Genomic DNA, 71,290 nt, shown 5'->3' on the forward strand with positions numbered 1-71,290 from the left:
GACCCCTGAAATTGGGAACGTTTGAAAAACTCCAGAAGAAAACATTTTAAGTTCTCCACTTCTTTCAAACCACACACACACACACACACACACACACCCGCGTGGCACACAGGAGGCATTTGTGGCACAGAAATACCTGTGAGCCCCGCCTGGCCAGCTGGGCTGCCCACAAGAGTGGCCTGGAGAATCCTGGGTGTCAGGTGGAGCCGTGCGCCTGGGAGGCTGGCAGCTGGGGCCCAGGCTGCTGGGGTGACATCCCCTGGGGGTTGAGGACCACTGAGAAGGTAGGGTGGGGGACCCAGAACCCTGACGCCAGCAGCTAAGGAGTGAAGACTGTTTACCTGCTGGAGGGGCTGTGGGCAAACACTGGGGAAGGGGAGGGCGGGGGTTCAGAAAGGTTGGGCTGCCCCTTGTAAAAGGAACAGGAAACCAAGCTTTGCACAGCAGAACTGTCTCCTGGGCCGGGGGAGGGCTTAGCTCATTCCACAGGGAACCCCCGACTTTCCGTGGCCCCAGCGGAGAGAGAAGACACATGAGCTCCATAAGATTGAAGTTTCCTCCCTCCTCCAGCTTCGCACTTATTCACACGCAGGAGGTCCGCGTCCACACCCCCTCCCAACAGCAAGGGAGGCCCCGACCCAGCGATGGGGAAAGTGAGGGAACCAGGCGGAGAGCCCAGACCCCTGCCCCTTCCAGGGCCGACAAAGAGCCTTTCCTCCCAGATTCCGGATGGAGAGGCTGCGTAAACTGTGCAGGGCGTGTGTGTGTGTGTGTGTGTGTGTGTGTGTGTGTGTGTGTAAACTGTGCAGGGCGTGTGTGTGTGTGTGTGTGTGTTCGTTTTCAGGTCCAGCCATGTGTTCACTTTAATCAAACTCCATCACAAACTGTTCCAAGTGCTCAGTACCAAAGGGCACCTGTATTTCGAGACGGAGATACAGTAGGGCGGAGACGTAAGAACCTGTGCCGGAGCCTGAGTCGGGGGGCGGGGGTCAGAGTCGCCCCGAAAAACTCCACTCCCGTGTCCCTCTACACGCTGGGTTTGAACCCGTGGCGGGCGGGGACCATGTGCACCCCTAGGCCCGCGGTCCGGGAACCCGCGAGGGGTCTCCGGTTTCCCTCTGCGCGGGGCAGCGAAGGGGTGGCGGGCGAGCTTGTCCTTCCCGTCCGCCGCCCGCCCGCTGCGTCTCCGCCCCGACCCACTCGGGTGGGCGCCCCAAGGACCGGCTCTTACCCCAGCAGGGGTCCCTCCACTGTCCCCGGTCTGTTCTCCCTTCCGGGACCGCGCAGGGTCGAGGCGGCCCGGGAAGAACGGCCCTTGGTGGGGAGTCCAGGGCGCGCTGGCTACGGGGAGGAGCGGAGGGAGGCGCACAGACCGCTGGGGGCCCGGGGTGGGGGCAGGGGGAAGGCGCAAGGACCGCGGGGGCGAGGGGGCGTGAGGCGGGAGCTGGGAAGACCCGGCCTAGCCCGGGGAGATGGGGGAGGGCGCACGGGGGGCGGGGGCGGAGGGGGCGCGGCCGGGGGGGGGCGGGCCCGGCCATTGGCCAGGGCGCCTGGGGGAGGGTCGGGGAGGGGTGGCTGGCGCCGAGTCCAGGGCGCCGAGCTGCTGGGCCCGCAGTCGCCGCGCTGTCCGAGCAGCGAGCGTCGAGCTCGCGCCATGAGGGAGATCGTGCACATCCAAGCGGGCCAGTGCGGGAACCAGATCGGCACCAAGGTGGGCGCGGGCCGGGCCGGGCTCCCTGCGGGTGGGCGGCCCGCCTCTCCCTAATCCCTCGGGCCGGGGCAGCGCGGGAGGACCGGCGCGGCCGAGGGGGCCGTCACCGCGGGACCCGGCCCCGCTCCCCGTCCCCGCGGCCCCGGAGCGCCCGCTGGCAGCTCAGGCGCGCCTGGAATTCTGCGGCCGCTCCCCGCGCGCCGCCCGCCTGCCGGGCCGGCCCTAGGGGAGCCGCGGGTGCCAGGGCCCCGGGCTGACCGTCTGTCCTCCGCCCCGCCCTTTGCAAGTTTTGGGAAGTGATCAGCGACGAACATGGCATCGACCCTGCTGGAGGCTACGTGGGTGACTCGACGCTGCAACTGGAGAGGATCAACGTCTACTACAATGAGTCATCGTGTGAGTGGCGCGGCGCGACCCCGCCCTTCCCCCATCCCCGGCCATCCCTCTCTGGGACCCCGGCATCGCCCTGTGGGACCCCGGCCATGCTCCCCCTCCCCAACCCGCGGGGCCGCCCGGCGCGTGGATGGTTCACTCTGGAAAAATCCTCCCAGCTGTAGCCGGACGCCGGGCTCCTCCCTTGCTCGGGGCGGGAAATCCGACGTCGGTTGATTTCAAACAGCATCTCGTCCTCCCCGGCGGGTCTGAGCTCTTGAAGTGGACCCGCTGCTGCTGTGATATCAGCTTCGTGGGTCATGTCCGGCTCTTATTAAAATTTATTTTATCTTTTAAAATTTTATTTCTTAATGAAAGTTTTTGGCTAAAACTTTGAAAAACACTCCCTCAAATGATTTTTCTGGCCCTTTGCAGACCTCCAAAAAGACTTTACATCCCCTGGAAGCTGCAACTACAGACAGAGAGTGTCATTATCTGGTGGAGTTTAGTAAAAATTCCAGGTTGTGGTTTATCCAAGTTTGAGAATAGTATCACCCTTGTCCTGGGTAGCTACATCTATATGGTGGTTACATTATACTTTATTTTTGTAACAACGTTTATTATAAAAGTGATACATGCCCTTCACAAGACAACACAAAACTAAGACATTGAAAGAACACCCAGGAAGTGACAGGAGCTGCCCTTCCATACACGTGTCCCCGGCCCCAGAGATAATCACGCTCCGTCTTTGGAGTTACTACTGCTTGTCCACATGAGAGCTGGGAAGAACAGAACACATAAATTACTGGGTTTTAAAAAGGTCTGGAACAGCAGGACATGGATGGTGAGATTCCTGGATGGAACTGAGAAGAGGGCAATATACATGGCACTTGCTGGTCACCCTCAGGCCTAGCCTGGTGACATTCTTTCTTCAGCCTGGGTATGTGCGTAGCAGGGTGGGTTGTAGAGCAGTTCCCAATGCAGTCCTAGTGACCCCACCCTCATGGGGACAGTTTCTTGCCCAGTTGATGTGAGCATGTGCTTACAGATGAAACGGCACACGGCCACACTTGTCCGTAAATGAGACAGTCTCCTGGGAAACAGCCGTGGACGCACCTGGAACAGGTGCTCAGACTCGCTTGTGGGTTCACGTGCGTGTGAGGGAGGGAGGTGCCAAAGTGTCCCAGCAGCTCTGCCACTCGCTGCAGCAAGTACGATTTCCGTGGAGCTAAAAAGTAGAACTGCCCACGGGTGAGAACTGGAAAATACAGGTGGCAGGAGGTCGGGAGACCTCGTTTCTCATCCTGCCTTTTCCAGGAACTTCCTGTGCCCTGTGCCGGGCTGGCTTCCTCATCCGGACAAGTCCACGGTGGACTGTGTTCTCTGGGGCTCCCCTCCCCCAGGGCTGAGATTCTGTGACTCTAAGAAAGCCCGCTCTGTACATCTCAGGCGGCTGTGCTGGTGGGACTTGCTCCTGGGAAGTCCATTGCCTTAGGAACCAGAGACTGACCCTTGTGGGTGGGCTCTGTTCTCTTCCAGCTCAGAAGTATGTGCCCAGGGCCGCCCTGGTGGACTTGGAGCCGGGCACCATGGACAGTGTGCGGTCTGGGCCTTTCGGGCAGCTCTTCCGGCCTGACAACTTCATCTTCGGTAGGTTCTGTCTTTCCTGCTTTCTTCTTCCTCTTATTTGTTTATTTATTTATTTATTTATTTATTTATTTATTTGCGGTACACGGGCCTCTCACTGTTGTGGCCTCTCCCTTGGCGGAGCACAGGCTCCGGACGCGCAGGCTCAGCGACCATGGCTCACGGGCCCAGCCGCTCCACGGCATGTGGGATCTTCCCGGACTGGGGCACGAACCTGTGTTCCCTGCATCGGCAGGCGGACTTTCAACCACTGCGCCACCAGGGAAGCCCCCTCTTTTTTATTTTTTAAACATCCAGCTAATTTGGGTGCAAGATTAAAAACATCACGTGGTGTAGAAAAGCTTAGAATGGAAATCAGCAGTCCCCAGCCCCATAGACAGCTTCTTTAAGAAAAGTACCCTCTGGACTTCCCTGGTGGCGCAGTGGTTGGGAGTCTGCCTGCCGATGTAGGGGACACGGGTTCGTGCCCCGTTCCGGGAAGATCCCACGTGCCGCTGAGCGGCTGGGCCCGTGAGCCGTGGCCGCTGAGCCTGCGCGTCCGGAGCCTGTGCTCCACAACAGTGAGAGGCCCGTGTACCGCACAAAAAAAAAAAAAAAAAAAAAAGAAAAGTACCCTCTTGGGGAAAAGTAACCTTTGATTCTCTAAATGAAATGCTTACTGGTGATAGTTCTTCATTTTGAAAATTTTTAGACATTAACTTCTTTTTCCCTCTCATAAATGACTATCCTAATATGGTAATAATTTGTCTTTGGTTTTTATGTTGCTCATCTTTTAACTTCAGTGTGTTTATATTTCTTCTTCCATCATCTATAGACAGTTGTTCTGCTTTCTTTCCAAAGGTTGGTGCCATATGAATTTATTAGTTTTATTGGATTTGGGCAAATCTTCCTTCCCCCTTCCTCCACCCAGAAAATGATGGCAGCGCCTGTTCCTCTGCAAACTCCTGAAGAAATTATATAAAATTAAACGAAGTTTAATGTTAGTGTGACCAGCCTCTTTCACCTTGGAGCCATGGTTTTGTGAGTCAAGGTTACTTCAAAGTGTACAAGAGGAGGCAGAATCTTGGAAGATTTTATCGGTACATGAATTGATTCCCTTGTATTAGAATCAGGCAGTGACCTGTTATAAAGGTAGAGCAAGATACCTTCAGCGAGGTACATGTTCACGAAGTTTATGAGTCCTCTTGGTATCATCCCCTTCCCCATCACAATGACAGCCTACACAGGCAATGGGACAGGCGAAGCTTCTGATAATTTGTTCAAGGGTTTTTGTCACCTTTGATATTTCAAATAGACCAGGACAAAGGTCTCTGGTGCCCCTTTTATTACATCAAAAAATCTAAATTACCAGTATTTTTATAGTCTACAAATGGGGACATTTATATTCTTTACCTTTTGTTGAACTAGACTTTACATAATTGTCCTCAAGCAAAGATGCTTCAAGATCCTACCATCCAATATGGTAGCCACTAGCTACATGTGGCTATTTAAATTTAATTGAAGTTAAATAAAGTCAGTCTACTTCCTCAGTTGTACTCGACACACCCAGTGCTCAATAGCCAAGTGTGGCTAGTGGCTGCCATATTGGACAGTGCAAAGACACAACAGTCCCATCACTGCAGAAAGTTGTATCAGACAGCAGTACTCACAGCCTTAATAGAGATATTCTACCAAATTAGGGGAACGAAGATGGTACTGATGTGAAACAGCTTTGATAGAAATTTTTAAAAGTTGACACAATTTTTAACTAAGAAAATAACATGTTTGCCGTGGGGCATGGAGAGGACCCAGGATGTCTGAACGCACTGTGGTGTGCTGTTAGGCTCAACAATTGTTTTTAAGTCATTCTCCAGTTAATAAAAGAGGCTGAGTTGCCTGTGAATGGAGATGGTTCACCCCCATTGCCTTCAGAGTTGGTGAATTTAAAAAAACAGTGTCATTCCATTTTCAGATATAGTTTGAAGTAGTTTAAAAAAAACCACTGACTTGAAGTAAGTGTAATTTTAAAAGTGGAAGTTCTCTGCATTTGAGTTTTAAACATGAATATGCTTTAGAAAACCCCACTTTTTTCTTAACAAACTGCTCGTTGCATAGCAGTCATGCCTATTAGTGGGAGAGAGTTTTGTGGGACAAAGCGAAGCACCAGGAAGGTTGACCTTAGGCCTCTCTGTACGTGTAACTTTCTCTTTCAGATTCAGGGCTGGAGGGGAGTCCGGGAGCACGTAGCCCTAAGCTTTACCCCACACCCCGTGTGAGCTGGAGGTGAACCAGGGGTGGGCTCTGAGGCCCCTGGGATCTGTTGCAGTTTCGTGTTCTACAATCTGGAACCACTGGTTAATGTCCCAACCTCTATTGCAGAAGATGTTCAACTCCTGACCCCCAAATATTTAACTGGGAACGTCTGTTGCTATGAGACAGTGGCAAAATATTTTCAGAAGCCTCCAGCTTCCTTCTTTTGTCAATGGCTGAGAAAACCTCATGGCTGATCATGCTGTAAACACCGAGGAAGCCAAGTGGATGGTGTGAGCTGGAGGGAGGGGAGGGTCAAGGCCAAGGGGCTTCACTGGCTGTGGCTGCCTGTCGCCCGGTGTCCCCACTGCACTCCGGTCATTGGTTTCCACGCTGTTTAGTGAAATCATTCTTAGTCCCTCGGGGCAGCTGAAGGTGTATCTGCTCTTCACCAAGCTCCAGGTGGGAGGCTGGCCCGGTGCGTGCCGGCTTGGTGGGGAGGTGCGAGAGTCGTGGGGGCCTAGGAAGGATGTGATGGTTTTCCAGCCTCATACGAGAAGGCAGCCAGCCAGGTTTCACCATAAAGGGAGTCTGTGTTCCCGAGCGAGAATGCAGTTACCTGCTGGGGGGGAAACGCCCCAAGGGGCCGTGGCAGGACTCAAGGCTGCCCCTCTGGAGTCTGTCCATCTCTGCCCCCCGGCTCGATGGCCTCGCTGATGTCACCAGTCCTCTGCTCATAGATATTTAGCTCTTGACCTTTTCACTATTACAAACTGCTCCCTGGTGAGTCTCTGTCCACATGTCATTCTGCACGTTTTGGGTAGACTCGCTGAGTCAATGGGACCAACCTTGATCCTTGTCGCTGACTTGCCCCCTGTGGAGGCCCGTCCTCCTCATGCCCCCAGTGGCTCCAGTGTGTGTGGGAGGGCCTTGCCCCAGACCCCCATCAGCACGGTGTTACCAAGCTTTTGAGCTCTGTCAGCTTCGTGGAGGGTAACCGAATCTCCTTATTTAGTTTGCATTTCCCTCGTGAGGAGTATGCCATGGGTTTGTTACTTGCACTTTCCTCCCTGCGATCTGTGCTTATATCTTTGCCCTTCTTCCTAAAGGCTGTCGTTGTCCTTATGGATTTGTAGGACTTCTTTAGATGCTTCCCGAAGGGATTCCCTTGGTATAAGATACGAATCACTAATAGTCAGTACATCTTAAACTTACTGAAAAATCACAGAATTTCCGTGGTTCTTCTTTTATAGACTTGCACTTTACACCACAGGACTTAGCACTGATAAATGCTGTGCAAGATCCAAAGACATTTGAGCTAAGACTCCTTCCCCATGTGTGAGGCCGCCCCCCGGGATAACTGCAGAATCTGGGGGTGTCCGAGAACAGGCCCTGCCCCCAAGCGCCCAGAGCCTTCCTTCTGCTGTGGTGCTAGGCGGGTCTCCAGGGGCAGCCCCGGCTGTGTCACTGCCACAGCTGTTTCCCCTATCGGTGCACGGGGGTGGTGGTGAATTGTTGCCACCAGTGGGTGTAGACAGAAATCAAGGGAGTGTCTTTGGCGTAACGGGGGAGAGGTCTGCACAGCATGTGCCAGCAGCGCCTTGGCCCCTCTGCTCCTCTTGTTTTCTGAGTCCACCTGACGCAGCTGAATCCCCTGCCGGCTCCACCTTCAGCAGTGGGACCACCGTGGTCTCTTTTGTTCGATATGTAGGGAAAGTTTGATAAGGGGGCTGATGGATTTATTTTAAAATTTCTTATAATACATGATTCTTTTCAAAACCAAATTTGATATACCCAAACTGAAGAAATACAAGGCCTTTAAATAGCCTTCCTTGCTTCCTCAACAGCTGACCATTTTAGCGGCACCTTACACTGCCTAATTACCAGTTAATGAGAAATGGCAATGCCTTGTCTTTTTAATTTATCTTTAAATCTCTGCATCATTTACTTTGATTTTACTGCTTTTTGTAACTTACCTTACAGTGTGCTCTAGAATTCAGTTCCCAGTGGTTTCTCTAATATTCCTTAAAATGCATATTAACATATTGATTTGAGTTGAACATTAAAGTCATGTTTTTCTGACACAAAGTAAGTCCAATCTACAGAATCGCTCTGATAATGAGGGCTGCCTTTGCCAGTTAGGTTACATGGCCAATAGTTTTTACAACCTGAATAAGCTAAATCTGCAACCTAAAAATTTTGACAAAAATATATTTAAAACGTTTCGTTAAAAACCATATTTGCAAAGTTGTGTTGGAATTATTTCAAAATTTCCAACCCTGTCTAAGTATACGGGACCACACAAAGAGCCTTTCATTGAAAGCATTAGGTAAGTCTTGGTGCAAAAGCCTTTTGGACCAACAGAAGGAAAGTGTGATTGATGCAAGTCAGGTGTTTCCAATTCTGCTTTCCACAAAATTGAGTTTTGGGCTGAAAGATGATTAAAAATACTTTTTTTTCTTTTTGGCTGTGCCACGTGGCATGTGGGATAGCCAGGGAAGTCCCTAAAAATACTTTATGATGATAGATCACTATTTGATTTTTTTTTTTTTTTTTTTTTTTTGCGTTACGCGGGCCTCTCACTGTTATGGCCTCTCCCGTTGCGGAGCACAGGCTCCGGACGCGCAGGCTCAGCGGCCATGGCTCACGGGCCCAGCCGCTCCACGGCATGTGGGATCCTCCTGGACCGGGGCACGAACCCGCGTCCCCTGCATCGGCAGGCGGACTCTCAACCACTGCGCCACCAGGGAAGCACACTATTTGATTTTTGGCATTTAACTCTGAAGATCAAATAATTCAATGACATTGTTAGAATACAATTGATTCCATTTACATATTTATGTGAACAAGACTTCTCAGTATTTACATATGTAAAAACAAAGAAAAAGGAATAAAATGGATGCCAAGTACTTCCCCGGTGGTCCAGTGGTTAAGACTCTGCACTGCCACTGCAGGGGGCACAGGTTCAATCCCCCGTCAGGGAAGATCCCACATGTGGTGTGGTGTGGCCAAAAAAAAAAAAAGAAAAAAGATGCCAAACCTTGTCTCATTCTGGCAATATCTGATGTTCACACTTGGATAAATGAACTAATTGAAAAGAATACAGTTATTGACATTTTAAACACCTTGTGATCATAGGAATTTTTTTTAAATCAGTTTCAACTTAGGATTTATTCCTGTTTGATTTTTGTTGTTGTTGTTGTTGGTTTTGGCCACGCCGCACGGCTTGTGGGATCTTAGTTCCCCGACCGGGGATCAAACCCTGGCTGCGGCAGTGAATCTGCCAAGCCCTAACCACTGGACCACCAGGGAATTCCCTATTCCTGATTTTTACATGGACTCTGTGGGATACATTTAATAGAATGATGTATAACATGTTTGTTTTCAAAAGGGAGTATTTATAGTACCTCGGAAATTAAAATATCATTTGCAACTATTTGAATCTGCAACTATTTGAATTTATGAAGACGTTAGATGTCAGCTTAATGTTGGGGTATGTAGTTTTTAAATATTTTCAGGGCTACAGAGCAGTGGTGTCTGAAGAGCACTGCATTACAGGAAATGCGCAGTGTCCAGAAAAGCAAAAACGAAAATAAGTTCCTCCCGGCCCTCTTTGCCAGATCTTTTTAAGTGCATCCATTCAAACAAACACAGGCCTGTGTATACAGCTTGGAAAAAATGCTTTGTCTACTGATGGAGCTTCCATTTTATAACGAAGTGAACTGAAAGTTAGGATCAGCCAACCTTTCAGATTAAAAATTTCTTCCATAGAGTAAAGTAGAAATAAGCATGATGGGGAAAAAGCACCGTTGTTTAAAACAAACAAAAAACCCAAAACAGACTAACGAGAAGGTCTCTTTCTAGTTACTTGAACTCCTTGGGAAAAATACAAAGAGTTTCACACATGTTAATCTTACCACGACTGACTGGAAGCAATTTGAGGGCAGGAATGAATGACTTCCTGTGCTGGGTGTTTAATTACAGGTGCAAAATAGTGGGTGCTCAGAAACTTTTGCAACCGTAATTCTGGATGATGAACGAGAAGCCCAATTAACATGAGAAAGTATTACTGTTTTGAAAAGGAAGTATTTGTGTGTAGTACAAAATTCAGAGAGCCCAAAGGAGAGGGGAAAGCAATTTGTTTTTTAATGTATACTTTCTGTTCTCTTTGTCTTTTACCTTGTGGGAGAATTATCTACTTAAAAACAAGAATGGAATTACCAGGTCAGAACACACGTACATCTTAAAACTGGCGGATTTTCCTTGTCTGAAGCAGCTGCCTGCCCTCCCACGCTCCTGCAGTGCTGGGGGACCGGCGCCCAACCCTCGCTCTATTATCTAATCGTTTCCTAACACACTTTAAATGTACTAATGGCCCCGCGCAGCTCCCCCCGCCCCATAGCCCTGTCTGAACCGTGTCCCCTCTCTTGCTTGACTCCAGGACAGACCGGCGCCGGGAACAACTGGGCCAAAGGCCACTACACGGAGGGCGCCGAGCTGGTGGACTCGGTCCTGGACGTGGTGCGGAAGGAGTGCGAGCATTGCGACTGCCTGCAGGGCTTCCAGCTGACCCACTCGCTGGGCGGCGGCACCGGTTCTGGGATGGGCACTCTCCTCATCAGCAAGATCCGCGAGGAGTACCCCGACCGCATCATGAACACCTTCAGCGTGATGCCCTCACCTAAGGTGTCGGACACGGTGGTGGAGCCCTACAACGCCACCCTCTCCGTGCACCAGCTGGTGGAGAACACGGACGAGACCTACTGCATCGACAACGAGGCCCTGTACGACATCTGCTTCCGCACACTGAAACTGACCACGCCCACCTACGGGGACCTCAACCACCTGGTGTCGGCCACTATGAGCGGGGTCACCACCTCCCTGCGCTTCCCTGGCCAGCTCAACGCCGACTTGCGCAAGCTGGCCGTGAACATGGTGCCCTTCCCACGCCTGCACTTCTTCATGCCCGGCTTTGCACCGCTCACCGCCCGTGGCAGCCAGCAGTACCGGGCGCTGACGGTGCCCGAGCTCACCCAGCAGATGTTCGATGCCAAGAATATGATGGCGGCCTGTGACCCCCGCCACGGCCGCTACCTGACCGTGGCCGCCGTGTTCCGGGGCCCCATGTCCATGAAGGAGGTGGATGAGCAGATGCTGGCCATCCAGAACAAGAACAGCAGCTACTTCGTGGAGTGGATCCCCAACAACGTGAAGGTGGCCGTGTGCGACATCCCGCCGCGCGGCCTGAAGATGGCCGCCACCTTCATCGGCAACAGCACGGCCATCCAGGAGCTGTTCAAGCGCATCTCGGAGCAGTTCTCGGCCATGTTCCGGCGCAAGGCCTTCCTGCACTGGTTCACGGGTGAGGGCATGGACGAGATGGAGTTCACTGAGGCCGAGAGCAACATGAACGACCTGGTGTCCGAGTACCAGCAGTACCAGGACGCCACGGCCGACGAGGGCGAGGAAGCTTTTGAGGACGACGAGGAGGAGGTCAACGAATAGAGGCGCGTCCCTGCCTTGGACGCCGCGGCTCAGAGGTCCTTCCTCCATCCCTGGTGAGTCTCCTGGCCGCTGAGGGGAGCCCTGGTCCGGGTGTGTGGGGACGGGCCCCTCGCAGAGGCAGCGAGACTGTCCTGTCCGTCATCCGGGATGAAGGACATCAGAAGAGTGGGGACTGGCATCCCTACCCAAACATCAGACCAGAGAGGACTTGAAGGAACTCATGGGCCATAAATAAAGGGCTAAATAAATAAACCTCATCTTCTCTTAAGTGTTCAACCATGTCTGGGAATTAGGGGGTTAGAAACCGTGTGTTTCATCCTGTGATGACACCTGGAGCCGCAAGGTGCCGCCTCGTACTGGACGTGCAGCTCTGAACTCGGGAACAACCTGGTCACAATAAACCCTAAGTGCCCCTCTGTCTCTCCAGCCTCTGCTTCCCCGACAGCATCCACCCCTTCCCGGGGTGCAGCCCTGACAGCCCACTCCACGCAGGGAGGGGCTTCTCTTGCGTTGGAGGCTCTCGGGCAGCCCTGAGATTCTTTAATTGGCGGCTATGGAAAGCAGCACATCCCCAAATAAAAGCCCTTGTCCCCATTTGTATGTCCCCAGCACTTACGCCCCCACGAATCTTTCCTGCGTACGGCCCTAGGCTAGTCCACCCAGCCTCCCCTAACAACCTAGCTGAGATTTGGAGGAGCCACAGGATATGACCCTCGGGCTTCCAGCCAAAGCTGGGGACACACAAGCTCAAGGTGGGTAGGGGGCCAGGTGGCGGCTCTGGGAGCTGCTGTGCTTCCTTCTGGGGGTGCAGGATCAGCAGGCAGGCCCCGCACAGGGCACAGGATCCCCGCCCCCCCCCCCCCCAACTCACGGTGTCTGCTCCCTAAGACGCCTTTTAGGCTCAGCCTCCATGGGGCGAGCAGGCTCACTTCCCAGGTTCTGGCTTCTCCCCCCTGGAGGGCACTGTGAGCCCAGCTGCTTCAGCCCAGGGAACACGAGCGTGTCACTCCGGGTGGAAGCATTTTAATGCTAGTGCTGGACCCCCTAACCAGCCTCCCCACCCCTTGTGGGTCCCTGAGGAACTGCTGAGCTGAGCCCCTGCCCCACGGTGGTCCTCTGTAATTATATCCGCTGCGCCTTGGACAAAGTGACCCACAAAACACGCAACATGGCTTGAACTGAGGTGAGATCCTGTTTTTGCAAAAATCTAACCATTTTGTGAGACTACGGTGAAAATCTCTCACCGCCCCCATCTATGCTGGACCCTCACTAGGTCTGACAGGCCTTGGAGGAGAGACGAGTGCCCTGAGCGCCGGCTGGAGGCCAAACCCGAGTCAGGCCCCGACACACTCATGCTCCGCGGGTGTACAGAGGAGCCGGACTGAGGCCACAGCGGCCACTCCGGGCCCCACTGGCCGCCGGCCATGCAGCACCTCATACAGAGCGCAGGGGAGATGTGGGTCACCACCCGAGCGCCATCAGGCCTGATTCACGACTGGCACCACCCAGGAGGCTCAGCAGGGGTGGCGCACGCTGGCCCCCTCTCTGCAGGGCTGTCCTCCTCACCTAACAGCCTCACTCAACAAGCGCCCAAAGCATCCCATGAGGAAGGGAAGGGAGGCTGTGATCGGTACCCCTGCGGCCCCAGCTCCCGGGATGCTGTGATGCTGTTAGTGCTTCTGCGGCCTGGCGAGCTGGAGTACGGAAGAGCGGTCCCAGGATGGGTGGGGGGGGGGGGGGGGCGGGGGCCACCCGGGCCACCTGCCACCCCATCGGTCCAGTGCTTCTCCAGGACGCCAGCCCGTTCTGTGCCTGAAACCAGACAAGTCACGTCCCACAACACATCTGCGTCAAGAACACACAAGCAAGTTGGAATAACGCTAAAGGAGACAGCTAAAAAGTATTAAAAATGCAGAAATATGTGGTGCCTCCAAGTCCAAATAATGGCATTTGAAGACCTACATCTTCTTTGGGCCACCTTCTGGTGAGTTCTGACCTAGGTCTGTGGCACTGTGGACTCTGGCTTTTCTGGAACCACAACAGCACATCACTCCCTTCTAACAGTAACAGTGACCTCGTGGAAGGCGCAAGGCTTCCCAGCCCAGTGGCGGTGCCCTGCAGTCCAGCCTGCCAGCGCACAGTCCAGCGGTGGTTATACATCTGCTGCAGACCCACACGTAGGACCAAGGCCCGGTTGTGGTCGGCCGAGTGAGGATGTGCTGTCACGGGCTCACTGACTCACTTGGGCCAACACACTTCACACCCCGAGTTCATCCTCCAGGATGAACAAATCTAGACTTCCTGAGCATCTTGTGGGAGCTGAAGAGAACTGCAAACCTGAGACCCTAACAGTGACGTCATTCAATTCCTTCCCGTTACGTTTTCTGAGAAGTAGCCCATAATCAGCATAATCAGCGACACTGTATGTTCAGGAGGAAAAAAGTGCAGTGTTTACACTTTATTTTTGACATAAAGAAGCCGTATTTACACAATACATTCATATTTTTAAGTATGTTACAGCTCTCTGTAGAAAACCATTCCATCACAAAACAGCAACTTGTGACCCGGATTCCATCTTTAAAATATTAAATCAAATGAAAATATTCCTAATTTCATAGCCCATCACAGAGGGAGACTGAAGGGAGGTGGGAGTGAAGACCAGGTGACAGCAAGAGGACCCCCACCTGATGGGGACAGAGACCAGGAGAGCCCGAGGCTGGGGCAAGTGCCCTCCCCCGCAACCTGGGTGACTTCCGAGGCCGCGGAAGAAGCACCCCACTTCCCACTGTGTCATGAGGCCGAGCACAGCTCTGAAGGCGCAGCTCTGGCTATGCAGGGCCAGCACCCTGGACCTGGCTGGCGGCCTTCTCGCCCGAGGGCTCCTCTGAGACCTCCCGTTCCCTGTTCCAGTCCTTCAGGCCCTCAGGCAGCGAGGTGTCCTCATCCAGGCTGCCGGTGCCTTCCACAAATTCCTCATATGTAGACTTTTCTGCAAACGGTCTGGGGCCCAGGAGTTCCACCATGTTGTTCTTGTCTAACACTTCTTTCTCTAACAGGAGGAGAGCAACCTGCAATGCGAACACCTGTGGTTAAACAGTCACCCAGCAACGTCTCTCCAATCTCATCACCTCCTATTTACAGTCAACCCCCTTCCAAAAAACAATTTAGGACCACTGAAAAGAGATATTCACGGTCATGTCACTTTAGAATAAGATGTGCAAAAGTCCTGGAAAAACACGTGTCCCCAAGAAGGGCGTGGCTGCACAGTGTGGTACATCCATGTGGCCCGTGACTGTGCCCTGGACTTAGTTGGGGAGCTCTGTCCCTGACACCGCAGAAGGACATCCTCGGGGAGGAGAGCCAGACGCAGGGTCCCTGGGCCCCACCTGCTTCCAAAGAGGGGAGGAGCTCCCTCTGGCTTACAGAGCAGAAAGAAATCCTGCCAGGAAGTGTGAGGAAGTGATGCAAGTGACTGGGGGTGGGGGTGGGGGAAAGGGTGGAAGCAGGGAAATTTTAAAAGGTGGTTGACAAAAATAAAGACAAATGAGGCAGAGACACAATATGAAGCAGGAGATTAACGTGAAAATATGCATCTCGAAGTTCTGGTCTCTGTGTGGCTGAACCACAAGACTGACATGACACACAGCCACAGAAAAAGGGACCCCTGCCAACTACGAGTGGGGAGGTGAGGGACGGTGTCAGGAGGACAGGGAACAGGGTCACGTTAGACACGCTCACTGTTAACACTGCCTTTCTACTTCTGCTGCCACCACAGCACCATCTCAAGAAGTTAAAACACACCTGTGGCTGCCTCTGCACTGGCCTCTGACTGTCCCCCTGGAGATGGCACCCTGCTGCCACTCTATTTTTTTTAAGTTTTGGCATCTTTTTTCTTTAAAGATTTATTTTTATTTATTTATTTTGGCTGCACCGGGTCTTAGTTATAATGTGCGGACTCTTAGTTGTGGCATGCGAGATCTAGTTCCCCGATCAGGAATCAAACCCAGGCCCCCTGTGTTGGGAGCGCAGAGTCTTAACCACTGGACCACCAGGGAAGTCCCTGCCGCTTGCTCCTTTAATGATGAGTTTTTAAGCATTTCTACTCCAGATTCTTTTAGTACTCCTGACGATAAAACACAGGGGCCGGATGAGATCTCCATGAAGGGCGCCTCTAGATCCAGAGCTGTGTTTCCCACAGAGCTCTGGAGTCCCCAGACACCCTGTCCTTCCCTCTGCACCCCCTCCTCGCTCACTAGGGCCCCACACAGCGAGTCCTCCTCTCCTCCCCATGTTCACTGTAGCCTGATGAGCTGTCAGGGTGGATGTCAGCCTTCTCTGCCCTCTGCCCTCTCCCCTCGGAGCCCCTGCTGCAGGCCCCTCCCACCTACCCTGCGCTCTGTGAAAAGGCACCTCGGGCTCTGCCCGGCACAGCTCACAGTGGGCTCCTCTGAAGATCTGCCGATCGGACAGCATCATCTTAGAATAGCTTTTTTCTCTATCAGTCCTTTGTAGAAGACTTTTCACCTGTGCTTTTATCATGAGAGTGTGGAATATTTAAAAAACAGAAGATTCTCCATTTGGTTGCATGGATTCTGAATAATTAAAGAGTTTACTGGATGCAAAAAACCGACTGAATTAGAAAGGCTCCCTCCCTTTTGAAAGTGCTATCAAATGAGGCACAACAACGGAAGATAAAAAGAATGTTTGTTCATGGAAGGTCATAATTAAGCAAAGGTCCTACATATCTAGTTTGGCTAATTCTTTCATTTGCTGTTCCACTACCTCTTTACTCTGGAGGTGAAGAGCAGTGGTCAATCCCAATCAGGCCACTGGGCTCCGCATTTGGAAGCACTTGGTGGGTGACTGCAGGTTCAACTGTGTGTCTGGTGTCGTGAACAGACTTTGTTAATCCTGCGCTCACATTCCTAAGAACCAGGAGCCGGGATCATGTCCGCTGCTGCTCTTCCCACATCCCCCCAGCCCCACAAAGACAGCAGACACAGCATCAGGATGGAGGAAGGAGCCTGGGATTAACAAGCACAGGGGACGTCGGCATCTACAAACCAACCAACCAGTCAAGCCATCAGTCTCAACTCTTTCTGCAAAACCGTGCAGAGAATCATTGGTGGAGCCGGCACCCACCTTCTCCACATCTGCTTTCTTTTCTGTGAGAAGAGCGACTGTCCTCTTGTAAGCATCGTTGATAAGTATTCGTACTTCGTCATCTATTAGTCTGGCCGTGGCTTCGCTGTAAGGCTTTTCCAACACCATGTCCCCCTGACGGGGGAGGTCAAAGGAGATTTGCCCGACCTTTTCATTCATGCCGAACTGAACAATCTGAAAAAGAATGCGTGACTAGAGGGTGGGCATCCATTTCTGCTCACAGGTTTTTATAAAATGGCAGCAAATCCACTGACATGAAATCCACACACCTCACTGCAGTACTACTCTTTAACCCGCAACAACGACACGGCAGCCTTGAGTCGGCCAAGTTGACCAGGGTGTTCTGTGTAGATGGAGGTTGGGAGGACAAGATCAGAGACCCACAGGTAACATCTACAAGGCAGGCGGCAAATGGGCAGGGACAAACCCCAATGGTGACGAGACCTGCTTGAAATCACTCTGCACGGGGGGAGGTGAGGACAGGCAAGGAGCATCCGACAGATGGGAGGAACCACCCAGGCCGCCCAGAGGCTCTTCCCGTGCCGCCCAGGCTCCAGAAACCTGCGAGGGGTGTTGGCATTCTCCCTGAGTCCACAGGGCCCGGCCTGCACCCCATGAGACCCCCACACTAACCACACAAAAACCCCACATTAAGAAGAAGCTGTGGAAGTAAAATCCAAACTGACCAGAAAAGAGAAGGCGCAGATAAAAGGGAGCGGGAACAGATCAGAAAGTCATGTTTTTTAAAAGTTTATGAAAACAGCAGGAAACTCTAAAACCGTAAAACTAGAAAAACTGTCTTAATCCACCTCCTTCCTAAGAGATCAGGAAAACAAACTTCATGTGAAAGCGGGCAACAGAAAAATCCCTTACAAAGTTTTTATGAGAAAAAAGGAGCAGAATAATGTCTACACAGATAAGGGAAGTGGGATGGAGAGACGTCCATAATACAGATGAAAACTGTAACCCACAACTTCAGAAAAGGCTAACCGAAATCAGGAAGGTGATGGAAAATAAGAAGGAATAACATTAAGTCAGAATCAGAAAATTTAGATGAGGTGCTAGAACGCAGGAAATAAAAAAAGAAAACATTACAGTTATTTTTAAAATGGAGATTAAACTAGAAAGAATACAAGAGCAAACAACCCCAACAAACAAATGCCCTAAGAAAAATTATTGTGTTTTTTTGGGGTTTTTTTGGCAGTGCTGCACGGCACATGCGATCTTAGTTCCCTGACCAGGGATATAACTCACATCCCCTGCATTGGAAGCTTGGAGTCTTAACCACTGGACCACCAGGGAAGTCCCAAGAAAAATGAAAGGTATGGGAAAGTAACAGGCCCAGAAGAGCTGACATATGAATAAAAGGAGTTCCCAAAGAAAGTCACTGACATCAAGTTCCCCGACAGCAAAATGACCTTGTCTGGGGATGGAGGCGCCCGTGATAAACTTAAAGGAAACAGGGGCATGGCTGCTGCCAGCAGAAAGGACCAGAAGGGAGAGGCACCAGGCAGTCCACGTGGGATCCCACAGGCTTGTAACTGAATGTAAACTCTACTGATGTGCTTTATACACTCTTAGTAATAAACTTGAAAGACCAAACTCTCAAAACAAGGGTTTCTTATCCTAAGTTTTGATCATTTTAAAATGGATTTCTCTTAAGAAGTAACCCTTGCCTGGAAAGCCTAGACCAGTCAAACAGCAGTGCTGTTCCAGAGCCATTGGTGCAGGTTAGGATGCAAGACGACCCCGCCCACACTCACCTGGGCATATGCACTCTGAGTCACTTTTCGCAAGTCGTCCTGAGCGCCGGTTGTGATTCTCCCGAAGAAGATCTCCTCTGACACGCGGCCACCCAGAGTCATGCACATCCTGTCCAGGAGCTGCTCTTTGGTATAGAGGTACTGCTCCTTGGGTAAGTACTGCGCGTAGCCCAGCCCTTTGCCCCGAGGGATGATGGACACCTGACAAGGAGAACACACGGTGCGCTGAGGACAGACGCAGCCACTGGAGGCTGATGTGGAGCCACAGGGAGACTCACTGGAGAGGAAAGCACCACAGCCTCGGCTTGAGGAGCTGGGTGGGAGGGCCTGTCCAGGAGAGCATTTTCTCTTAGGGTAACCCCACCCGAGAGGTCTATAAAGTATTTCTTGTCTCTTATAAAACTCAACTGAAAGTGTTCAGTCCTGACAACAGGGCTGCTGCTGAGTGGCGACTCCTCCAGACTTGACGCCGGCCCCGCCTACCCTGCTTTCCAGGAGGCAGAGGGGCCAGCAGCCTTCAGTTTTCTAGTCCTCTTGTTGCAATTGAGTAGATTCCTTTAATTTTTACAATCAATGCTCCCAGTCACAGGTTACAGTTCAGTAAGTTCTGACAAACAGACTCCTCCCACAACCAAGATACAAAACATCTTCCTCTTCTCCCCGAAATCCCCTCCCCCGCCCCCACAGATGCGTTGCAGTTTCTAGAACTGTGTGTAAATGGCCTCATACAGTACGGACTTCACCGTGTCTGGTCTGTGTGACTGTCCCCGAGACCCTCCCCCACTGCCGGCTGTGTTAACAGTGCACTCAGCTCTACGGCCGTGGAGCAATCACTGGCTAAACACACCAAACATCCACTCCTTCTTGAGGGACTTCGGGGCTCTTTCCGGTTTATTGCTATTACGGATAAAGCAGTAAAAGTATTCCATGGACATGTTTTTATTTCTCTTGGGTAAACACACAGGAGTGGAACCGTTTGGTTGTATTGGAAGCATTTGTCACCTTTATGAGAAACTGCCGAACTGGTTTCCACGGTGGCTGTCCCGGGTCAGGTGCCCGTCCGCAGGCATGGGGTCCAGCTGGACTGACCTCGGGACATGTGGAGCTTCTGCAGGGTTCCACCCACACCTCCCGGTGACTTAGGGCATCCGGTATCTTCATGCGCCTAGCGCCCATTCCTATTCCTTCTCTCGGGAAGTACATGCGCATATATCTTGCCTATTATTTTACAGCGTTGCTTGTTTCCCTACCACTGAATTTTAAGAGTCCTTCATGTATTCCAGGTACACGTCCTCTATCATATACACGTACTACAAGTATTTCCAGGGTGTGTGGCTTGCCTTTTTCTCTGTGGAGTCAGGGAAACCCCCTGGGCAAGAGAGCCCCAGACGCCCAAGCCTGACCCACGGTAGCAACTGCTTTTCCAGAGTGAACCCCTCCAGCTTCTGCACACTTTTCTTTCCAAACCTTATAACCCATCTGCGTGACCCCTTCACCCCAACACCATCAGCAGATGTTCCTGCCACGTGGCCCAGTGTGGCCACGTCTGTTCTATGACAACTGCCTCACCTTCAGGAGGGGGTCCGCGTGCTCCAGATACCAGCCGGCAACTGCGTGGCCAGCCTCGTGGTATGCCACTGTCTTCTTCTCCTCGGGCTGCAGAACCTGAGTTTTTTTCTCTAAGCCTGACACACAGAACAGAAAACAAAACCCACTGCTTTAGTGACACCGACATCAAAAGAGATTTACACGATACCACACAGCGTCTCATCTAAATCGTGACTCAGAGACCAAGCTGCCTGTGACCATGGAATACTCCCAATCAGGGGCAGAACAAAGCAAAGCATCAACTTCAAAATATACAACCACCGCAAAACGCATTCACTACCCCACCCGAGGCCCACTTTCTCCTACTCTCCCACTCGAGTCACATATCTCGTTTTGAGAAATAAACAGAAATGCAAAGTAAAATTCAGCACTAGGGTCAATTTGACACATAAAATTCACAGAAAACGAAGACATCTGGAAAGAGCTCACTGCCTAGTCTAGGCATCGGGAATCACCAAGTAGGGGGAGACAAGGACCCAGCCGAGGAGGCAGGCACACGAGGGTGGGAGGAGAGCCAGGCCCATGAGAGGCAGCAGCCCGCAGCCGCAGAGCAGCCCTGAGGAGATGCCCCTGAGCTGGCCCGCGTGTTGCCAGAACTGAAGGACCCCCGCTCCAGCCTGGATGAAGGCGGACGCGGAGCTCGCCCGGACCTCTGGGCTGTAGTCTGTACTGACACAAAGCTCACAGGTGACACCAGCTTTCTCGTGTTCCAGGTACTCATCTGAGAATTTCTCAACTGGTAACACGTTACGGAGCCTGGGATACTGAAAAAGAAGAGAGGGCGAACTGTGTTCCTGAGGACTCAGCCCAGGACAAGCACACGCGGCAGAGCCGCCAGTGGGTGGGGAGAGGGCAGGTGGACAGCCCTGTGCTCCAGACACAGACACGCAGTTCTCATGCCCCAAACACAAGAACCCCCGGCTTGTCACAGGATTTCCCCTCCTCAGCTCGCGATCCCGTCACAGGGCGTGTGCTGGCCCCAGCGGCCGAGCGTGAAGAGCATGAAGAGCACGTCCATGCCCCTCAGGGCCAAGGCTCTGCCCCACCCACCGCCCTGACCTCTTTCACAAACTCACTTTCCTACTAAATACCCCCCCTCCCCCGTTTCCCCCCGACCTAAAAGAACACAAATAGTCTTCTCCTGTGTTTACAGTGAGGTATTTCAATTCCACTCACAACTCTGACATCTTAGACTTTTTCTTTTCCCTAATGAATCTCAAACGGTCCAGTCACTCAGTCGGCACCGCTACACCTCCCCCCCGCCGGCCCCCCTGCAGTGGCACCTACTCCTTGTCTCACCTGCTAATGAGCCTGCCAGGCCTGTGGCACAAAACAAGCTTCGGAAACTCTGCTGACAGCCGTTTCCCCCTCGGCTGTCGGCTGTGTGGCCCGTGCCCTCACCCACCCCGCACCACGGGAACCACGGCCATGCGCAAGACCCCACGGGGACATCCCACCCCGGCTCACTTCCCGCCAAACCAGCGGCCCCGAGGACGCCCTTCCCACCTGTGGCCATGGGGCTCCCACGCTCACGTCCGCTACCGCACATTAAGGACCAGTAGGGGCTCTGCCTCCAGATGCACCCCTTCTTCAAAGATGCATCTTCCTGAACTATCACTGACTATCCCGTTACTCAGTGGCTCAGGAAAACTCGTGTTAGTACAATATTGGCCATAAAACAACATAAAAAAAGCTCTTAAGCTTAACACTCAAGGCTTGCTAAAATCTAGGCTTCAACACCTCTCTCCACTTTGTCTTCCCTCCCGCAGGAAGGAGTCTGAGCAACTCACCTCCCTCCCTGAGGGACTGCTCCTCTGCTCACCCTCGTTCACACCACATCCCCTCCTCCTGACCCCAGTTTAAACCCCGCTCTTCCGTGGAGCCTGCCTGGCCATTCCTTGTCACAGGGAAATCCTGTGACAAGCCGGGGGTTCTTGTGTTTTGGGGGCATGAGAACTGCGTGTCTATGTCTGGAGCACAGGGCTGTGCCATTCCCTCCTCTGAATGCCCAAGTTCTCGAACTGCTAGTTATCTTTTTAACAGTATTAACTATAAGCTCTCTAGAAAGCAAGGAAAACACATTACTGGCCAACCCTGCTTGACAGGTGAGCATTTCCCGGTCAAACAGTTATTACAGCTGTTCATCCATCACCTATATCTAGCTTAGAGCACATTTAACTCATGCGATGAAATTTTTGGAAACAGGGAGGTTGTGAGTATTTTAGAAAAACTAGATTGCTATAATTCAGGGGAGGACACCTCCCTGCTTGCCGCCCGTGCAGCATGAGGGTGGCGTTCTCAGACCCATCCGACAGGGTGCCGTTGAGCCCCAGGCCTGGGCAGATACATGCCCTGGCCTCAAACTCACGCCATCCGCCCTTGGTCGTGGGTCCCACCAGCTGCCTTACCGCCAATTACTCGTTCAATTGCTTGTTCGAAGTGTTTCTGATTTATGGAATCTGAAAGGTGTCTTGCAGCGATCAAAGCAGCTTCATTGCAGACGTTGGCAACATCGGCTCCTGTGAAAGGGACACACACAACGGCTCACCTGCCAAATACACCTGAGCTCACTGGTCACACATTGTGAAGAAGGGAACCCGGGCCAACCGTCCACCAGCAGCAGGCAGTAGCACTCAGTCCTGCCTGGCACAACCCGGCCCCTGAAATGCGCGCTGCAAGTGTCAGTAGTAGACAGATGCCCACAGGCAGTCCTCCACCTTTAGAGACTGTGCAATGACAGCAAACTAAGACAGCACTTAAAAATGCCCATCAACTTAGTTCCACCATCTCTGTTGGGAAAGTGACTTAAGCGGATATTGGGCAATCTGCTGAAATATAATGAAATACATAGGCATTAAAATGACCTAATGCATTCAGTTAAACAACGAAAGTTAAACATGAGAAACTTGCCAAAAGCTTTCTAGATCCTTAGGTCTCTGTAAACTACCTTTACAGAGAAAGTATATAGGGACGCAAATAGGCCATAACACAATGTATGTGCTCAACAAAAAATATTAAAAAGTCAGGCTCCTGGGACATTGAAGGTGCCTGTGCCCGTGTATATAACCTTCTCAGGCTGTAGATAGATGGTCCCTTCTATTTCATGTTAAGTTTGGAAGAAGGGAGAGAGGGAACAAGAAAGGAAGGGTCACATCCTGTAGACACAACAGCAGGTCGTGCTCACCTACCTGAAAACCCCGGGGTCAAGGATGCGAGTCTTCTTGCCAGCTTCTCCTTTTCCAGGGTGCTGTCCAGTTTCAGTGGTCGGAGGTGAACTTTGAAAATAGAGGCTCTTCCTTTTATGTCCGGGGGTCCTTGAGAAATTATTTTTAAGGAAAAAAAAACCATAGTGAAACAGTTGCACCCCTCCTCACAAGAACTGGCCTGAATCCAGGGAAAACCATCTCACCGATAAAGATCTGCCTGTCGAAGCGCCCCGGCCTCATCAGCGCAGGGTCCAGGATATCTGGTCGGTTGGTGCCCGCCAAAATGACCACGTTGGTCGTTGTGTTAAAGCCTGGAAATAGAACAAAGGCATCACCATTGTTAAACGCCGTGAGGAGGAAGGTGACAGCATGCCTGTCCAGAACGTATGAGCACGAGACACACCACTTTAGTTTTCTATTTATTATCTAGTGATTTTTTAAGTCACAAACTTAATGATTTTTCTTACTATTCATCTTGTCCTTAATGATTAAGTCATATACAGTACAAGACTTAAAGATTTAAGGATCAACTACTAAAGACAAATTACCAAAGATTTAAATTTATGTAACTAGAAATGTAGATTACGTTGTCAACTTTAGAAAGTTTTAAAAAATCAGTAAGGTTAAATTTGCAAAGGAAGTGTCTGAACTCCCTGGGCCAAAGGGACCACTCACTGCGTATCTGAAGGCAGGCACCACCCCACCTCCAACCTCTTCTGCAGGCTCAGCCTGCTCGTCTGACTGGCCATTTCTCAAACAGCAATGCCGTGGCCACAGAGCCGTCACCCCCAGGACCCTGGCGCTGAAGGAGCCTGGCCTGTTCCCCCAGGGTAGTTTCTGCTGTGCACGGGGGTCCGCAGAGCCGAGGAGCAGCCCCACCTCCTCAGTCTGGCTCCCATACCCGGCCCAGGAACGCAGACCCGCTCAAAATCTGCCAAATTCGCACTTGCTAATGCATGGATTTTCCTGATCCTTCAGAATCATAAATGGTTTGAGAATGAGATTATGATTCTTTAGTGAAGCATTTCACCAGTTTTTCTCTTATTTGGCACCAGGTACAAATGCCATCTTAACACCAGTATTAAGTTACAGCAGGCTGCCAGGCAAGACTATTTTGCTATTACCTGTACTGGAATAAAAGAGCCCTTCGATAGGGCTTGTTTATTTTAGAGAATCTCTCTTTGCTCTCTGTATCAGCACAGGACTCTCATTTTAGAAACATGAAGAACAATTAGAAAGTGCAGTTCAAAACACAAAAGACTTGAACATTCACCATCCATTTCCACCAGCAGCTGGTTGAGGGTATTCTCCTGCTCACTCTGCCCCCCGAAGTTGCCCCTTCCTCTCTTCCTTCCCACGGCATCTATTTCATCAATGAAGAGGATGCAAGGGGCATTCTTCCGAGCAAGGGCAAATAAGTCACGGACCTGGATGAAAATGTAAGCACTGGAGTCACTTGACAAGTGAGTGCTATCCTCCCAATAAAACAGACATCAAGCTTCCTGTCCCCCAGGAAAGCCATCCTGTGTCACTCACTGTACAGTACAAATTTAAAAAGTTACAAGCAGCAAAGAAGTCACATGGCAAATGGTGGGGAACTTATGTAAGGTGAGCAAATATTATTTCTAAAAGCTCATCAGTTATTGTTATGTAAGAAGCACGAACACCAGCAAACTGACACTACATATCTTTATCCTACTAAAAGGTAACAGGTAGAGTTGTAAAGTTTGTATTCAGTTTATAAGTCCAACCACCCTGGGCTCCCTTCACGCCTGAGGCAGGCAGTAACAGCAGACACTTACTCAAAGACCCAGCAACGTGTACACACAGCATAGGCATGAACCTCCCGAGCCCAGCCAGGTGTTGCCCCACCCTCAGACCATGGCAGCGGGGGCCCTGCGCCCACCTTCTGACCTGCTGAGTTAATACAGTGTGAGGTGAGACTTACTCTAGCTGGACCCACACCGACAAACATCTCCAAGAACTCAGATCCACTAACGGTGATGAAAGGGACGTTGGCTTCTCCGGCTGTGGCCTTCGCCAGCAGTGTCTTCCCAGTGCCTGGAGGACCGGTGAGAATGGCACCCTTCAGATACAAAAAAGAGAAAGTACAGTTGACTAGAATTTCAGAGAAATAAATTACATATCCATAAATAATTCCAAGGTATAAATCTGCCTACAAATTTTAGTGATATACACTAAATATTTCTTAAACATGTGAACAATGATAGTAATTATATTAGTAAGAATATTAGTAAGATTATATTAGTAAGAAGAAAAAAATTATATGAGAAATATAGAGAAATATATTAGAAATATTAGAGAAACATAGAGAAAGTAATTAGTGAGAAGAGAAAGGAAAAGACTATTAGAGACTATACTGTTTTAAAAAACTTGGGGGGGGGGGCTTCCCTGGTGGCGCAGTGGTTGAGAATCTGCCTGCCAATGCAGGGGACCCGGGTTCGAGCCCTGGTCTGGGAAGATCCCATATGCCGCGGAGCAACTGGGCCCGTGAGCCACAACTACTGAGCCTGCGCGTCTGGAGCCTGTGCTCCGCAACAAGAGAGGCCACGATAGTGAGAGGCCCGCACACCGCGATGAAGAGCGGCCCCCGCTTGCTGCAACTAGAGAAAGGCCTCGCACAGAAATGAAGACCCAACACAGCCATAAATAACTAACTAAATAAATAAAAGCTGGGCTGATGGCCTTCTTCACTAAAGTTGCCTCCTTAAAAAAAAAAAAAAAACTTGGTAAGAATGTGAAATTTGAAATACTTCTCTTACTTTTTAAGATTTTTAGTGTTGCTTTTTAGACCTAACAGTATATAAAGGGTGACTTAAGCTGGGAATCTACTAATAAACTGCCTGATGTTTACTTCAATAATTCAAGGAGACACAAATATCACACTTCCAACTTACATTGTGCTTATTTTCTTTCCTTTAAATTTCACAAATGAAGTAAAAATCTAATAACCAATGATGAACTTAAAAAGAATACTGTTTGCTCAAACACTGTAATTACTTAAGTCGTGGAGATGCCTAAGTATGATGTGAACAGGTACGCAAGTATAGCAAATTATAAAACTATAAAATGTGACTTTTAATCCATGGAGGCAGGCAGGACATGAAATCAAGAAAATGATGATTCCCTTTACAAAGGACTCCTTTAAAGTAAACTTTATTAACGGGTTTTTAGAAGAATTAGTTAAACATTTTCTCTTCATTTACTTAACGCCTGAGCCTGGCCTTAGGGACACAAAGATGGGCAAGGCTACCCGTGGCACGCAGTGGGCGGGGGGAGGTCTGTCCTCCACGGAGTCCTGGGCCACGAACCTGAGTTCCAGGCCAGGCCTGCTCATGGTGCTGAGAGAGGGATAGCGAGGTCACAGCAGAGGCAATGTGCTGGGGGCTGCTGAGAGAGGGGTGTCTAAGTTGCCCTGGAGGGAGAAGGAAGCAAACCAAGGGGAGAGGACACACATTTTCTCAGCAACACACGCTACCTGCAAGAAGACACATCCACGCAGGACAGCCGACCTGAAGAGACGTGCAAGTTAAATGGAGACTAGTAAGTTAAGATGGAGGAAGGAGAGAAAAAGAGCTACTTTATAAGTAATCAAACTTCATAAAATTGTAACTTCAGAGATCAAGAAATACTTCAGAAGATTTTTGGGTTAATGAGCTGAAAACCGTCTTCTGAAAATTCATTTTACCTTTGGGATTTTTGCTCCTAGGTCTTGATACTGCTTTGGGTTTTTCAGGAAATTCACAAATTCCATTATCTCTAGCTTGGCCTCCTCGCAGCCCGCCACATCTTTGAACTTCACATCTATCTCGTCCTTTAGGACCTTGGCAGTGGTTTCTCCGACACTGAAGAGTCCGCCCATGCCCCGGCCCGTGCGGCCGATGCCGGCCGGCCCCCTCCGGATGGTGTAGAGCAGGAAGGTGATGATGAGCACGGTGGGCAGCATGCTCAGCAGGAAGGAGCTGGGGGCCACACGACAGCGCAGCGCTCAGGCGGGCAGCCCTGGCTCGGCTGCCCTGCGAGGGACCCGCCACCCCGTAACTGCACACGGTTTCTGCCTGTGCAACACCGGGCTATCCGGGTACATCTGAGGCACAAGGAGACTCTTAGTGTGTCAGTATCACTGAAGGGGAATCTCAGAAAGACCAAAGAAAAACCTGTTCTCAACACGTACGCTGTCCAGTGGTGCTTTATTCCTACCTCAAGAACCACCATTTATGCACAGGACGGACCTGTGATTTACTATCACTACATCAAAATTTCAAAGAAATTTCATTCAAATTGCTCATTTAACAATTTTAACATGATTCTGGTGTTAGCCTGAGTAGAAATTCCAGTTCTCTTATTGGAATGCATCAACTTATTCTGAAGAGATGTCTTCCAAATATTCAATCCTTGCGAAGGCAACAGTGGTGAAAGCTGTCTCTGGGCGGCTCGTGCAGGCTCACAGAGACCCAGGGGCAGGGGTGCCCTCCAACCCATGCCTGCCCTGGCGGAAGCAGCTCAGGGATGACTTACAGCCTTTTGCCTTCTGTTTGTCTTAATAAAGTCAATTTCCACACAACTATAGGCACAGACATATACTTATACTGGGTAACATAATGCAATTTAGTTTAACTTACCCTAAGAAATTTAGGTCAAAACCTGGTACATGGTTTAGGTAAAAAACAAAACAAGAATAAAACCAGGATTAGCTTTCTAACTTTTCATCTATTATAAAATTTTAAATGCTGCTATAGCATTTAAACCATGAACAATTTACCCTTTGGTTTATTTCTGGAGTAAAAAAATAAACACACTGACAATAAAGGTTTAAGGAATGGTGCAACAAAACTTTGTGTAATGTTTCAGGACCAGCCTATAAAATTAAGTAATTACATGATAACCTCAGGGACCAAGGGATATATTGCATCACATGTGAAATACTCTCGGCGGCTAGCTGAATCTATTAATAATACTGCAGGTAGATTGCAGGTCTACATACATCAAGACTCAAGAGAGTCCCTGAGGCCGAGTAAGACCATCAGCTCAATTAACAAGCTAGCTACCCCTTTCTCCTCTCTCTTACATGTACAAAAAAATTAAGCTTTATTTCTACTTTCACTCTCAAACTCGTAACTCTAAATCAAGGTAGGCGTTCTGCATTTAATGCAAATGGGGTCACCACCAGGAGATCTACCAGGGCGTCCATGTGTGAGCATTCAAAGGCCATGTATTCCCAAATAAGCCCAAAGACAAGCAACTCCTGAAATCAACAAGCTGTTCCTGAAAGACTCAGACCTGAAGTGGCCTTTCTAAAGACAAATAACCTTTAAGGGAAGAAGCAGCTCTGACCAGAGAGGAAGAAGCATTACTTAAAAATCCTGCAAACTCTCTGAAATATAAATGTAAAGGATAGTTAAAAGGTGGGAATGCCACTCTTTAACACAAATGGGCTCTTAATGCTAAACTCCTACTCAAGAACGGTGCATTGGACATTAACCCCAAACTACTGCTTAATCAAGATAAACATTAACATGTAGAAAATCAACCAGTCTCCAGCAAACTAGTAAGTTACTAATGGTTGAAAAGAACTCTGGCCAAACTGAGAGGCCTGTTGAGAATATAAAGTGTGATGCGCTGCCCCCTGCTGACAGAATACACAGTGAGCCCCGGCAGCACAGGCAGCCTCCTGTGCTCACAGACACGCTTCTTACCCATCACTCTCAGCAATGTAGACCACAGGGACCCGATTCTCCCCTTCTATGCCCAATTCCTGCTGTAAAGTTTCCAGATTCCGCTCAAAGGTGTCCACACTGCCAATATTGAACCAGACATACTGCTGTAAGGACAGAAAAACAAAATATCCTAATTTTGTTAGGGGAATGAAGAGGAAACAAAGGATTCAATTCACAAAGGGTTCAACTTTCCAAGAATTTTTCAGAAATACTGCAAATTTACAAATTAAAAATATACAATATTAACAATAACAACAAGACTTGTTTTAACAATGCAGTGACTAAGCTTCACTCAGTGAGAACCCTTGACAAGCCTCAGCCAGTAAGCATTTCTATAGCAGCATTCCTCCACAGTCCTAAAATTGTAAACTCGAAAAATGAAAACTCTCTCTGAAAAGACAACCCTTTTCATAAACAAACAAGCATCCTTTTCCTCTTGTCCACTTCTCAGTAACTTCTTAGCTGCCTGGTCCCAAACTAAACACCAGCCTGCGGCAGTGATGGCACTTCTCAGTGTTGGGATGGTTCCCATCCCCAGGTGCACCACGACGCCCTGGGTCCTCAGAAAGAGGTGCTATCACCGACCGCTAGGAGGCAGCTCCACCCAATGGGACAGAAATACCCTCCAGTCACTGTACCTGGGAGTTCCTGGGACCCTAGGGAGGGACACCCAAAGGGCTGGAGGCAATGGCGATGCTCCCCACCAGCGCAGGGTTCCCCACTGTGCTGGCATTTACTGTCCCCGTTTGACAGAGGACAAAACTACAGGGCTGACCCCACCGCCCACGGTTACACATCTAGGAAGTGGGTGGCTCTGAGCCCAGGCAGGCTGGCTCCAGGGCTAGCGACAATCACCAGCAGGCCACACTGGCTCTCCGACATAACCACTCCCACCTCTGGAGCTTCCCCACACACTGGCCCCTCTTCCCAGCACCCGGCAAGCATCAGCTGCACTGCACAGCTCCGAAAGACTTTGTTCCTCCTCTAACCTGCAAACGCCTAAAAAACATGTAAACCTCAGACACTTGAGACATGTACACAGACAAGAGCAACATGTCCCCACAACCCTTCCACCACCAGGGTTACTGAGTGGGGGCCGTCACTGTGGTGTTTCTCTCCACGTGTCTAAAAACAAAAGACGGCAAGTAAGTTGTATAATATTCTATAACAATAGTCCTCGGTAAGTTGTTCACAGACAAAGCTACACGATTCCTGTGGTTATAGGCCCCAAATGTGTCAATGACAGAACACTCCCCAACTTAGCTCCCACCACCAATGGGGCAACAAGCTAAATGATGCCTCACATCAGAGAGTTGGGTGGACCAAGGCCCAGCAGCACGGAATTCTAGGGACAAGACCTAGGTGAGACCCTCTGGGGTGGGTCCCAGCTCTGCAGGTGATTCCTATGCACACTGAGGTTTGACAACCACCACTGACCTACACAATCTCATTTGAGAGCTAAGCCCTAAGAGCATTAGTGTCACTCCCATTTTAAAGATAAAGAAACTGAGGCTTCGAGGGGTTAGACCATAGAGCTAGTAAAGAGCAGAGCTTATCTGAGGCCAAGTGTGTCAGACTCCAAAGCCTGTGCTTATACAGCACAGCACAGCAATTAATATCACTATGCCATAAGCAGTTGGACACTGAACATCTTATACCCATTTCCGAAAGCTTGAAATAGTCTTTATTAAACAGGCAATACATATTCTCTGTAAAAAACTAAGGAAACACAAACATAATGAAAATAAAAAGCATCCATAACCTCAATATCCAGAGATAAACACTATTAGCAATTTTGATGTTGTTTTTTCAAGGTTTCAAAATACCCCTTTTACAATCTTGAAATACGCACAATTTTGAAAAGAAATCAACATAAAACCTTAACTGTAATATAAAGGAGTGATACAAAGTAATTTATAATAAGATGGTACTAATTTCAATACGAAAACGCTCGTGCATGCCAGTACTAAGTGTAAAAACTGCTCCCCAGGGAGGAGCAGGCCCTACTGAGAGCCGAGCCCCAGCAGGCGATTAAAGAGGGATGTGAGGAGCCTCTACTGCTGACCAGGGGCCTAATGGGCCTGTTTATATGGTTCTAATTTTTTGCCCTATAAACAATGTTTTGGAGTACATCCTTGCACAGACACCTTTACATGCATCCCTAATTATTTCCCTAGGATTATTACTGAAGCAAAATTACTGGGTGTATGCGTACTTTCAAAACTGCTGATAAATACACTGCCAAACTGTCCTCTTGAAAGGGAGTGCCAATTTAATTCCCAGCACTAAAAGTCTGAGGAACAGTTCTGAGAAAAAAAAAAGTAGCATGGTTATTAATGAACATTTCATCATAAGATAAAGAGAATGGGGGGGGATTAAGACAATTCAAACAACTTTCCTAACAATGACTGAAATACCAAAGTCCTATGACATTACAGATATTCTTATATTTATTGATACGTTATCAGAGACATGGTCACCAACAGTTCTCGTTTTCCTTAAATGTTGCCCCATCCAGGCAGGATGATGACGAAATGGTGAAGCGAAGGCATCCTGAGATAGAAGGGATGCAGCCTGGAAGAGGCCTGCCCTAGGGGAGCTGTAAGGTCGCAGGATGCCCAGGGGCTAGGAGTGGGCCTGGGGGTCGGGTCCAGGAGGGCTGGGAATCACCTGGGAACCTCATCTGCCCCCTCCCCCCTTCCCCCCATAATCCCCTCAACCCACTCTGGGGTCTCTGGAACACAGTTCAAACTGGTTGGACAAGAAATACAAATGTTTTTTTTTAAATAAGAACAGAAATGGAAATTAAAATAATATAACATCACAAAACAATTGGGAGAGATATGACCAGAATGCTTCTTAAACTGATTTGACAAAAGCTGTCTTAAGACATAAGCAATTCAGATTTTAACATTTTTTTTCTTAATCAAACAACTGTTTTCTCAGTCTTGAAAAATCATAGATACTGGAATACTGAAAACTAGATTTCACGCACTGGTTTCTAAATGAATAGCCAACGTGATCACCAAACCAAACCAAACCAAAACCAAAACCAAAACCACTGCCCAGCCCCTGCACACGTTACGGACACAACGTTCACGTCCTCACTGTTAGTAAGGATCCTGGTTGCTGCGCTGCCCAGCTCCGACGCGGCCAGTGTACATGGCTACCGCAATGTGAGGGAATGCTTGCTTTTCAGTTTTACATCTGAAAAGTTAATTTACAGCTAATTCACATCAATTAATAAAATCATTTACCCCATCAACAGGAGTTTTTCCTGGTGTAAAAGTCACTCGAACAAAACGCTTGTTGACGACTTCCAGTCTGTCTACCTGGAATTTTAAGAAGTTAAAAATTCAAACATAAATTTACACAAAGACTTGAGATATTCTTTTAAGCTCATCTGAAATGCCTGTATTTCTGACACACAAAAGAATATAAAGTAAAGAAAGAAGATAACGTAAGGATTCCCCATGTTCCCCACTCCAGCTTGAGAAAGAAAACATCACAAACACTGCTGAAGCCCCCAGTCACCCAGAGGTGGCCGTTCTCTGCAGCGAGTGCTGGCCACCCCAAAGCAGGGCCTGGTCCCAGGCCACAGAGACCCAACCCTAAACAGACACTCACTTCTGCCTGTTTTTAAACTTTAAAAATGGTCTCATCTGGCATGTACTTTTCTACAACTTTTTTTCTTCTGTCCTTGTATTTGTAAGGTCTTTCCTTGCTGACGTGTCAGTTCTGCAGGGTACCCCATTTTATAAGTACACCCCCAGTTATTGGTCCATTCTCCTGTTCACAGACATTCAGACTGTTTCAAATGCTCCCCCATCACAAACAATGCTGCTGTGAACATTCCTGTGTATACCATCTGGACACATCTTCAAGAACTTCCCTGGGATACATACCTGTAGATAAACAGAGTCCAGCTAGGCTGTAGGGCAAAATCGCTCTCCAAAACACTACTGTCCTCACTTGCTATTAAAAGACTTTTAAATTTCTGCCCCTCTAGGGTATAAAATGGTTTAAACTTGATTCTCCTGCAAGCTCCTAACTACACAGGGTTCTAAAGATCGCTTGCACACCTCACCCCGAGGCCTCTGGCTACTGTGGAGTGGAGCACTTTCGGGGGGGCCTGTTTCCTGCCGCTGTCAAGTCTGCTCTGGCAGGAAGTCTGGAAGGTACGAGCCCAATATGCGAAGTGAGGGAGCCCTGGAAGGTTCCAGGAGGAACCAGAATGGGGGCTCACCATCTGGAAAGGACTGACTAGAGAACTCTACCCCGCATAAAACTGCTGGGGCAATGGTAGACTGACTGCAGAGAACCAGCGGGTCAGGAGGAGAAGTGGCTACAGAGACAGGACCTGTCCCCACACTCGAAGGACAGGAGTCACTTCTTAGAAAGCAGGCTCCTCACGACACCTGGGAATCACACATGTGAGAGTCTCACTTGCTTCAAAAATCTGAGTAATCGTTTCCATTTTTTCCATCCTCACCTTACTGTACAACCTTTAAAAATAATTTTAGATTCTTCATATTTTGTAAGTATTAATATTTTTATTTTATTCATTTCATTGATGAAAAATCCAGTATTGAGAGCTTAAATCATTTCCCCAAGGTTACAGAGCAGGCCTAATGCTTGTTCTCTTACTATCACTTTACTTCATCAATTCTAAGATGGGCATTTTTCATATTTTAACCTCTCAGACATTGTGATGCACGCTGACAACTGATGGTATTACACAGTTTCACTGGCGGCTCACTCAATCTTTCTTAGTAACATGTAAAATAACACGTGCCTTACAATCCACAGCATCTTAAATGAGCTGAAACAGGGTCTCACTGGGCAAAGACCCAGCCCGGGGGCACAGAGCTCATGCCCGGGCCTTCACTCAGAGCCCATGGTTCCCACTGTAAACACTGAGTCACCTATTCACCTTCCAGGCCCACAGGACATTACAATCAGTGAAGGTGTAAAGGAGCTGGGAGAGGCTGGGAAAGGTGCAGGGAGGAGAGGCACCTGAGGGCACAAGAGGAATGATGGGAACAGATGGGGACGCCAGAGCAACAGTCAGGAGCAGTGGCTCCAAAGCGAGGCTCTAGCATGAAAAGAAATAAAAGGAGTTCGTGGTAAATTTGGGGACTGCTCGGTCAAAACAAACAGGTTCCTTGGTTGCAGTACTTTCCAGCATTAGAAAAATCCAACACGGGACTTGATGACGAACAAGCCTGGCTAACTTGGTGGCTGTTTATCATTTTATTGGCCTCATCTGAACCCCACCCTTTGAACCCCTGCAGCCTGCAGGCCCACACAATACTCACTACTCCTTTGGAGAGGTAGTTATTGACAAAGTCCTTCCATGTGATTTCTCTCCCGGAGCTCTTGAACAGGAAGTAAAACAGGACTCCTCCCCAAAACAGGGCGGTCCAAAGAAAGTACATCCTGAATTCCTTGTCATCCCATGGAATGTCACCCTGGGCAAGGAAGGAGACATTTCTGTGAAGCATGCAATGTAACAACACGGTCTATATTGTGCTGGATGCAAATCCCTTCCAATGCCATGAATGCCACCCCAGAGCCCCAACGTCAACCACACAGTGTGGAATCAAACCTTCTGGAACCTGGACCACCAATGAGAATCGTCTTTCTTCCCACCTCGTTTTCCACCACCACCAACTCCTCCTCCAGAAGGACGCGGGGCAGCCGCTGGCTTCGGTTCTGTTCACAGACAGAGAGTGTGTACAGCAATGTTTTCATTAATACCGTTTAATAAAGTTTTATTGCAAAACACATGGCAACTGATCAGTTACTAAACAAAGTGCTATGAGGAAGCCCGAGACTAAGAGAGAGAGGGGTAGCCCTCAGGGAGGCTCCTGGCGCTTCACACGCAGGGTCTCATGAGCTGCACACTTACTCAAGGACCAGTAGACACGTGACTCTGCCCATCTTACAGATAAGAAAGGGGCTGACGTGCCTGCTGATCACCTGGTGAAGTGCTCAGTGACAGTGAGCAAGTGACAGAGCTGGGATCTGACTGCACATGAGCGCGCTCCTGAGTTCCCACCTGAAGGTAAAAAGTAGGTGCCCCTGCCCTGCCCCAAGCCCTGAAGTGAACACTGTTAACAGTCTCTGCAGGAAAGACATGATTTTGATAACTGGCCCAAAACAAAACCACCACTACCAACAACAAACCCACTTCATCCCCATAAAATCTGTTGGTAAGAATCTGAAATTAGTCACTGTCATGAGTTGAACTGTGTCCTCCAAACTCATTTGCTTGAGTCCTACTCCCCAGTGATCTTAGGGTCTTCACCAAAATACACAAGTTGAAATGAGGTCACATGTGTGAGTCCTAATCCAATATGATTAATGTTCTTATAAAAAGGGGACATTTGGACACAGACATGCATAGAAAAAAGGCGATATGAAGAGACCCAGGCAGAAGATGGCTGTCTACAAGCCAAGGAGAAGGCCTGAAACAGACCTTTCCCTCATGACCCTCGGAAGAAAACAACCCTGCCGCCTGCCGACACACTTATCTTGGACATCCAGCCTCCATAACTGAGACATACTGTTGCTTCTGACACCCAGTTGTGGAACTTTGTTCTGGCAGCCCTAGGAAACTAATACAGTCACTAATACTTTCCCTTCCCCCCACTTCTCCATCCTTTCAAAGATCCACAAATACTGTTCTGACATCTTCAACTCCTGGGAAGCCACCCCCTCACTGTGCAGGCCAGGAGGCCTCAGCACCCAGTCACCTGCAGGGCCTCATGGCCTGGGCTTCCTGTCGTGCTCACCCCTCCGAGATGCACACAGGGAGCTCCCGCACCCCTACCTCAAGTAAGGCAGGGTCTCAGAGAGGCAAGCCCACCCCTAAGAGGCCCAGGCCTGGGAAATAAAGAGGAGGCACATTTCTAAAGTTGTTGAACGATGTCCCATGTACTCCAGGACAAAGTAACATATATGCAAAAGGTACCCAAAGGTTATATTTAAAAAGTGGACCAATCACCATTAATCAGCCCCAAATCAAGGTCAACAGGAAGTCGCCCGGTCACCAGCGCTCCATCAGCCCACACAGCACTGGTCCTTCCTCAGCTCTGGCCTGGCTTTCATGCTCCACATTCTCTTAGCATGTATTTGTCCCTCCGAGACCCAAGTTCACTTAAAAACAAAGGCTGTATTTTATTTTTCCTTATATTTCCCTAGAAGGAAACGATGCCAGCTGAATGCCAGCACGTGCCGGGCACTGTGCTAAGTGCTATCACACGTGAAAGGGGAGCAGGGCCACACACAGGCCCCCAAGCCACTGGCTCTGACAAACCCTCTCTGAGTCGCTAAGGGAAGATAAGCCTCCGAGGAACAACTTGAAAAACACTGCACTCACAATACACGTCAAGTAAATTGCATGTATTGATAACATGTGCCAAATGTACTTACTAAATATGCAGTTAGATATGACTGACACTGACCAGCCAATATCTCTAAGGTAACCTTCAACTAATTCAATTTGAAAAATGACAAGAAATATGAGCAGAAAATTAAGATAAAATGAAACAGAATTTTATATGTGCTCCTAGACTACAGTTTCAGAACTGACTTAAGATTTTCTTTGTTCAGTGAAAACTATCAGCAACATCACATATTAGGGGAAAACAGTAAGTTCAAATATAATCTTTTGAAAAGGTACCTTTTTTTTCTCCCATAACTTCTTTAGGTTCACTAGTTTTTTTTCCATTTTTCCCATTGGGAAAGTATTTTTCAAATCCTGTTAGAAAAGGAAAAAAATACATATCTTCAAACTAAAATTCATCAAGTTTTGTGTACGTGCTCTTTGTTTTGTTTTGTTTTTTAAAGAAGATGTTGGGGGTAGGAGTTTATTAATTAATTAATTTTTGCTGTGTTGGGTCTTCGTTTCTGTGCGAGGCCTTTCTCTAGTTGTGGCAAGTGGGGTCCACTCTTCATCGCAGTGCGCGGGCCTCTCATTATCACGGCCTCTCTTGTTGCGAAGCACAGGCTCCAGACGCGCAGGCTCAGTAGTTGTGGCTCACGGGCCTAGTTGCTCCGCAGCATGTGGGATCCTCCCAGACCAGGGCTCGAACCCGTGTCCCCTGCATTGGCAGGCAAATTCTCAACCACTGCGCCACCAGGGAAGCCCGTGCTCTTTGTTTTTAAAGCAGCTGATTCATCACTAAAAAGCACAAGCTAGAAGTTTAACATTGCTTGTGTAGGGAGTAAATCAAAGTCTAGATAATACAGCTCACAACCCCGAGGAATCAGAGGAAAAGGACTCACTGGCCTGCCCACCTCATTACCGACAAAGGTGCCACATTTGAAGGTGACACACTGTCATCACCGCAATCACACAGGAGGAGGTGGGGTGGGTTATAAGAGGAGACATGACTTAGGAATCAACGGAAACAACGCCTCTGCACCTGCCCCGTCAACATCCGCTGACAGCGAGTCTCTGTCATAGACTGTCCACCGTCACAGTCACATCTGAATGTTTACCTTTTGGAGGCCGAGAACAGAATCTCTGATAAGCAGCAATCACATCTGTCAGAAGAGAACTTCTGCTGGTTTTTGCTTCAGTTGTAGCATATCGATAAAGCTGCAACACAACATATAAATAAAAGCATGAAGGTTACATCAAGGTAAGAATGAAAAGAGCTTCATTTCCTAATACCACCAAGTGGATGAAATGCTTCTCCCTTCAACAGGCAGTTACAGACTAGCATAGAACGGCCCCCCCGCACCGAGGGAGGACTAGGGTTGTCCAGCCCTGGGCCGCTCTAGTCCAGCAAGAACTAGGAGATACACACTTCGCCCAGAAAACGAGAGTACTTCAAATCATACCTAATTAAGAGCTGCAGCCCAATTACGATTCTCTACCAACACATTCACTCTGGCATTATTTACTTAATTTGTAGCATTCAAAAGGCAAACTCCGACATGGAACATTGGCTGCCTCACTTGCAGGGTCTATCACACTACAAGGTCATTTACCTGAAATTACAGAATAATGCTGCTTGTGAACACAATACTAAATTTATCTGTGTTCAAAGACAAGAAAGTTATGGTCCAATGTCACTGATAGTCCTTGTACTAGTAACATTTGCTAAAGGTATTTGATATACTGTCATCCTGACAAGTCCCTTTACAGATATATCTCTGCTTTAAATAACATGTTGCTAAAAATTGTTTGTAAACACTACCTATATAAGTCAGAGTATAATGTAAACAAACTGAACAAGCTCCTTATTAAATTTAGGTGCACAATTAAAAGCAATCAATGGCAAGGTCCACTGAGGGGCTATATCCAAATTTGGCAGTGGAAAAGTTCAAGTAATTCTATCCTTTTGAAAAGTGAAAATTCACCACCATTTTTTAGGACAAGCTTTTACACACAGGTGAGAATGTTTAAAGTGAAGTTCATCCGCATTAGTATCCATCCTAACTTGCCTCCTTTATGGTCTGATGAGAAAAATAAAATACCACAAAACCATATAAAATCACTTCACATCCACAAGTGTGGCCATAATAAAAAAGAGAGACAATAACAAGTGTTGGTGAGGATCTGCAGAAATTGGAACCCTTGTGCACTGCTGGGGTGATGGGTACAGCCACTTTGGGAAAGTTTGGCATTCTCAAAATGTTAAACATAGAGTTCAGTTACCCCATGATCCAGCAAATCCACTCCTACTCAAGAAAATTGAAAACATACGTCCACACAATACCTCGTACATGAATGTTCATAGTAGCATTATTCATAATAGCCAAAAAGTGGAAACAACCCAAATGTCCATCAACTGATGATGACAAAAATGTGGTATATGCACACAATGGAATTTTATTCAGCCATAAAAAAGGAATGAAGTACTGATACATGCTACCATGAAACCTTGAAAACATTATGCTAAGTTAAAGAAACCAGACACAAAAGGTCACATATTACATGATTCCATTTATATGAAATGTCCAAAATAGGCAAATCCACAGAGACTGTAGATTAGTAGTTGCCTGGGGCTGGAGGAATGGTTGGGGAGAAATGGGGCGTGACTGCTACTGGTTATAGGGCTTCTTTTTGAGTGATGAAAATGTTCTGGAATTAGATAGTGGTAATGGTTGCACAGACTTATGAATATACTAAAAACCACCGAACAGTACACTTGAAAACGGTGGATTTTATGATATCTGGATTAAATAATCAACTAAAAACCAAAAAAGAATGAGCTGATTTAATTCCAAATTATTACACAATTAATAGCAAAGTAGGACAGAAACACTGATACGGTTCTTGGTAGACAGCAATGCTGGTCTGAGAGAACTGGGAGCTTCTGTTATGTTGGGCCCTCCCTGACGGCTGGGAACACTTGGCCCAAGAAATAACCACTGATAATGGATAAGAGTGTGTCATATGTGAATAAATATTTTCCAATGCCAAATCCATTATGGGTGTGGATTGAAAAGACCTGTTATCCAAGCTGGACAGGGCAACAAGTCACTAAATATCTGCTCCAGGCCAGGTGCTGCCAAGCAGTGGGGAGCCCACAGGGGGACCAGAACCAGTGCTGCCTCGAAGAAACTCAGAAGAGTAAGGAAGAGTCCTGGGAACAAATCAACTACAGGACGGTACCGCACGCGCAACAATACAAAACCTTAAGTAGAAAGGTACAGAGGTGGCACAGCGAGGGAAGTGGGTACATGTTTAAGGGACCTAGGCATGTCACAGGGAAGTGACACCTAGCCTGGGATTTGAAAGACTCACAGTTCACCAGGCAAACAGTGTCAAAACTTTTAATTTTGGTTAAGCTGGAAATCTGATTTTTTGCATGATGATCTTCAACATATCTCATGATATTAGGGGACTCACAGTCATGTACCTGCAGTGGGAGAAAACGACGAATGCCCAGGGATACTACTGTGAGGGTCAAATGTGATAATATATGGAAAAGCACCTTTAAAATTGTGTGGCAATACCCAGGTTTACATTATCATTTCCAATCATTCTGAAAGCTACTTGAGAGCAAGGGTTCTTTATTAACACCATATTAAGCAAGTCTTTGTATCACAATAAAGTACAGAAATGGGTACACGGTATGTGCTCCATAAACATTATTAGCTTGCTGAATAATCAGCCCCCTTTAGGCTCTCTTTTCAAATTGCACTGACCTGGAATACCTCTAGCAATAACCCCCGTGACTGTATTTAATAATGAGATTATTTTCTACAAAAGAACCATCAATTAAATTTTTTTCCTCTATCTAATCTAAGCCCATTCAAAGAATAATACATATAAAAGATTATGAATTTGCAAAATTTAAGTACAGAGGACCCCAATTTAGAGAATTAGGTTTTACGTCTGACGATGTGAGTACTTTTTAGTTGTGAAGCATCAGTTTCAATCCTTTGAGGATTATACCTGAGACCACACATCAAAATCTTTTCCCCAGGAACCTCACTGTGAGAACAGACTTTTAACAGATGGACAAACGCAGAGGAAAATCTGTCCTCTCAGCATCCCTTGCAGGTAGCAGAGTAACGCCCTGGCGTCCCCACCCAGATCTTCAGGGCAGTACCAGGGAATATGTGGCACCGACCTACACAAGCAGGAGACTTCCTTACACCTCAGCATCGAAGATTCACGGAAACTATAGTGCCACTCGAAAGAAAGGCCTTTTAGATAAGATTCCTGACAAAAAACCCTGCAAACTCACAAGGCAGATCCCTACCTGCTTATTACATGTCTGAGTCCAATATTCACAAGGGACAAAAGAGGAATCCGAGGAAGGTAAGACGGGGAAATGGATGTAATGCAAGAAACGGAAAAAAGGCCTAGTGCACAGCCATTCTGAGTAAGAGACTAAGACGAATAACCCTGGCTGGCAAGGGGGCTCCGAGGAGGAAACATCAGGAATGTAGGTGCTATCACTGCCCTATCTGTGGAAAGACTGAGAACACTTCCTCCAGGGCATCTGGCGACTGACCCCAGGCCTCGCCCACCACCCCCGGGGCTCCGTGCGCGGTCGTGGTCAACCTGCCTGAGGCGGGTCCGCCGCGGGCACAGCCGACATCGGCTCTGGGAGCCCGGCCCTGACGACGGCAAAGCAGAGACCCTCTGGGGGGTACACCGTTAACGACCCCGGTTATTAGGCGTCGTGTCCGCCGGGCGGCGACAGCCCCACCCCCGAGCCCTCGCCGCCGGCTCCCGACGCGCTCCGCTCCGCAGGCCTCCCGGGCCCAGGGCAGCCCCGCCGCTCCGAGGTCCGTCTCCAACCGGGCCGGGGACCCACGGCGAGAGCAGGGCCCGTGACCTTGACTCCCGGCGCCGGGCCGGAAGCGGGTCGCCGGCCGGAAGCGGGCCAGGGGCACCGGACTCACCGTCCGCAGGCAGAGCCGTTCGGTGGGGCCCGCGCGGCCTCCAGGCACAAGCATCGGGGGCAGCCCGCGGGGCCGGCAGGCGCCCCGGCCCCACAGCAGCAGGCACCGGTGCGCCATGGCCGCCGGCGCGTGCCTCGGGCCGGGCGCTGACGAGCGATCGGCCCCAAACGACCGCGCACTCCCTGAGTTGAGGCCACTGGACTGCTCGCCAGCCACCCCACGCTCTTCTGCGTCTGCTCGCGCCCCGCCCCGCCCTGGCGCGCTTACGTCAGCCGCACGGCGGCGTGCCCTCGGGCAGGGCCGCGGCCCAGCCTCCGTAGCGTTCAGGGTCAGGGCGGAGGTGGGGCCTGAGGGGAGGAGCTCAGATGGCGAGGCGGGGCCTGAGGGAGGAGCTCAGAGGGTGGGGCGGGGCTTGAGGGGAAGAGCTCAGAGGGAGGAGGGCGGGGCTTGGGCCGCGGCGCTAGTCTTGGTGCAGCACGGGCTAGAGCGCGCGTCGGACCCGCTGAGGACGCTGGGGTTCCGCCGGGTGGCCCTCTCCCTCAGGGCGGAGGCCTTCTTCGACCCTTCGGACACCTGTCTCGGTAGGTCCCTTGTCGCATACTTGCTTGAGAGCCTATTCAGTGGGGCCTTGTCCGTGGCAGGCACCGTCCTAGGCCCTGGAGGAGCCGGGGCGGCCGTCAGGAACCGGACCCACAGCAGGTGAAAATGCGCGGCCATCAGTCTCTCAGCAGTAAGAGGGACTTGTGCTCCCAGACGAGGTGGAGTAGCGGGAAACGAGGGAAAATGTGTGAGATACTGTGGCCGGTTAAGTCGTGTGGGCTCTGCCTGGGGGGAGGAGGGAGGGTTCTTTTCCGGTTCGGGTTTGAGTAGGCGAACGTGACAGTAGCTGAGATCCACACAGCACAGGCTTTATTCAGTGGCCAAAGAACGGAGAAGGGGGAACTGAGTTCACGGGTCAACTTCTGCCCGCCTGGCCGTGTCACCGGAGGGTAGGTTCTTGTTTCCTCACAGAATTCAGAGCCCCACACGGAGGCCACGGAGGCGAAGCGAGGGTTTACTGAGTGATTGCACGCTGTCGGGAGGGAGAGCGGGCTGCTCGAGTGAGCAGCTACCCTGAGTTTCCTACCGCGAGTTGGTTATATGGGGCGCGGAAACAGCTGGGAAGAATATTCATTACAGGGCGAGACTCAGGGGAGACTTCTCTCGATCTTATTTCCCTTCTCCGCCTCCCCAAGGACGGGGGAGTTTTGGTCCTCTTTGGTCTTTTCAGGTCTGTCGTGGCCTCAGGTGCAGGATGGGTACTCCCCGTGTCACAGTGTTAATTATGTTGTAATGAGGGAATAGTGAGCAGAAGGTTACTTTCCGACTACGCTGGAGGTTCCTGCCTTTCTTGTTTGCCTCTAGGACCCCTGTGGTCACAAGATGTATGGTTTCCTGTCAGACTCCCATGCCCCCCTTCTCTGCTCTTATCTGGCCAACTGCCTGCTCTAACACTGGCCAGCTCAAGGAGTTTGGACCCTTAAAATCTTTTAAGGGTCAAAGGGTCGATGGTTCGTCTTCTGAAGCTGCTTCAAGCCGAGCAGGGGCATTGTCCCTACCTGTGGGGTACAGACCACCTTGCCATCTGTCAGAGATAGGGGTATCGGGGTCATTGGCAGAAGCAGGGTTGGAGAGTGGGGAGTGGGAGGCTGCAACCCTTTCCAGGTGATGTTTATAGTCCCCATCTTCATGTGGGCTGGGTTGAAATCCCTGGTGTACCATCATCTGCAGGTGAAACTGTTGTAATCTGGAGGAAACAAACTTAACACGCAGGTTAAAAAGGCAGGGTCCAAAAATCAGTAAAAATACTATTGCGATCAGAGGTCCAAGTAGGTGTAGGAACCAGGGGTATGTAATACCCCTCTGACTACAGTCCCAGTGGATTTGGCGCTGGGGTTACCCTTTCCAAAAATGTCTAGCCATTGAGCCTGTTTATATACCTTTTGGATATCTTCTTCCATCTGGCCAGTGGCGTCGATGTAGGTGCAACACGTTTTATTGATTATTGTGCATACCCCTCCCTTCTAAGTTAGGAGATAACCCAAGGCCAGTCTTTTACCATCACCACATTTGCTAGAGAGTTAAGGGAGGTTGAGAGTCTGGAGAGTGCATTCCCCGTGCTCCTGGCCAGAGTAGGTAGAGTAACTGACAGGTTATAAAGTGAAGCGTTGCCTTGTGGTATGCAAAGCCTCCCTGTGGGACCACCAAGCCAATAGCAGCTCCAGTTCCTGCCAGGAGGAGGCCAGTCGCACGCTGGAGCCAGGGACGGGGAATGGAGATATTATATATGAATATTACCCCAGGGGCTAAAAAGGCGAGTGTGTAGGATCCCATGGTTAATTTTTTATGTATGTATTGGTAGCCCATGGCTCAGAGGGGACTCACATAGATAGGACCCTGCAGCCTTCCTTTTGGGTGGCCACAAATTATGAGGTGTCCCCTTGGAGCACATAGCCATGTCTGGGATCTGTTTTCCTGAAGAAGCTGGCTCTGCCAGGTGAGGTTGGGATTCGTTGAACAGGTGCAGCTGGGGCTAAGTGGCCCTCCTCGGATCCCCACCTCAGGCAAGTGGGTCTTATATGGGGGAAGAGGTTCCTCTTCATGTGAGGCAGTCATGTTATATTTTGTGAACGGAGGAGGTAGAGTGCCCCCTTTCCAGTTTCCAAAACGGGGGTACGTCGTGGACTCCTGGGATCTCAGAGATGCCAGACATATCCAATGGGTGGAATTCTGTGTCTCATCTAGCTCTGTTGAGGTCACTTGAGGTGTCCCCCTTTCGCATTTGTATCTTTGAATAGACCTTCAACATATGGGTTGTGTCCTACACCTAAAGATGGCTTTCAGATCATGCAGTCTTGAAAGTTTGAAGATATGATCCCTGCGGGTTTTAGGAAAAGGCTGAGCTCTTTCAGTCAAGTTAATGCAAATGACTGAGGACCGGTTAAAGCATGTCCAATTGACCGTGGAGAGAAGCTCTTCTGTGGGTGGGTCCCAAGACCAATTGGACTGGTTAGGAGTATAGAGGGAGGTGTTGACCGAGGCTGGGTAGAAGATGGGCCACCCCGGGACCTCATGGGGGTTGGCGTGGCAGACCCAGCAGTTAGTAAGATTTTCATTTTTTCCTATGGTGGAGGAAATTTGTACTATGGAGTTGCCGCTCCATCCCCCTTGTGCAGATATCCACAGGAGGGAGAGAAATTTTAGGGTTAATAATGGCTTTATGGTGGTGGTGGTGAGCTAAAAGTGAACAGTCTTCTTTAAACCCAGCATGGACAGAGGAGTTCTTCCCTGGCAGGGGTGGCTAAGTGAACTGGTAAAATGTAAGTAAGAGAATAATAGCAAAAATGGTGAGTACGAGTCCAATCCACCAAATCATTTTACTTATCTGCCAACGATGTCTGTCCTTTGAGTATATATTCAACTTCTTGGTTTTTAAGTAGGAGCCTAAGGCCTTTGGTGGGCTCACAGGTCCAGTTGGAGGTGTCTTCCTGTTCATAGCCAGGGTCCTGTTTGGACTTAAGAGGAACTGGCTTGATTTGGGACAGGTGAACCCAACTGTTGATCCCTTGTAATTTAACTGCAATAGGGGTACTGAGAAGGACCTAGTAAGGGCCCCTCCACTTGGGCAGTAATTGATCAGAGGGGGACCCTTCTCTCCATGTTTTTAGGAGGACAAAATCTCCCAGTTGAACATGAATGGGGTCAGTTTCCTGGTTGGGGGACTGATTTCCATATTCTGAAATCGCCTTTTGGACCAGTCCCAGATTAATTAGGTACTTAATAAGCTCACTGGTTTCAGTATCCACCAAAATGTCAGAGGATAAAAAGGGCCTACCATAAGTCATTTCAGATGGGCTGATCTCTAGCCCTGTTTTAGGTGCCCCCCTGATTCTCAAGAGGGCTATAGGTAAAAACTTTGTCCAAGGTTTTAATATCTCTTGACAAAGTTTAGCCAGGATTCTTTTTAAAGTTTGATTTGCCCTTTCCACCTTCCCTGATGGTTGAGGCCTCCAGGCAGCATGGAGGTGGTAGCAAATGCCTAGGACAGTAGAGATTTGTTGGGTAACCCTAGCCACAAAAGAGGGACCGTTATCACTTTGTAAAGACCGTGGAAGTCCAAACAGAGGAATTATTTCCTTTAGTAATGCCTTTATTACCTCCTGAGCTCTCTTGGTCTTAGTTGAAGGCTTCCACCCATCTGGTAAAAGTGTCAATAAAGACCAGAAGGTATTTATATCCCTGGGAGGATGGCATCTGGGTAAAGTCTATTTGCCAGTTCTCCTCTTCTTTGGATGGGCTGGAGGAGAGGTGGAGGCCTTAGTTTTCCCCCTGGGTTATTATGGTAACATATATTACAGACCTCTGTGACCTCTAGGCTAGTCTGAGAAAGGCCCATGCCAGAGAAGACTTTTTCCACCAGGCTAGTCAAAGCATCCCACCCCAGATGAGAGAAGTCATAGAATGATTTTTAAATATTCCATTGTAATGCTCTGGACAGCATTATTGTTTGTTCCTTAATCCACAGCCATTGGGACCCTCTTAGTATCCCCTAGTTCAGACCCACTCTATTTCCTTGATTGTGTACAGGGGTGACAATAAAGTGGGCTGGGGGTTGATTATGAGGGAGTAAGGTGGCCTGAGCTGAAGGTGTTTTTTGGTTTTTGCTTTTTGAATTTTATTGAAGTATAGTTGATTTACAATGTTGTATTTCTGCTGTACAGCAAAGTGACTCAGTTATACACATATATACATTCTTTTTCATATTCTTTTCCATTATGGTTTATCAAAGGATATTGAATATAGTTTCCTGTGCTATACAGTAGGACCTTGTTGTTTATCCATTGTATATATAATAGTTTGCGTCTGCTAATCCCAGACTCCCAACCCTTCCCTCCCGCACTACCCTCCCCCTTGGCAGCCACAGGTCTCTTCTCTATATCTGTGTGTATGTTTCTGTTTCATAGATATGTTAATTCTTGTCATATTTGAGATTCCACATATAAGTGATATCATACGGTATTTGTCTTTTTCTTTCTGACTTACTTCGCTTAGTAGAATAATATCTAGGTCCATCCATGTTGCTGCAAATGGTATTATTTCATTCTTTTTTTATGGCTGAGTAGTATTGCGTTGTGTCTGTTTATACGTGTGTGTGTGTGTATCACATCGACTTTATTATCCGTTCATCTGTTGATGGACATTTAGGTTGTTCCCGTGTCTTGGCTGTTGTGAATAGTGCTGCTATAAACATAGGGGTGCATGTATCTTTTTGAATTATAGTTTAGTCCAGATATATGCCCAGGAGTGGGATTGCTGGATCATATGGCTACTCTATTTTTAGTTTTCTGAGGAACCTCCCTACTGTTTTCCATAGTGACTGCACCAATTTACATTCCCACCAACAGTGTAAGAGGGTTCCCTTTTCCCCACACCCTCTCCAGCATTTTATTATTTGTACACTTTTTGATGATGGCCATTCTGACTGGTGTGAGGTGGTGCCTCATTGTAGTTTTGATTTGCATTTCTCTAATAATTAGTAATGATGAGCATCTTTTCATGTGCCTATTGGCCTTCTGTATGTCTTCTTTGGAGAAATGTCTATTTAGGTCTTCTGCCCATTTTTTGTTTGGGTTGTTTGTTTCTGTGTTATTGAATTGTATGAGCTGTTTGTATATTTTGGAAATTAAGCCCTGGTTAATCACATCATTTGCAAACATTTTCTGCCAGTCTGTAGGTTATCTTTTCATTTTGTTTATGTTTTCCTTTGCTGCGCAAAAGCTTTTAAGTTTGATTCGGTCCCATTTGTTTATTTTTGCTTTTATTTCTATTGCTTTGGGAGACCTAAGAAAACATCTGTATGATTTATGTCAGGATGTTTTGCCTATGTTCTCTTCTAGGAGTTTTATGTTGTCATGTCTTATGTTTAAGTCTTTAATCCATTTTGAGTTTATTTTTGAGCCTGGTGTATTCTAACTTCATTGATTTGCATGTGACTGTCCAACTTTCCCAACACCACTTGCTGAAGAGACTCTCTCTTTCCCATTGGATATTCTTGCCTCCTTTGTTGAAGATTAATTGACCATAGGTGTGTGGGTTTATTTCTGGGCTCTCTATTCTGTTCCATTGATCCATACGTTTGTTTTTGTGCCAGTACCACTCTGTTTTGATTACTGTAGCTTTGTAGTATTGTCTGAAGTCTGGGAGGGTTATGCCGCCTGCTTTGTTCTTTTTTCTCAGAATTGCTTTAGCAATTCTGGGTCTTCTATGGTTCCGTATAAATTTTAGGATTATTTGTTCTAGTTCTGTGAAAAATGTCAGGGGTTATTTGATAGGGATCACATTAAATCTGTAGATTGCTTTGGGTAGTATGGCCATTTTTACAATATCAATTCTTCTAAGAACATGGGTTGTCTTTCCATTTCTTTGAATCATTTTCAGTTTCCAGTACCAATTTTTTTTTGGTAGAATTTTTTTTTATTGTAGTTGATTTACAGTGTCTTAATTGCTGTACAGCAAAGTGATTCTCAGTGTATATACATATATATATATATATATATATGTATACACACACACACATACATATACATTCTTCCATTTTATATTCTTTTCCATTATGGTTTATCATAGATATTGAGTATAGTTCTCTGTGCTATTCAGTAGGACCTTGTTGTTTATCCATTCTATATATAAAAGCTTACATCTGCTAACCCCAACCTCCCACTCCTTCTCTCCCCCAACCCCATCCCCCTTGGCAACCACCAGTCTGTTCTCTATGTCCGTGATTCTGTTTCTGTTTCATAGAAAGGTTTGTGTCATATTTTAGATTCCACATATAAGTGATATCATATGGTATTTGTATTTCTCTTTCTGACTTACTTCACTTAGTATGATAATCTCTAGTTGCATCTATATTGCTGCAAATGGCATTATTTCGTTCATTTTTATGGCTGAGTACTATTCCATTGTATATAAGTGCCACATCTTTATCCATTCATCTGTCAATGGACATTTAGGTTGTTTCCATGTCTTGGCTATCATGAATAGTGAGTGCTGCTATAAACATAGGGGTGCACGTATCTTTTTTTTGAATAAATTTATTTTTGGCTGCATAAGGTCTTCATTGCTATGCGTGGGCTTTCTCTAGTTGCGGCAAGTGAAGGCCACTCTTCATTGCAGTGCGCAGGCTTCTCATTGCAGTGGCTTCTTTTGTTGCGGAGCACAGGCTCTAGGCACGTGGGCTTCAGTAGCTGTGGCTCTTGGGCGCTAGACACAGGCTCAGTAGTTTTGACACATGGGCTTAGTTGCTCCGCAGCATGTGGAATATTCCCGGACCAGGGCTCAAACCCATGTCCCCTGCATTAGCAGGAGGATTCTTAACCACTGCGCCATCAGGGAAGTCCCGCATATATCTTTTTGAATTATAGTTTTGTCTGAATGTATGCCCAGGAGTGGAATTCCTGGATCATGTGGTAATTCTATTTTTAGTTTTCTGAGGAACCTCCATACTATTTTCCACAGTGGCTGCACCAACTTACATTCCAACTAACAGTGTAGGAGGGTTCCCTTTTCTCCACACCCTCTCCAGCATTTAAAAAAATATATATATATATATATATATATATATATATTATTTATTTATTTATTTATTTACTTTGGCTGTGCCGGGTCTCACCTGAATCATGTGGAATCTTCGCCACGGCACGCGGGTTCCTTAATTGTGGCATGCTTGGTTGCGGCATGCAAACGCTTAGTTGCGGCATACGTGTGGGATCTAGTTCCCCAGCCAGGGATCAAACCCGGGCCCCCCTTATTGGGAGCATGGAGCCCTACACACTGGACCACTGGGGAAGTCCCCAACATTTGTTATTTGTAGACTTTTTTGTGTGTGTGTGTGCGGTACGCGGGCCTCTCACTGTTGTGGCCTCTCCCGTTGCGGAGCACAGGCTCCGGGCATGCAGGCTCAGTGGCCATGGCTCACGGGCCCAACTGCTCTGTGGCATGTGGGATCTTCCTGGACCGGGGCACAAACCCATGTCCCCTGCATCGGCAGGAGGACTCTCAACCACTGCGCCGCCAGGGAAGCCCAGTAGACTTTTTAATGATGGCCATTCTGACTGGTGTGGGGTTGTACCTCATTATAGTTTTGATTTACAGTTCTCTAACAATTAGTGATGTTGAGCATCTTTTCATGTGCCTATTGGCCATCTGTATTTCTTCTTTGGAGAAATGCCTATTTAGATCTTCTGCCCATTTTTGGATAGGGTTGTTTGTTTTTTTGTTGCTGAGTTGTATGAGCTGTTTGTGTATTTTGGAAATTCATCCCTTGTCAGTTTTATCATTTACAAATATTTTCTCCCATTCTGTAGGCTGTCTTTTCATTTTGTTTATGGTTTCCTTTGATGTGCAAAAGCTTGTAAGGTTAATTAGGTCCTATTTGTTTTTATTTCTATTGTCTTGGGAGACTGACCTAAGAAAACATTGGTATGATTTATGTCAGAGAATGTTTTGCCTATATTCTCTTCTAGGAGTTTTATGGTGTCACATAAAAACATTTAAATTTTGGCCATTTTGAGTTTATTTCTGTTTATGGGGAAAGGGTGCATTCTAACTTCATTGATTTACATGCAGCTGTATGACTTTCCCATTACCACTTGCTGAAGAGACTGCCTTTTTCCCATTGGATATTCTTGCCTCCTTTGTCAAAGATTAATTGACCATAGGTGTGTGGGTTTATTTCTGGGCTGTCTATTCTGTTCCATTGATCCATATGTCTGTTTTTGTGCCATTACCACTCTGTTTTGATTACTTTAGCCTTGTAGTATTGTCTGAAGTTTGGGAGGGTTATGCCTCCTGCTTTGTTCTTTTTCCTCAGGATTGCTTTGGAAGTTTGGGTCTTTTATGATTCCATATAAATTTTAGGATTATTTGTTCTAATTCTGTGAAAAATGTCAGGGGCTATTTGATAGGGATCACATTAAATCTGTAGATTGCTTTGGGTAGTATGGCCATTTTTACAATATTAATTCTTCCAATCCAAGAGCATGGGATTCTTTCCATTTCTTTGAATCATCTTCAATTTCCTTTATTAATGTTTTTTAATTCTCAGCATATGTCTTTCAACTCCTTGGTCAGGTTTATTCCTAAATATTTTATTTTTGGGGGTGTGATTTTAAGAGGTACCATTTTATTATATTCCCTTTCTGATATTTCATTGTTGGTGTAAAGAAATGCAATCAGTTTCTGTATGTTAATCTTGTATCCTGCTACCTTGTTCTATTCGTTTATCAGTTCTAGTAGTTTTTGTGTGGACTCTTTAGGGTTTTCTCTGTATATTATCATGTCATCTGCATATAATGACAATTTTACCTCTTCCCTACCATTTGAATACCTTTTATTTCTTTTTCTTTTCTGATTGCTGTGGCTAAAACTTTCAGTACTGTGTTGAATAGAAGAGGTAAGAGTGGGCATCCTTGTCTTGTTCCAGATTTTAGCAGGAAGGCTTTCAGCTTTTCACTGTTGAGTATTATATTGGCCATTGGTTCGTCATAAACAGCTTTTATTATGTTGAGATATGTTCTCTCTATACCTACTTTCAAAAGGGTTTTTATTATGAATCGATGTGGAATTTTATTGAATGCTTTTCCTGCATCTATTGAGATGATTGTTGTTTTCGTCTTTTCTTTTGTTGATGTGGTGTATCACATTGATTGATTTGCATGTGTTGAGCCATCCTTGTGACCAGCTTGGTCATGGTGTATGATCTTTATGTGTTGTTGGACTCAGTTTGCTAATATTTTTTTTTTGAGAATTTTTGCATCTGTATTCATCAAAGATATTGACCTGTGATTTTCCTTTTTGGTGGTATCTTTTAGTATCTTTTGTGTGGTTTTGGTATCAGGGTGATGGTGACTTCATAGAATGTCTTTGGGAGTGTTCCTTTCTGTTCAGTTTTTGGAAGAGTTTGAGAAGGATCTGTATAAGTTGTTCTTTGTATGTTTGGTAGAATTCACCTGTGAAACCATCTGGTCCTCGACTTTTGTTCATAGGGAATTTTTATTTTTTATTTATTTAAAAAATGTATTATTATTATTATTTTTTTCAATATGCGGGCCTCTCACCGTTGTGGCCTCTCCTGTTGCAGAGCACAGGCTTTGGACGCGCAGGCTCAGCGGCCATGGCTCACGGGCCCAGCCGCTCCGTGGCATGTGGGATCCTCCCAGACCGGGGCACGAACCTGTGTCCCCTGCATCGGCAGGCGGACTCTCAACCACTGTGCCACCAGGGAAGCCCTAAAATGTATTATTTTAAAATTTTTATTTATTTTGTTTTTGGCTGCATTGGGTCTTCATTGCTGCATGCGGGCTTTCTCAAGTTGCGGCGAGCGGGGACTTCTCTTCATTGTGGTGAGCGGGCTTCTCATTGTGGTGGCTTCTCTTTGTTGTGGCTCGCGGGCTCAGTAGTTGTGGCTCATGACAGCTTCTTTTATGATTCGAAGATCTTGGATCATTGTATATTCCCCATTTGGTTTGAGAACCTGTAGGATTGGAATATTATAAGGAGATTGGCATGGCAACAAAAGCCCATATTTGATGAATTTTGAGATCAGGGATTGGAGGCCTCATCAAGCCTCTGGTTTTGTGGGATATTGATGCTTGGAAAGGAAGTTATTAGCCTCCTTTAAGGTGATTTTCACAGGAGTGGCAATCTTTGCCTGTCATTAGATTTCCTGGTCCCAGACCTGTGGCTGTATGAGTTCTTTAATTATTGGGGAAATATTTTGAGCTGGACTGTCCATGTCTTGTATAATGCATAGTCTAGCCAAAAATAGGTCTTGGTTTTGGTTTTCAGGGACAGTAAGAGTCACTTGCTCAGGGAGAGAAAGATTTAGAAGAATGAAATCTCTTCCTAATAATGGGCTGGGGCATTCAGGCATGACCAGAAACTTGTGAGTTATAAGAGTCTTTCCCCAGCTGCAAATTAGAGGGCTGGTGAAATGTTTTCATTTTGGCCTTCCTTCTCCCCCAACAATAGAGCAGGTTTTGGGGGCAAGGAGCCTAGCGTGAGAAGTCAGGACAGAGTAAGTGGCTCCTATGTCTAGTAGAAACTGGACAACCTGCCATGTCAGTGGTCACCTGTGGTTCCTCCCATGTGATAATGACTTTCTTCTTGGGAGGTCCCAGGTCCCATCAATCAACCACTGCCATGACTGGCAAGGGGCAATTTCCCCACTCCCTTTGGAGCTGAGGGCATTCCCTTCTCCAGTGGCCCATCTTCTTACAGAGTGGGCATGGTGTCTTGGGTGGAGGCTGGAACCTGTTTTCTGGGCATTCCTTGCTCCAGTGTTTGGGGCTCCCACAGTTAAAACAGGCTCCTTTACCTGGCGGGGGACTTCTGGGAGTGCCTTTGGGGTAACCAGGAGATAAGTTAGGTCCTGCCATGATGGCTGCCAGAAGCTTGGCTTGCTAATGGTCCCTTAAGTCATGCTGTTCCTTCCTTTCCTCCTCAGCCTGGTCTCTGCTGTTAAAGACACTGAAGGCCATATCAGTAAGGTTGCAAGGGGTTTGGGGGCCCCATGGCAAGCTTTTGACAAATGTTGGGGGCTGACAAGCTAATGAAATGGATTGCAAGTACAATGTGTCCCTCAAAAAGTGTTTGGATCAACAGTCATATACTTTTAGAGGGCATCTACCAGCCTGGCCTGAAATAGGGCTGGATTTTTGTCCTGACCTTGAGTGATCTCTTTAACCTTACCATAAATGACAGGTTTAATTATGTATAGTTTCATCTCTTCAGTGAGGCAAAGGATCATGTGGTCTCTTTTAGGGATACCAGTTTAGCCTGGCTGATACTCCCAATTGGGATCAATCAGTGGTACTGCCATCATGCCCACAGGATAATGATTGGGTGGGGCAGTGTGTAATCCATCAGCATATGCTTGAGCCTCTGCCCAAATGTAGGTCTTTTCCTCAGGGGTGCAACAGTGGGAAATGGCAACATTCAGGTCCTTCTAAGTGAGGTCGAAGGAGAAATTTAGTCCCTGGAGTTCTTCAGTGAATCAGCTAGGGTCCTCCAAGAATGGGTTTGTAAGCAGGTGCAGCACTGGTTAAGACTGGACAAAGAAAAGAGCGCAGGCTCAGTAGTTGTGGTGCACGGGCTTAGTTGCTCTGCGGCATGTGGGATCTTCCGGGACCAGGGCTCGAACCCGTGTACCTTGCAGCCAGATTCTTGACCACTGCACCACCAGGGAAGTCCCTGTATCATATGTTAGATTCTACATATAAGTGATATCATATTATTTATATATATGTGTGTGTGTGTGTGTGTGTGTATATCCCATCTTCTTTATCCATTCATCTGTCAATGGACATTTAGGTTTGTGTGTGTGTGTGATATGATACTATGTTTTTATTTTTATTTATTTTATTTTTAAAATAAAATTTTAAAAGTATTTAATTAAAAAAATATCTTTATTGGAGTATAACTGCTTTACAATGTTGTGTTAGTTGCTGTTGTACAACAAAGTGATTCAGCTATATGTATACATATATCCCCATGTCCCCTCCCTCTTGAGCCTCCCTCCCACCCTCCCTATCCCACCCCTCTAAGTGGTGACAAAGCACCGAGCTGATCTCCCTGTGCTATGCAGCAGCTTCCCACTAGCCATCCATTTTACATTTGGTAGTGTACATGTGTCAGTGCTACTCTCTCACTTCGTCCCACCTTCCACTTCCCGCCCTGTGACCTCAAGTCTGTTCTCTACATCTGCATTTTTATTCCTGCCCTGCCACTAGGTTCATCATTACCGTTTTTTCAGATTCCATATATGTGTGTTAGCATGCGGTATTTTTCTCTTTCTGACTTACTTCATTCTGTATGACAGACTCTAGGTCCATCCACCTCATTACAAATAACTCAATTTCATTCCTTTTTATGGCTGAGTAATATTCCATTGTATATATGTGCCACATCTTCTTTATCCATTCATCTGTTGATGGACATTTAGGTTGGTTCCATGGCCTGGCTATTGTATATAGTGCTGCAATGTACATTGCAGTACATGTATCTTTTTGAATTATGGTTTTTTCAGGGTATATGCCCAGTAGTGGGATTGCTGGGTCATATGGTAGTTCTATTTTTAGTTTTTTAAGGAACCTCCATACTGTTCTCCATAGTGACTGTATCAGTTTACATTCCCACCAGCAGTGCAGGAGGGTTCCCTTTTCTCCACACCCTCTCCAGCATTTATTGTTTGTATATTTTTTGATGATGGCCATTCTGACCGATGTGAGGTAATACCTCATTGTGGTTTTGATTTGTATTTCTCTCTGTTTCCATGTCTTGACTATTGTAAATAGCGCTGCTATGAACATAGGGATGCATGTATCTTTAATTTTAATTTAATTTTTTTTTTGGCTGTGCCATGTGGCATGCAGGATCTTAGTTCCCCAACCAGGGATTGAACCTGTGCCCCTGCAACGGAAGTGCTGATTCTTAACCACTGGACCACCAGAGAAGTCCCTGCATGTATCTTTTAGAATTATAGTTTTGAATGAGTATATGCCCAGGCGTGGGATTGCTGGCTCATATGGCAACTCTATTTTTAGTTTTTCTGAGGAACCTCCCTACTGTTTTCCATAGTGGCTGCACCAATTTACATTACCACCAGCAGTGTAAGAGAGTCCCCTTTTCTCCCCACCCTCTCCAGCATTTATTGTTTGTAGACCTTTTTTCTTTTTTTAAATAAATTTATTTTTATTTTTTGGCTGTGTCTTTGTTGCTGCGTGCAGGCTTTCTCTAGTTGTGGCGAGCAGGGGCTACTCTTTGTTGCGGTGTGCGGGCTTCTCATTGTGGTGGCTTCTCTTGTTGCGGAGCACGGGCTCTAGGCACGCGGGCTTCAGTAGTTGTGGCTCGCGGGCTCTAGAGTGCAGGCTCAGTAGTTGTGGTTCACGGGCTTAGTTGCTCTGTGGCATGTGGGATCTTCCAAGACCAGGGCTCGAACCTGTGTCCCCTGCACTGGCAGGCAGATTCTTAACCACTGAGCCACCCTGTTTGTAGACTTTTTAATGATGGCCATTCTGACTGGTGTGAGGTGGTACCTCATTATGGTTTTGATTTGCATTTCTCTAATGATTAGTGATGTTGAGCATCCTTTCATGTGCCTATTGGCCACCTGTATGTCTTCTTTGCAGAAATGTCTATTTAGGTCTTCTGCCCTTTTATCGATTGAGTTGTTTGTTTTTTATTGTTGTTGAATTGTATGAGCTGTTCGTATGTTTTGGAAATCAATCCCTTGTCGGTTGCATCGTTTGCAAATATTTTCTCCCAATTTCTAGGTTGTTTTTTCATTTTGTTTATGTTTTCCTTTGCTGTGCAGAAGCTTGAAAGGTTGATTAGGTCCCATTTGTTTATTTTTGTTTTTATTTCTATTGTCTTGGGAGACTTACCTAAGAAAATATTGGTACAATTTATGTCAGAGAATGTTTTGCCTATGATCTTTTCTAGGAGTTTCATGGTGTTATATCTTATGTTTAAGTCTTTAAGCCATTTTGAGTTTATTTTTGTGCATGGTGTGAGGGTGTGTTCGAACTTCATTGATTTATATGCAGCTGTCCAACTTTCCCAGCACCACTTGCTGAAGAGACTGTCTTTTTCCCCTTTTTATATTCTTTCCTCCTTTTTTGAATATTAATTGATTGTAGGTGTGTGGGTTTATTTCTGGGCTCTCTATTCTGTTCCATTGATCCATGTATCTGTTTTTGTGCCAGTACCACTCTGTTTTGATTACTGTAGCTTTGTAGTATTTTCTGAAGTCTGGGAGGGTTATGCCTCCCGCTTTGTTCTTTTTCTTCAGGATTGCTTTAGCAATTCTGGGTCTTTTATGGTTCCATATAAATTTTAGGATTATTTGTTCTAGTTCTGTGAAAAACGTCATGGGTGATTTGATAGGGATCACATTAAATCTGTAGATTGCCCCCAACATTCATATTTGAAACCCCAACTTCCAATGTGACTGTATTTGGAGATAATGCAGTATCCCTTATGAATATACATGCAAAAATCCTCAACAAAATACTAGCAAACCAAAGCCAACGTCATATTTGAAGGATTATACACCATGGCCAAGTGGGATTTACCTCAGAATGTCAGGTTGGTTCAACATAATAAAATCAATGTAATACATCACGTTAATAGAATGAATTTTTAAAAATCACATGATCGCTCCCACAGTATGGCCGGCGACATTAGCTAGTGCTTGCTCTACTCTCTCTAACGGGGAAACAGCGGACTACAAGAGACTGAGCTGTATCTGCCTCTGTTTCCTCTGTATCTGCCTCTGTTTCAACTTTCGCTCACACACACACACACAAAAAAAAAAAGCCGGGAAAATTTTATTAACCCTTTTTTAAAAAAAGTTAATATAAAATTATAGCAAAAAAGGAACCTGAACTTTAGTAACACAGCTGGAATAATCCTCAGTGGCGGCGGCAGCGGCAGGAGAAGAGGTTTAATTTAGTTGATTTTCTGTGGTTGTTGGTTGTTTGCTAGTCTCACGGTGATGGAAGCTGCACATTTTTTCGAAGGGACTGAGAAGCTGCTGGAGGTTTAGTTCTCCAGGCAGCAACCCGACGCAAACCAAGGATCTGGGGATCTTTGCACCATCCCAAGATCCGAGTGGGACATACTTTTGAAGGATGTGCTATGTTCAATCATAAGTGTAACAAAAACTGACAAGCAGGAAGCTTATGTACTCAGTGAGAGTAGCATGTTTGTCTCCAAGAGACGTTTCATTTTGAAGACATGTGGTACCACCCTCTTGCTGAAAGCACTGGTTCCCCTGTTGAAACTTGCTAGGGATTACAGTGGGTTTGACTCAATTCAAAGCTTCTTTTATTCTCGTAAGAATTTTATGAAGCCTTCTCACCAAGGGTACCCACACCGGAATTTCCAGGAAGAAATAGAGTTTCTTAATGCAGTTTTCCCAAATGGAGCAGCACATTTTATGGGACACATGAATTCTGATTGTTGGTACTTTTGTACTTTGGATTTCCCAGAGAGTCGGGTAATCAATCAGCCGGATCAAACCCTGGAATTTCTGTTGAGTGAGCTTGACCCAGCAGTTATGGACCAGTTCTACATGAAATATGGTGTTACTGCAAAGGATGTCACTTGTGAGAGTGGAATTCGTGACCTGATACCAGGTTCTGTCATTGATGCCACACTGTTCAGTCCTTGTGGGTATTCAATGAATGGAATGAAACTGGATGGAACTTATTGGACTATTCACATCACTCAGAACCAGAATTTTCTTATGTTAGCTTTGAAACAAACTTAAGTCAGACCTGCTATGATGACCTGATCAGGAAAGTTGTGGAAGTCTTCAAGCCAGGAAAATTTGTGACTACCCTGTTTGTAAATCAGAGTTCTAAATGTCTCACAGTGCTTTCTCCGCCCCAGAGTATTGAAGGTTTTAAACGTCTTGATTGCCAGAGCGCTATGTTCAGTGATTACAATTTTGTTTTTACCAGTTTTGCTGAGAAGCAGCAACAACAGCAGAGTTGATTAAGAAAAATGAAGAAAAAATGCACAAAGAGAACACACATAGAAGAAGGTGGTGGCTGCTTTCGCCAAAACAGAACACACATAGAAGAAGGTGGTGGCTGCTTTTTAGATATTGATACCAAGGGCCATGCTTTCCATAACCACCACCTTGTAGTTGCAGAAAGCCCTAGATGTAATGATAGTGTAATCATTTTGAATTGTATGCATTATTATATCAAGGAGTTAGATATCTTGCATGCATGCTCTCTTCTGTGGTTAGGTATCCTATGCCACTCTTGCTGTGAAATTGAAGTGCATGTAGAAAAAACCTTTTACTATATGAAACTTTACAACACTTGTGAAAACAACTCAGTTTGGTTTATGCACAGTGTAGTGTTTCTCCAGGTATCATCCAAAGTTCCCCACAGACAAGGCTTTCATCCTCATTAGGTGTTGGCCTCAGCCTAGCCATCTGGGACTGTTCTATTAAATTGCTACCAGGATTTTGCATCCAGTTACCTCCACTTTCTAGAACATATTCTCTACTAATGTTATTGAAATCAGTTTCTACTTCATACAGGTGTTTTTGCAGCACCAAAGTTCTTCTTTCACGAGTCCTCTACGAAAATGACTGCAGTTATCCATTTTGTGTATTACTATCTCACTGCTTCCTATACTTGTGTGACTTTAATTGATTCATTCCTCACCATGGTATCTCCCTCCCAACCACACCCCCTCCATAAAGCAATACACTGTTACACTGTGGGTTTACACTAACCTTATACCCCAGAAGGGGAACGGGGGGATGGACCCTGGGCTTAATTTTCTTTTAAGGTCAAGGGAGTTTGGCATTTTTCGTTACCATGAGCTCTTTTGGAATAAGCTGGTGTTGATTAGCAAAGAAGGTGTAGATTGATACTAGGGAATATTGGCAGAACTGTATGGAAACTGTATGCCATTCTGTGCCCCCCATTAAATAAGATTAGCTTCTCATGGGCACCATGTCTTTATTAACTTGCTAAGTAGTAGTATAAAAAAATTATAACTAAATTTGTTAGCAAGGAGATTTAAGATAAAGGTTGTGTTGAATTCAACAAGTCAAGTCAGCTCAGATGATTCACCTCAACTTTTACTTTCATAGCCATTTCCACTCATTTCTATTTATGATATGCCATAAACTTTGGTTCAAAGCAGAATCGATTTCTTTGCCATCTTGTGACTTAAAAAGTTATGTGACTTTGTGATGCGTGTGATAGTGTTCTGATGGTTCCTCTTACTGGTATTTCTTTCTCCATGGAGTAACATCAAGTGATGAATGAGAACTGTTCAGGTTATTCAGACATACTACACAGTGAAGCAGAGTGCTATCCATAAAACATAACACACAAAATTCCAAAATGGTCAATGGGAAATGACTAGAAATACAGGCTTAAAAGAGTTGGCATCTTTTAGCTGTATTTGCTAATACGGACATTTATTTAAGCAGCTGAGAAAAGAGCAAAGTTGACTCAATTTTGTATTTCTTCTTGTCCTCAAACAATTTTTGATTCTTTCTGGATTGATGCAGTGATGTTTTTGTTCCTTCCATATTTATAAATGAAACACTTTTTTTTTAAAGTGTTTCTAAACATAAATTCTACTTGGTTTGAAATAAAGTGGTTGGAACAATTTTGACTTTTAAACATGTTGTTTATTCAGAGCTTCACTGAAGAAGCTTTCAATCAATGGATCAGTCCGGTTCTGTAATTAGCGCACAGTACCTAATGTTTTGGGGCTATTATGAGAACCAGTGCTCAAAGTGGATTTTGTTCTTGAACAGTGTCCCAGTAGATTTGATGAACATTTATTTGCTTGAGGTCTGATTCCCGCCCCCTGCCCCCGCCCCGGCCCAGTAGATTTAAGATTTCCATTTAATGTTGAGAAACTGCACAAATTTGTATGGAACAAAGCCTAGAAAAATGAAAACTATAGATTGGATAGTAATCTAAATTAATCCTAGTGTGTATGATAGAGGAGGGAAAATTTTGGTGCCATAATTTCTCTCTCCATGGTGTTGGACTTAAATCAGTTGAAATGTATTTCTGTACCACAGTTTAAGCTTCAATAAGGTTTGCTTAATTCGTTGTCTAGTGACGTTCAGAAAGTTTTCTGTTGATGTATTTTTAAAAATAGTATACATGACCAAATACTAGACATCTAAAGTTTTTATAATTAATTGAGTAAATCAATATTTAATGATCATTTCTTAAGATTTATGGGAGTTGTCATAAAGATAAGATCTCTAAGCTCCTGGGAGAACAGATTTAAACATATTTTTGTTAGTGGCTTCATACCTGAAGCTCAAAGGAAATCATCCGGGCTATATACCAGGATATCAAAGAGTAGAGAGGGTGTAAGTAGTAAGAATAAGAATGCTAGATTTTGGAGCTAGAAAAGTGAAAAGTTTGAAGGTGGAATAGTCTAACATTTATTATGAAATAGGCTGTTGATGGTGGGGTGGGGGCAGAGTCTAACTCATGGTTATTTCTATTAACTAGAACAGAGTTATAAGCTTTTGATCATTGTGCCATGCAGGTACATATCTCATCATCTGAGTTAAAAAGGGTTGATCATAGAAAAGCAGGTTGTTACATATGTGTGCAATACCTACAGCACCAGATTCTTTTACATGAACAGGTAACTGAGTTTGGCAGACACTTGGTGTTAATCAGATTCAGGGACATAATCTGAAAAATATCGTAAATGTGATATCACACTATGAAAAATAAAAGGCTTTTATTGTCCTAGTCAGATAACTCACCATTTCCTGGCTACCCACCTTCAAACTTGACATTCTCATCTACCCTTTTTGTCATAATGGAAGAAGTATTGGTCCTTTGGATTCTATCCACCCATTCCTACCTTCAGAGACTTTCTGAGTTCACTGCAAGCATGTCCACTGTTGATCACCATCAGTTTGTTTTACTTTTCTAGTTACTTCCCACTTATGTTTGCTCCTTAGGGGCTACTTTATTAGTCCTTTACAAGATGACAAGTCACAATTCTTACCCCAAACTGAACCCTCTTCAGACTACTTCTTGCAATCTAGCATTTTCCTGAGTTGTTCAAACCAGAAACCTAGGATGAAATTGAGGCAGGGTCATAGAGATCTGTTATGTGACTAAGATTGGAAGAAAACCATTGGCAGTGTCAAGAGATGTCCAATATGCTGTTGGATATGTGAGCTAGGAGCCCATAAAAATACGTCGAGATTTGTAATTAAACATCTTAATTGGATGTATATTAAAAAAAATTGTACCTTGAACCTTCACCCCTAGCTTCGATAGTCCTCAATTCTGCTTTGGTACATTCATCTATCCATATTCATATATACATACCTCTTATTAGGTAAGATTTATAAAATTGAAATACACAAATCTTAACTACAATTTTGAAAATGGATATTTTTAGCCCACAGCCATATCAGGACAAAGGAAGATTCCCTTATACCCCTACCTAAGCAACAAAGCACTACCCCTACTTTAGTTGGTAGTTTAACTACTATCCATATTTTTTCACCATAGACTAGGGTTTCCCTCCCCTCCCCAGCTCTGAAACTAAATTGAATCACTTAATGCTTTCATTAGTATAAAGTTTTGAGAGGTTGAACCATGTATTTATTTTTATTGCTGAGTAGTATTCCATTGTATGAATGTACCACAATTTGTTTAGCTATTCTCCTGTTAATGAACATTTTGTTTCCAATTTTTGGAAAATATGAATAAAGCTGCTATGAACATTTGCATATAAAAACAAAACAAAACAAAAAATCACATGATCATCTTAATTGATACAGAACAGGCATTTGACAAAATCCAACACCATTTCATTAGAGAAAACACTTGGAATACTAGGGAAGTTAACCGTCTCAACATAATAAAGGATACTTGTGAAAAACCCACAGCTAACTTCTTTTTTTTTTTTTTTTTTTTTTGCGGTACGCGGGCCTCTCACTGTTGTGGCCTCTCCCGTTGCGGAGCACAGACTCCGGGCGCGCAGGCTCAGCGGCCATGGCTCACGGGCCCAGCCGCTCCGCGGCATGTGGGATCTTCCCAGACCGGGGCACAAACCCGTGTCCCCTGCATTGGCAGGCGGACTCTCAACCACTGCGCCACCTGGGAAGCCCTAACTTCTTACTCAATGGTGAAAGACTGAAATCTTTCCCTCTAAGATCACGAACAAGACAAGGATGCCCACTTTCACCACTACTATTTTTTTCTTTATAAATTCATTTATTTATTTATTTATGGCTGCATTGGGTCTTTGTGTGGGCTTTTCTCTAGTTGCAGTGAGCAGGGGCTACTCTTCATTGAGGTGCACGGGCTTCTCGTTGCAGAGCACGGGCTGTGGGCGTACGGGCTTCAGTAGTTGTGGCACGTGGGCTCAGTAGTTGTGGCTTGTGGGCTCTAGAGCGCAGCTTCTGTAGTTGTGGCACACGGGCTTAGTTGCTTTGTGGCATGTGGGATCTTCTCGGTCCAGGGCTTGAACCCGTGTCTCCTGCATTGGCAGGCAGATTCTTAACCACTGCGCCCCCAGGGGAGCCCTCACTACTACTATTTAACATTGTATTGGAAGTTCTAGCCAGATCAATTAGACAAGAAAAAGAAATATTAGGCATCCATATTGGAAAGGAAGAAGTAAAACTATCTGTATATACACATGACATGATCCTAATTATAGAAAATCATGAACAATCCATTAAAAGTTACTAGAACTAATAAATAAATTCAGCAAAGTTGACGATACAAAATAGGGAGTGAAAGTCAGTCTCTCATTTTCACTGCTTAAAGGTAATTTTCTTAGAGTTCTTTTGGTGTGTTGTGTGTGTGTCCATACAGTTTACATGTATTTACAAGCATATAAAGTATATTTTCATGTGAATGAAATTGTAGTTTATACACTTTGCTTTTCTGATTAACATATACTTCTGTATGTTAATCGCATATACTTCCACCCAGTTCTTTAATAAACTTTCTGGTATTCTATGGGAAAAGTATAACAGTTTCTAACCAAGGGTCAGTTAGACTGATTCCAATTTATTTGTATCTCAGATGCTACAACGAACATTTTTATTGATGTGTGTGTGTATATATATATATATATACACACACACACACACACACGTGCCAATATATATTCAGTGGATGATATCCCAGCAGAGAAATTGCTTGGTAAACATTATTACAAAAAATAAATAAGTCACATGTGTTTGGGGACTAGGACCCTGAGACTGCTCACGTGAAGCTGTGCTGCACTATTTGTCCACCAGGTGACAGGAGAGGTCTATTAATCTATTAGTCTATTAAGGACAACTGCGCATTGTGCATTCAGAAAACTTTCGAGGGGCTTCCCTGGTGGCCCAGTGGTTGAGAATCTGCCTGCCAATGCAGGGAACAGGGGTTCGAGCCCTGGTCTGGGAAGATCCCACATGCCACGGAGCACCTGAGCCCGTGAGCCACAGCTACTGAGCCTGTGCGTCTGGAGCCTGTGCTCCGCGGCAGGAGAGGCCGCGATAGTAAGAGGCCCGCGCACCGCGATGGTGCGCGATGAAGAGTGGCTCCCGCTCGCCGCAACTAGAGGAAGCCCTCACACAGAAACAAAGACCCAACACAGCATAAATAAATAAATTTATTAAAAAAAAAAAAAGAAAGAAAACTTTCAAGTATCACAGGCTGGTCTGGATTTTTTTTCCTCCTAAATGATGTTACTGTTGTTCATCTATAACAGTGCTAATTATTTTCTATAAGGTGAAGCTGATGTGATATTTTCCGTCTGTGGTCATGACTTGTGCTGCTGTTCCTGGTAATGTGCCTCAAGTAATCTAAAGACACAATATTAATATCTCCTACATGACAACGAATAAGAGAATGAATTACAACATCAAACCCTAACAATGCAAGTTTCATGAATGACAGTAGCAGAACATTTAGAATATTCCTAGTCACCACTTTACTTGGTAGTGATCATTTTTCTAGAACTGTTGGTCACAGTAGTGCACAAATATCATAAAGTTTCTAGATTTTTCCTAGTTGTATCTTTTCGAGAGAAAACTGATGATTGTTTTGGACACCAGGCCCCTTGGTCATAAGCCATCTTTGCGATGCCAGAGGCATAATGGGAATTGGATAGAATTAAAGTGCCCAGAAACAGAAATAAGGAGGAAAAGTTAGACTACTTATTGTAGAGACTTACTTCAGGAATTGTATTTAAGGGTTGGGAAGAGGAATTAATTACATAGAAGCATATACCATAGAAAGTAAAAGGTCACAGAGATATACTGTTTTAATAAAACATGAGAATATCTTGGCTGTGTTGAGGTTCAGGATAGTTCTGACTCTGGTTAGAGAACTGTCTCTGGATAACAATAATATTCCTACATAGGATCTTGGAAGATCTAGATGCTGATGGTGCCGGCTGGAATCCTGCCCTCCTGCCCTCTTGTTCTAACTGCATGGAGGGTTGAGGAATCCCTCTAAGTCAGATCTTCATGATCATTGTATTTCAGAGTCAATTAAACATCAGAGCCTAATGAAGAATATCCATGACAGTGGGAAAGGAACGGCTCCAAAAGTTCTTCAAAACTCCTTACCTGCTGGGAGATTGATTTTCTCTCTAAATTAAAAAGCTATTCTGGTACAGCAATTTTCAAACTTATTTATTTTTAGCAGCAGACTCTTGTAAAAGTGAAATTTTGACACCGAATCTCAATATATAAAATGTGAATAGATTAACAAAAAAGACTAGGACCACTGGTTGAAAAGCCTCTCAATTTACCCCATAGGTGACCCACAAAGGCACTAAGGTTTCCTAAACTTGACCAGGTGGCTCTGCAGTGGTGACAACAGATGGAGCCCCACCCACCCTGGCCAACCTGCTCCCAGGTTCATGACACCCTTGGAGTCATCCTTGACTCACTGAACAAGCACTTATCTGGAGCTCACTGTTTGCCAGGTACCGGGACCGAGTGTGGGCACACAGAAATGAGCCAGGCCTGGTCCCATCCCAGAGCTCAGTCTAGTGCAGGACGCCTTTCCAAACTCCAGAGTGCTGTGATTGCCTTGGCTGCTCATTAACAATGCCTGTTCCTGGGCCTCACCCCAGAGATAACAATTCAAAAGCTAAGAGAGAGGTTGAGCCTAGACACCTGCTTCCTTAATAAGCATAATCTGGTGAGAGAGACAGAAACACAAACTGGTGCAGTAATTCTAAAACAATGTGCTGAGAGTAACGATGGAGGTATTGGGAGCAGCCGCAGGAGGACGAGGGGGCCGAGGACCACCCCAGGGCATGGCCAAACAGAGCTCTGGAGGGGGTGTGCCAGGATGATGGGACACTGCTCTGAGGGGCCAGCTAGGGAGCTGTGCAGGAACCCGGAGAGGATGGTGCTGGATGGAGCCAGGTCAGGAGTCAGCAGGGACGGTGACAGCAATACTAACCACAGTCATGTACTCTGTCCTCATTAATTCCCACAAGTCCCAAAGGACTTTGTTTTTTTACTAGTAGCGTTCCCATGTCAAGGATGATGATACTGACATTTGAAGAAGTTAGCAATTTGCAGAATGGGAGCCAGGACTGGAACCCAGTTTTGTTCTTCTTCAAACCCATGCCTTCAGCTACAACTATTAAATCGTATTGGCTCTTAATGCAGAAGAAGGGATTAAAACAATCTAGAAGAGGTAAATCCCAAAGGACTTGATGATTGTTTGGATGTAGGGGTCCGGGTCTAGCTTGGGGCGCCTGGGTGATGCCAGGGACCTGGGCAGTGAATCCTAGGAGAGGAGTCTGTTTAAGGTGGGAGATGCGTGGCCATGATGCGTTTGAAGTAGGACCTAGAGAACACCCCTTGGGCAACTGGACAGATGGGTAGGAATGAGATGGAGAGGCAGGCTGGGGACTTAGTGGAAACCAGGACACTCAGTGAATCACTCAGGGAGCAGGTGTAGAGGGGGAAGAACAGAGAGGGAAGAGGCGTGTATCCTGGGAAGGACCAGTACAGAGGATGCAGAGGGAGCAGAGGTCCCAGGAGAGAAAGCCCAATACTTTTCATGCAGCACAGAGGCCCGGGGGAGGGGGACAGAACAGCACCCATTGGACTGGAAGTGCGATGGTTACTGATGACTAACGAGAGGTTTCGGGAGCCCGTTCCAGCCTGCGGTGGAATACATAGCAGTAAAGGAGCGGGAAGAGCAGATGCGGACTCTTGCTTTGAAAGGTTTAGATGTGAAGTGGGGCACAGCTCCCAAGATGCTGTGTGATGGGGCCAGGGGTCTCCATTTCTAACAGGCTCCCGGGTAGCTCTGCTGCTTCTGGACCAGACTTGGTGGAACAGAGTGAGTGAAACGGTGGTCTTTGACCAACAATGGAAGTAGCAGTATAGGACTTGAAGCCAGGTGTGACGTTCATCTGTGTTCAACAGTCATTGATTTATTGTGTGCCTATTAGGTTTCTGACTCTGGAAGTAACAAGGATAATGATAACCTAGTTCCTGATGGTCATAACACGTGGTAGTAAGTCTCAGATGCAAATACGTAGAAGTAGTGATGGAACCATAGAGGTGCTGACACCTGAGCCGGGCTTGGCCGCTGGGACCCAACAGCTGTGTGTGAGATGGCTTTGAAGGCGAGGCGGGTGCAGGTCACAGTGAGCCTGAAGGCCACCCTCACTGCACTCCTGCCCTCAGGCCCCAGCTCCACCACTAAGTAGTGTCTCTACAGAGATGTTTCCTGGCTAGCGTCTTGGTTTCCCCACAAACTCTCACTACAGTGTCTTCTGACTGTCACCATCGGCCCAATTTCTTCAGCCTCATGGTCAATCGTGTTTGTGGAAAATGCTGATTGTAAATTATGATGCTTTTTTTTTTTAAACTTTTTTTTTCAGTGGTTTGAGAGACGGCTATTTATTTATTTATTTATTTATGGCTGCATTGGGTCTTCATTGCTGTGCGCGGGCTTTTCTCTACTTGGGGTGAGTGGGGGCTACTCTTCATTGCAGTGCACGGGCTTCTCATTGCGGTGGCTTCTCTTGTTGTGCAGCGTGGGCCATAGGCACGAGGGCTTCAGTAGTTGTGGCTCACGGGCTCTAGAGCGCAGGCTCAGTAGTTGTGGCGCACGGGCTTAGTTGCTCCACAGTATGTGGGGTCTTCCCGGACCAGGGCTCGAACCTGTGTCCCCTGCGTTGGCAGGCAGATTCTTAACCACTGTGACACCAGGGAAGTCCAATGATGATGCTTTTTAAAGCCAGAATGACAGCACTGAGCTCAGAGCCCAGCACAGGGCGTGTTCCATAGCTGGCCACAACGGCCAGTCACTGCAGCATGGCTGTGGGGGACTCATCTCAGCTCTGCCCTCAGAGTGTGATCACTCAGTGCACTTTTACACCTCCTCAAACCCCAGTCTGCTCGCTAATAAAACGGGCAGCAGCACTGACATGGGAAGATCGCCGTGAGGTTAGAGCACAGGTGGCAAAGGTGGAGTGTGTGGAGCATGGAGATGGTGGGGCCAGGGTCCTAGCCCAGGTCTTTGGGCTGCTTCTGCTCTGTCCCCACTTCACTGACTCATCGCACAGGTAGGCTCGGGATGACTGCTCGCTGTGGGTGTTGAGCTGGGTGCTGCCCTTACACCCCAGCTTTTTCTGCAGAGGGTCCTTCTTCTCAAACTAGCATCTCGCTTCTCTGCATTTGAACCGTATTTGTAGAAGTGCAGGGTAAATATAAATCTAGAGTAAAAATGAATTTTCCCGAGTGCAAAAGGGAAAGGGTCTCTCCTTTACCCTTTCTTAGAGCATCTACTCTAAAACACTTCTAAGTTGTCTTTTTGAGATCTATTTAAATGTTTATTTATTTTTAATAAAAAAAAGTATTTTTGGCTGCTTTGGATCCTCGTTGCTGCGCGCGGGCTTTCTCTAGTTGCGGCGAGCAGGGGCTACTCTTTGTTGCGCTGCCTGTGCTTCTCATTGCAGTGGCTTCTCTCGTTGCTGAGCATGGGCTCTAGGCACGCGGGCTCAGTAGTTGAAACAGAAGGGCCCTAGAGCGTGCGGGCTTCAGTAGTTGCGGCGCATGGGCTCAGTAGTTGTGGCTTGCAGGCTCTAGAGTGCAGGATCAGTAGTTGTGCCGTACGGGCTTAATTGCTCTGCGGCATGTGGGATCTTCCTGGACCAGGGCTCGAACCCATGTCCCCTGAGTTGGTAGGCGGATTCTTAATCACTGCGCCACCAGCAAAGTCCTATGTAAATGTTTTTAAAGGCTAAGTAGGCCTTTGGCCAGCTGAACAACCCAGGAATGATTTTTCTCAGGGACTTGGGAGCCATCCTTTTGAAACATTAGCCTAACTTACAGGGAGCACCTGGCTTCAGGCTGCAACCCTACCTCCTATGGGAATGAGAAATATATTTCTCCTTTGGACAAAGACAAGTAGTGAACCCAAGTGCCGGGTGAACTTAGGATGAGCTCTGACAAGCGGTGCTGTCAGTGCTCTCACTTGACATCCGGGTCTCGAGGGTCGCACCTGCCTGGCTACATAAAGGGTTGGATTTCGTGGGGTCTTCGAACCACACAGCGGACTGCCTGCGAGAGGCCTCATGTTCTGGTTTAAGGCCGTTCCACACCTGCTGCTTCCATCCCCCCCCCCCCGCCCCCCAACTCCGCGGAGAGACTTGGGCTGGTGGGACACACTGTTCCTTATCCTTCCCAACAATGGGAACCGGCATGGCTGGAAGGAGCTTTGGGAGAATTTGGACCACCTGACCAGTAGGAATGAGCCCCGCCCCCATCTCCGCAGTGGCCCCTGGCCCCGCCCCGCCACGTAGTCGGTGCCTGCGGCCGGCACAGCTACTGCCAGTCCCTCCGCGCAGCCGTGGTGCCGCCGCTCTCGTGATGGGCGGGCGCCCAATCCCGACCCGCCCACTCCCTAAACGCCCCACACACCGCGTCCACACGCCCTGCCCCCCCGCGGAGCGGAGCATCCCGGGCCTGGAGCTTCCCTGGACCTGGAGCACCCCGGGCCGGGCTCTGCGTGGGCGGCGATGAGGGTCTGGAGCTCGGAGCATGTGTTCGGGTGAGCCGGCTGCGGCCGCAGTGAGTCCAGACTGGCCTGGGCCTGGGCCGTGGCCTCCGGGAGAGCGGGCTCTGTCCCTCATTGGGCCGCGCTGCGGGCAGTGACCTGCAAGGGCCCGGGGTGGGGGGACCGCGTCTTCGCCCCCGCCGGCCTGGCCTCACCTCGCGCGCGGGGCTGTCACAAGGGGCGGGGGCGGGACCCGCCGAGTGGCTGATCACGGCCTCCAGAGGGAGCCGGCGTGGGCATGTGGGGCTTTGGCCCTGAATGCACTCTGGGCACTGGAAAGCCTCCAGCTGACTAAAAGTGCCCTCGTGACCTAGGCGGTATCTTTTCTTGTCACTTCATCTGTGACACTCTGAGCTCATTCTTTCATAGTTTTTAAAGGAACTAAGATTTTTAAATGCCTTGATCCCACTTAGAACAGCATTTCGTTTTTTAATTTAAAAAATACTGCATGAAATAGAATTGTCATCCTTTGAACTTTTCATGTAAAATTATAATGAAAATTTATCAGTGGGTTAAAAACCTCCGAAATTATTTTAATGAAATCTTTAGACTTGATGGGATCCAATTTTAGTGTTGATTTTTGTACAGCCTGCAGCCTGCAGAAAAATCTCATCTGGGGTTCCATTCCCAGACTTACTCCAGAGATTTTCTCAGTTCTCCCAAAGATGGGACATGCCCGGCACCATCTGGATGCAGAGGGGACAGGTTAAGTTCCTGCAGATGGTGAATGCCCAGGCTATGCAGCTCAGGCCAGGACTGCCCTACAAATTCAGGAAATGTTGGTCGACAAGCAGAAGTGAATTGTCAGCTGTGAAAAGTCACTATTGATAATATTCACCCATTTAAATCATAAAATTCAACAACTTTTAGTAAATTTACATAGTTGTACAACATCTCCATAGTCCAGTTGTAGAACATTTCCTCATCCTACAAAGATCCCCTCATGCCCGTTTGCAGTCACTGTCCACTCCTCTCCCCAGCCAGATCAGTATCTGCTTCCTATTTCTATGGATTTGCCTTTTCTGGACATTTCACATAAATGCAATCATACACCAAACCGTCTTCTGTGTCTGGCTGCTTTCACTTAGCATGATTGTTGAGGTTCATCCGTGTGATAGTGTGCATCCTTGCTTCAACCCTCACTTCATTCATTTTGTGTCCCTGGCACATAGTAGGTGCTCAGTGAGGGACCAAGGAATATCCTGGGGAGCAGATGTCCTTTGAAATGAGGGCGACTGTCCACCAGAGGAATTCCTGTCAACCCCTGAGCTCCTGTGGACTGGGCACAGATCTCCTCCCATTGATTTTTAAAAGCCGAGTGCCATGATGAGAATTGACAAATGTGGAAGACCGCTGGGGGGAGGTCACGCAGCTGCCAGGGCGGGTGACATGATGCTGTGTGGCAGCATCACATCTGCAGGACGGTACAGATTTGGAAGCCTGGCTTTCTAGCTGAGCTTACCATGGAGTTTTCCCCTTGCTTAGTCCCTTGAAATCCCTGATTTTTTTCCTCTGAGGATTACACACCTTTTTCTTTCTATACTTGTTTTCTTTTTATATGTTTGTTGAATATTTGATTGGAAATAATAAATTTACTCTTGAAAGGCCAAAAATAATCAGGCACAAAGACTTAAAAAAAGTTTTTTATTGAAATACAGTTGATTTACAATGTTGTATTATTCCCCCCCACCCCCTGCCGCACCACAGACATGTGGGATCTTAGTTCCCTGACCAGGGCTGAAACTGCACCCCTGCAGTAGAAGCATGGAGTCTCAACCACTGGGCCACCAGGGAAGTCCAACAATGTTGTATTTGTTTTAGGTGTACTGCAAAGTGATTCAGATTATATATATATATATATATATACACACACACACACACACACACTCTTTTTTAGATTCTTTTCCATTATAGGTTATTACAAGATACTGAGTATAGTTCCCTGTGCTATACACAGGTCCTTGTTGGTTATGTATTTTATATATAGCAGTGTGTATATTTTAATTCCCAACTCCTAATTTAATTCCCTCCCTTCCCCCTTTGGTAATCGTAAGTTTGTTTTCTATGTCTGTGAGTCTATTTCTGTTTTATAAGTAAGTTCATTTGTATCATTTTTTTAAGATTCCACATATAAGCAATATTATATGATATTTGTCTTTGCTTGACTTTTACTTCACTTGGTATGATAATCTCCAGGTCCATCCATGTTGCTGCAAATGACATTACTTCATTCTTTTTTATAGCTGAATATTATTCCATCGTGTATGTATACCACATCTTCTTTATCTGTTCATCT

General features: G+C 46.9%; 2 protein-coding genes and 1 pseudogene across 2 annotated transcripts; 2 read left to right on the plus strand and 1 right to left on the minus strand.

Annotated features, from left to right (window-relative positions):
• Positions 1-1,607: 1,607 nt before the first annotated feature.
• On the plus strand, positions 1,608-11,716 carry TUBB6 (tubulin beta 6 class V). Its single transcript, XM_065889589.1, has 4 exons — positions 1,608-1,711; positions 1,999-2,107; positions 3,623-3,733; positions 10,401-11,716. The coding sequence occupies exons 1-4, from the start codon at positions 1,655-1,657 to the stop codon at positions 11,462-11,464; spliced, it is 1,341 nt and encodes a 446-aa protein (XP_065745661.1). The 5' UTR covers positions 1,608-1,654; the 3' UTR covers positions 11,465-11,716.
• A 2,181-nt stretch (positions 11,717-13,897) lies between these two features.
• On the minus strand, positions 13,898-41,461 carry AFG3L2 (AFG3 like matrix AAA peptidase subunit 2). Its single transcript, XM_065889760.1, has 17 exons — positions 41,321-41,461; positions 37,451-37,550; positions 36,630-36,707; positions 34,551-34,657; positions 34,261-34,413; positions 32,200-32,274; positions 28,922-29,046; positions 26,914-27,187; positions 25,153-25,290; positions 24,478-24,631; positions 23,408-23,515; positions 23,187-23,312; positions 22,407-22,517; positions 19,960-20,075; positions 18,391-18,591; positions 16,607-16,801; positions 13,898-14,532 (listed from the first exon to the last, which is right to left on the minus strand). Exons 1-17 carry the CDS (start codon positions 41,435-41,437, stop codon positions 14,293-14,295), a joined length of 2,418 nt encoding a protein of 805 aa, XP_065745832.1. The 5' UTR covers positions 41,438-41,461; the 3' UTR covers positions 13,898-14,292.
• A 15,454-nt stretch (positions 41,462-56,915) lies between these two features.
• LOC136132991 (S-adenosylmethionine decarboxylase proenzyme-like) lies at positions 56,916-57,919 on the plus strand (annotated as a pseudogene).
• Positions 57,920-71,290: the final 13,371 nt, after the last annotated feature.

The sequence above is a fragment of the Phocoena phocoena genome, chromosome 13, assembly GCF_963924675.1.
Source record: "Phocoena phocoena chromosome 13, mPhoPho1.1, whole genome shotgun sequence".
Classification (NCBI taxonomy): Eukaryota; Metazoa; Chordata; class Mammalia; order Artiodactyla; family Phocoenidae; genus Phocoena; species Phocoena phocoena.

Coding starts and splice junctions, on each gene's coding strand:
- TUBB6 (XM_065889589.1), top strand. CDS start 1,655: ATGAGGGAGATCGTGCACATCCAAGCGGGCCAGTGCGGGAACCAGATC. Junction 2,108..3,622: donor CTACTACAATGAGTCATCGT/GTGAGTGGCGCG, acceptor GTTCTCTTCCAG/CTCAGAAGTATGTGCCCAGG. Junction 3,734..10,400: donor GCCTGACAACTTCATCTTCG/GTAGGTTCTGTC, acceptor GCTTGACTCCAG/GACAGACCGGCGCCGGGAAC.
- AFG3L2 (XM_065889760.1), bottom strand. CDS start 41,437: ATGGCGCACCGGTGCCTGCTGCTGTGGGGCCGGGGCGCCTGCCGGCCC. Junction 36,708..37,450: donor CTGTTCTCGGCCTCCAAAAG/GTAAACATTCAG, acceptor CTTTTCTAACAG/GATTTGAAAAATACTTTCCC. Junction 18,592..19,959: donor ACGCGGACCCCCTCCTGAAG/GTGAGGCAGTTG, acceptor TCTCCTTGTCAG/GTGTCCATCATCCCTCGGGG.